General features: G+C 31.2%; 7 protein-coding genes, 1 long non-coding RNA gene and 1 other non-coding gene across 17 annotated transcripts in view; 5 read left to right on the forward strand and 4 right to left on the reverse strand.

Annotated features, from left to right (window-relative positions):
* LOC100791639 (ribonucleoside-diphosphate reductase large subunit) overlaps positions 1 to 773 on the forward strand; it is a 5,423-nt gene extending 4,650 nt beyond the window's left edge. Inside the window, exons 17-18 of one of the 2 annotated variants that reach the window (XM_014774888.3) lie at positions 1 to 84; positions 591 to 773. The exon at positions 1 to 84 is cut by the window's left edge and continues 24 nt beyond it. In XM_014774888.3, coding sequence (XP_014630374.1) covers positions 1 to 72 — 72 coding nt within the window. In that variant the 3' untranslated portion in view covers positions 73 to 84; positions 591 to 773. Of the gene's footprint in view, positions 211 to 590 lie in introns of those variants that run through there. The other variant, XM_003523198.5, reaches the window with a different exon arrangement.
* Positions 774 to 9,815: 9,042 nt separating this feature from the next.
* On the forward strand, positions 9,816 to 11,321 carry LOC100793215 (ethylene-responsive transcription factor ABR1). The gene is made up of 2 exons (XM_003523201.5): positions 9,816 to 10,430; positions 10,738 to 11,321. The coding sequence occupies exons 1-2, from the start codon at positions 10,121 to 10,123 to the stop codon at positions 11,271 to 11,273; spliced, it is 846 nt and encodes a 281-aa protein (XP_003523249.1). The 5' UTR covers positions 9,816 to 10,120; the 3' UTR covers positions 11,274 to 11,321.
* Positions 11,322 to 13,666: 2,345 nt separating this feature from the next.
* On the reverse strand, positions 13,667 to 19,447 carry LOC100793755 (26S proteasome non-ATPase regulatory subunit 12 homolog A). Of its 4 annotated transcripts, none has more exons than XM_003523202.4 (12): positions 19,320 to 19,447; positions 18,886 to 19,080; positions 18,107 to 18,214; positions 17,908 to 18,012; positions 17,737 to 17,793; positions 17,431 to 17,627; positions 15,700 to 15,799; positions 15,505 to 15,617; positions 15,259 to 15,409; positions 15,029 to 15,106; positions 14,316 to 14,564; positions 13,667 to 13,958 (listed from the first exon to the last, which is right to left on the reverse strand). In XM_003523202.4, exons 1-11 carry the CDS (start codon positions 19,326 to 19,328, stop codon positions 14,346 to 14,348), a joined length of 1,332 nt encoding a protein of 443 aa, XP_003523250.1. In that variant the 5' UTR covers positions 19,329 to 19,447; the 3' UTR covers positions 13,667 to 13,958; positions 14,316 to 14,345. The 4 variants fall into 4 exon arrangements, with proteins under 4 accessions (XP_003523250.1, XP_006578807.1, XP_040870901.1 ...); XM_006578744.4 differs by lacking the exon at positions 19,320 to 19,447 and adding an exon at positions 19,175 to 19,313; XM_041014967.1 differs by lacking the exon at positions 15,029 to 15,106 and having other exon boundaries at positions 19,320 to 19,381.
* A 4,183-nt stretch (positions 19,448 to 23,630) lies between these two features.
* LOC106798674 (uncharacterized) lies at positions 23,631 to 24,255 on the reverse strand. Its single transcript, XM_014775269.3, has 2 exons — positions 24,098 to 24,255; positions 23,631 to 23,966 (listed from the first exon to the last, which is right to left on the reverse strand). Exons 1-2 carry the CDS (start codon positions 24,171 to 24,173, stop codon positions 23,788 to 23,790), a joined length of 255 nt encoding a protein of 84 aa, XP_014630755.1. The 5' UTR covers positions 24,174 to 24,255; the 3' UTR covers positions 23,631 to 23,787.
* A 5,404-nt stretch (positions 24,256 to 29,659) lies between these two features.
* Positions 29,660 to 30,528, forward strand: LOC121174797 (uncharacterized). Its single transcript, XM_041015005.1, has 2 exons — positions 29,660 to 29,940; positions 30,049 to 30,528. Exons 1-2 carry the CDS (start codon positions 29,699 to 29,701, stop codon positions 30,203 to 30,205), a joined length of 399 nt encoding a protein of 132 aa, XP_040870939.1. The 5' UTR covers positions 29,660 to 29,698; the 3' UTR covers positions 30,206 to 30,528.
* Positions 30,529 to 31,105: 577 nt separating this feature from the next.
* LOC121174800 (uncharacterized) lies at positions 31,106 to 34,023 on the reverse strand. The gene is made up of 3 exons (XR_005891202.1): positions 33,136 to 34,023; positions 31,881 to 32,297; positions 31,106 to 31,536 (listed from the first exon to the last, which is right to left on the reverse strand). It is a non-coding gene; the product is annotated as an uncharacterized lncRNA (long non-coding RNA).
* Positions 34,024 to 43,080: 9,057 nt separating this feature from the next.
* On the reverse strand, positions 43,081 to 49,772 carry LOC100782603 (probable serine/threonine-protein kinase At1g54610). Its single transcript, XM_006579263.3, has 7 exons — positions 49,344 to 49,772; positions 48,727 to 49,011; positions 47,684 to 47,995; positions 45,258 to 45,479; positions 44,582 to 44,676; positions 44,219 to 44,333; positions 43,081 to 43,437 (listed from the first exon to the last, which is right to left on the reverse strand). The coding sequence occupies exons 1-7, from the start codon at positions 49,722 to 49,724 to the stop codon at positions 43,081 to 43,083; spliced, it is 1,767 nt and encodes a 588-aa protein (XP_006579326.3). The 5' UTR covers positions 49,725 to 49,772.
* Positions 49,773 to 62,514: 12,742 nt separating this feature from the next.
* LOC102670238 (uncharacterized) lies at positions 62,515 to 66,207 on the forward strand (the record flags this gene model as incomplete). Its single annotated transcript, XR_005891021.1, has 5 exons — positions 62,515 to 62,694; positions 63,676 to 63,877; positions 64,308 to 64,890; positions 65,071 to 65,440; positions 65,462 to 66,207. It is a non-coding gene; the product is annotated as an uncharacterized protein (transcript).
* Positions 66,208 to 70,030: 3,823 nt separating this feature from the next.
* Positions 70,031 to 72,089, forward strand: part of LOC100794276 (UDP-rhamnose/UDP-galactose transporter 6) — a 14,401-nt gene continuing 12,342 nt past the window's right edge. Inside the window, exons 1-2 of one of the 5 annotated variants that reach the window (XM_003523203.5) lie at positions 70,031 to 70,240; positions 71,160 to 71,337. In XM_003523203.5, coding sequence (XP_003523251.1) covers positions 71,208 to 71,337 — 130 coding nt within the window. In that variant the 5' untranslated portion in view covers positions 70,031 to 70,240; positions 71,160 to 71,207. Of the gene's footprint in view, positions 70,396 to 71,111; positions 71,338 to 72,089 lie in introns of all 5 variants that reach the window. The other 4 variants (XM_026128289.2, XM_006578753.4, XM_006578752.4 and 1 more) reach the window with 4 other exon arrangements.

Genomic DNA, 72,089 nt, shown 5'->3' on the forward strand with positions numbered 1-72,089 from the left:
GATAATACAAAAATGGCACAGATGGTGTGCTCTTTAACAAACCGTGAAGAGTGCTTAGCTTGTGGGAGTTGAAATGTTTCAAAAGTAATGCTTCTTTAGAGATGGCAAAGATAAATGTTTCAAGATAAATCACGTGTTAATCTATAACTTTCTGAACGATTTCAAAGCTTTGTACATATTTGTCATTAATATCATTTGTATCTTTGCTTATCCTTGTATCAGTTTTATTTACTCACTAATATGTTTTTTATTGTCGATTTTTTTTTAGTGTTTTTTACATTACCATATTTTACATGGTGATATTTTGTTAAATATTTTTATTTGTCAAAATTGCCTTCAAAATTATTGATTGTTTTTACAAATTAACACAATATTTTTTTAACTATTTTTACTCATGTTTTTTGAGAACTTTCTGAAAAAGTTATTCGTTCCATAATCAATCTTGGGATAAATAATATCAATTAATTTTTTAAAATCATTTTAAATTTTATAGTTTTATATTTATATATTTTTTAGATTCCTCTCATTTGATGATTAAATTAACTTTAATCCAAACATGTATTCATATTTAAAGTGTATACAAAATACAGGTATTGGGTTGTGTAGGGCTGTGCAGATTTATTTGAACTGACCTGTAATTGAAGAGGCGGACGGTCAAAGATGGTCAAAGATAACAGCACCGTTGGTTTGGCTTAATGGAAGGGTTTGTAACCCGTAGCCGAGTAATGTGTAACCCCAACAAATATGGAGAAAAAAAATGTCAAATTTGTTAATATTTTGAGAATATGAAAATAATGTTTTAAAAAATTCAATAATTTGCATTTATATTAATTGTATTTAAAAAATCATTCAAAAAACTCATTAAAATTTTTATCTTCATGTAAGTTGATAAAATATGAATAGAATTCTTTAAAAAAAAAAAGCAAAATATGAATATGAAAACAAATACTATAATATTCTACAAATGTCCAAATTGCCATAGAAGGCAAAAGTCGTCCTACATACCAACCAAATAGCTGCAATCGACAAACTCTTCACTTGTAGCCACACCAGACCACCACTTGCTCCTTTCAATCTTTTGACTTTTTATATCAAAACTCAAAATTGTTTTATTCGAATCTTAAGTCAAATTGATTTGGGACGCAAAATCATAGAATGATGTGAGCGTCCAAGAAAATTTATTGGTTAATTAAAAAGAGAAATCTTCATATTTATCTATCTACCAAATTCAAAATTAAAACATTACTTAAAAGAATTTTTTTTAATTGAATTCAATATCATTTAGAATTAAGACATTGTCTTATTGCACATCATATATCATATTTTAACTTAAATATTAAAAAAAACCATGATAAGAGATATTGATTTTAATTTATTTATAAAATAATATAAGACTCCTTTTGCCGTAGGCCGTTGTTCCCTATGGCATAGGCTCAAGAATCAAGATTAGTCTTATTTACATTTTAGGGAACAACTATACTATTGCTCCCTACCTAGGCTTGAATTGACCATTCTTCCCCCTAATTCAAAAGTCCACACCCCTCCCCCATTCTTCCTCTCACGTTCTCCTCCTCCCCAACCCAATCCTTCCCTTCCCTTCTTTGCAAACCCAACCCTTCCCTTTTCCACTTCTTTCCTTCCGTTCTATTCTTATGTAACAAAATCATTATTCTTATGATAAAGGGGGCAAAATCTGGTGCACTACAATCATAATTTCATGGAAACGATATTTTTCGAAGAAAAAAGTTCCAACTCTTTGATAAGGGTCAAGTACAATTTTAATGTGATGAATAGTAACTCCCTACATTTTAAGGTGCATTTTTTTAAGTGTTAAATATTATTTTGTATAATAACTTTAAAAAAAAGGCGGTTAAGAAGTGGTCACAAAATGTCTTTTTTTGGTTGAAATTCACATTCTTATATAGCGCTCGTCAGCGAATTGGTCACCCAAATGGCATTGCTTTTCTCAAATTTTTCGAAGGCACGGTGCGGTCTACTTGAGTTACTGCACCCGAGGCATAGAAAAAATTAAAAACAAAAACTTAGGTTGACGTATATTGAATTAAATGATTTGCAGTCGCATATTTTTTCAGATCTGCTGGAGCAATCGAAGGCCATAATTGGTTGTCAAATTCATAATAAAGTATAATTGTATAAATCAATTTGCAAACTTTCCTTTGCACTTGTGCATTGACCTTGAATCGTGCTTATTTATTTATTTGAGTTATTTCAAACAAGCCAAAAACCACGTGCAAGTTGAGCGAAAAGGTGTTCGGCTGTCCAAATTTCAACCACATTTTGTTGTTTTGAGAAAACGCTATATCTTGGTTTGGTAGCATCATACCTGCATTTGATGGACTCGAATGTAGAAACTACACAACTTGCGGGGGCTCTTCCATGGTTAAAAAGTAACGAGACTGATTTTTATTTTTTTTATAATGTACAGTGATGTAATTTAATCTGTATATGAGATGTATGTTATAAGAATGTTTCTTTAAGTGAGAATGAAAATATTTAATTATAAATGAGTGATTAAGATTTTTTTTTCTTTTTAATTTTGACCATTCATAATTGAAAAGTGATAACTTAGGGTGAAGAGCGATCACATATTTAAATATGTCCACCAACATTTTTAACAAAACTTGACATTTGTGATGTTTTTAGGTCATTGGCTCAATTCTTGGGTGTACCATTTTTTTTGTATTTTCATTAAATTTTATATATATTTTTATAAAAATTAATATTGATTCAATCAAGGCATTCACTAATTCAATCGGATCTAATCAATGATTTAATCTAAAACCAATCATGTTGATTTGGGTTAAACTGGATTAATTACACAATCAATCTAATATAAGAGACTCGGATTGATTAGACCACCAATTCTCAATTCAATCAATTAAATCACGATCAGTCAATTAAAACAATACATAAAATTTTTAAGTATTTTTTTTGTCTTTTTCTCAAACTACACCTTCTCTCTCCTATCTTTTCTCAACCTATGTTTTTTTGTAAAATTTTTCAATATACATCATTTTCATGCTCCATTAGAAGGTCGGGTTTGGTCACCCTTACTTCCACATGGGCTTTTTTTAAAAATTAATTTGTATGTTTAAATTTTTATTTTTATTTAAATTATTAAAATAATACAAATATTATATTATATAAATATATTTTTAATTGATTTTAAAAATACTTTTTTAATAAAATAATTTTTTAATAAGAAAATAATATTATTAAATATAATTACTTGTCTTGAATTATTTAATTTATATAAGACATTTTGTAGGTGAACATTTTTTTTTTCAATCTGAATTTTGTCTAATAATACATTTGCTTTAGTAAAAAAATTAAAAATTTTAATATTATTATGTTACTAAATATAATTTATTTTTTTATGTAATTAGATTTTTTTAAAAATCATAATACTTTTTGTTTAACAATTTACTTATAGAAAAAAATTATAGTACATTATAAATAAAATACATAAATAATTACATTTGGGTAAGGATAAACTTAAGGCATGTTGGGACAATTATTTTTGTTATGATCATGTGTACGGGCAAATTTCATTTTTTTTTATTTTCCCATTAATTTTCAATAACAAATATTATTTTAATAATATTAAAATTTTAAATTTTAATAGAAAAATATTATTTTAATAATATTAAAAGTTTTAAAATTTTTACTAAAGTAAATATATTATTAGAAAAAATTCAAATTAAAAAAATATTCACCTATAAAATGTCTTATATAAATTAAATAATATAAGATAAGTAATTATATTTAATAATATTATTTTCTTATTAAAAAAATATTTTAATAAAAAATTATTTTTAAAATTAATTAGAAATATATTTATATAATATAATATTTGCATTATTTTAATAATTTAAATTAAAATACAAATTTAAATATACAAATTAATTAAAAAAAGTCCCTGGTCGAGGTTTCTAATGTAGCATGGAAATGGTGTATATTGAGAAATTTTCAAAAAATATGTGTTGAGAAAAAAATAGGAGAGAAAATGTGTAATTTGAAGAAAAAACCTTTTTTTTTTTTGCTAGAGTATTAATTTATTATGTTACTTTCTATTAAAACAACATACGGTTCTTCTGTTAAAACAATTTTACTCTTTTGAGGACTTGGTTTGTTATACCTCTATCATCTTTATTTATATTTAAATATTACATTATCGTGTTTGATTATAATATATAAGTTAAAATATATATTTTATATAAATATGATTTCACTTTGTTTTACTCCTTTAATTTATTTTTCTAGTTTTGATTTTGATAAATTTTTAAAAAAACTCTCCAAATCTCCATCACCCATTTAGGAATGATATAGCAGCTTAATCCATAATGGATTAGTATGTTGAGTGTTGATTTATTTAATTTAATTTAAGATTTAATTATTCATTTTATTTCTATAGTTATAAAAAATTTATTTTTTAATTTTTATACTTAAAAATATTTCATTTAAATTTCTATACATATTATTTTTAATTTCTTTTACTTCTTGCTGCATAGATATTTTTTTAAGGATAACCGCAGAGGCTAAAAGGATATCTATAGGAATTAAAAGATATTAAAAATAATACGCGTACAGATTAAAATAGACTAAAAATGATATGTGTAGGCATTAAAATTGATTGTTATAAGTATAAAAACTATAAGGTAAACATTTTACATCTTTTTTGGTTAATAAAGATTTTATTATTCTAGATATTAAACGAGTAAATAAACATAATTTTAAACTACGGATAAAATAACACAGTTTAAAAGTTTTAAAATATTTAAATAAAGGTTCCTTTAACATTTTAAAATACTATTACATTTTTGTAATTCAATCGAATGATGAAAAAAAAATGACGGGAAGAGATCGATATATCAATTTAGGGGTGGATCTAAAAAATAAAATTAATGAGTTTAATTATATAAATATAAATAAAATGAAATATAAAAATATAATATTTTATTTATAAATTTAATAAATTTTAAAAAATAAGACGATATAAGGACATATTTTTACAGCCATGTAGGTCCGTCATTGTAATAATCAACCTATGAACAGTGCTAGAGGTACTTCAGCTGTGTGATAACTGATACTTTGATTTGATTTGAACACAGTAAAGTGACGTACTTTTCACTATCATTGCATGTATCGTTTTTGAGTGGAACGTGACTTTCCTTCCTTCCGTTGTCGAGTGAAACATGATTTATTTTGGGTACAAAAGTAGAACGTGGTTGAAGTCAACAATCCTTTCCTTGACTTTTTACAACCTGCTATTATAAAAAAGACTAAATTTCATTAAATTTCTTTCCATATATACCCCTCGTGAAATGTATTCCCTTAAGTTATTCTCATAAGATGTATCCTCAACCATGATATATCATGAGATGTATTACCATCAGTTATTTTCATACATTTATGCTGTTGTACTGGCAGTTGCCCATGATTTAGCTGAATAAAATCATCCAATATATTCCTAAAAAAGAAGAGGAAAAGAAGTTGATTTTTAAAGATTATCAATTTTCTGTAATAGAAGTTATTAGCAAGATTAAGTTTTTTATGTATAGACAAGTGTACCTGTTACATTTGTTTTAACATCTTGATATAGGTCTTCTTGTATTAGGGGAACTTTTGATTTTCTCTAACTACGGGATATGTCCCGTTTATTATTGTTGTATCATTTTGGGTTTAATATAATTTACATTTTTCCCCAAAAAAAAAAGAGTGAATAGGCAATTTAGTCCCTTAGATTATATCCATTTTGCATATTAGTCCCTAACTTAATATTAAATTCACAATAGTCTTTATCTTTGCATAAGTATTGCAAAATAGTCTTTCCGTTAAATTTTAAAGTAACGTCGTTAGTGAGGTCAATTTTAGTGTCACGTGGACTATCCAATGTGACATTAAAGGATGACGTGGCATGACACGTGGACGTGTTTCTTAAAAGATGTCACGTCATTTGATGATAACAAAACGAGTAAATAGGCAATTTAGTCCCTGACTTTGTACCCTTGTTGCATATTAGTCCTTAACTTAATGAAAAATTCAAAATAGTCCCTATCTTTTGCATAAGTATTGCAAAATAGTCCTTCCGTTAAATTTTAAAGTAACGTTGTTAGTGAGATCAATTTTAGTGCCACGTCATTTGATGATGATAGAATGAGTGACTTCTTCAAATTTGATGGTTTTGAACCAATTGTGGCATATATACGAAAAAGAACCCACACACACTTGCACAAATAAAAAGAACCAAAAATTCACAACAACAACCTTATCTTTGTAGCCGTCAACACCAATGGGCGAGGTCTGCATAACCATTCTCTTTTCCTCTTTTTTTTCTTCAATTACCATCAATGTATCATTCTGGGTTTTAATTTTTTTGTGTGTGTGTTTTGAATAGGAAGAGAAAAAACCAGAGGAAAACAAAGTGGAGGAGAAAAAAGCAAATGAAAAAGAAAAGAAAAAACCAGAGGAATCAAAAGATGGTAAGGAATCCAAGGAGGAATCTGTGCCGCCAGAAATCATACAAGGCACAACCTTTGCAATGCATGGACACTTTAAGCATGATTTCTGACATCTTTTAAGTTAGGGACTATTTTGCAACACTTATGCAAAAGATAGGGACTATTTTGAATTTTTCATTAAGTTAGGGACTAATATGCAACAGGGGTACAAAGTCAAGGACTAAATTATCTATTTACTCGTTTTGTTATCATCAAATGACGTGACATCTTTTAAAAGGCACGTCCACGTATCATGCCACGTTGGATAGTTCACGTGGCACTAAAATTGACCTCACTAACGGTGTTACTTTAAAATTTAACGGAAGAACTATTTTGCAACACTTATACAAAAATAGAGACTATTTTAAATTTAATATTAAGTTAAAAACTAATATGTAAAATGGATACAATCTCAGGGACTAAATTATCTATTCACTAAAAAAAAATCATTATGAAAGTTACGTGAATTATTGAAAAAAAAAGAAAAAAATTTCAGTATAGCATGTACATATGTACTCATTGTACAATTAAGATAGTTAACATCCCTTTAAAGTGACTTTCACGTTTTATGTTTTTTCAGGTGAATATGTTAAATAAAATACGATAAATTAAAAAAAGATGCTAGGATTCTACGTTAATTATCTAAATATTATTGAATAATTTTTATAAGAAAAAACCAAGAAACGGTAAATTTTCCATGGTTAAAACTTAAAAAAGAGAGAAGTACTTCTCAAATTATATTGACTTCTCAACTGCTTGAATTCAAATGTACCTATTATTCAGCATAAAAAGAAAATGTCATAGATTGTCATATAAGATGAAAACTGTAAACACCAGGATCTTCTTCATTAGAAGACAAGGCAAAACCGAAATCGTTCAACTTTTTTTTTCTTCCCTTTTTGGAAAGCATTGTTTTATTGTTTCTAGAAACAGAACTGAATCCGTCAAGGGCGTTTAGGCTGGCAGAGGGCAAACGCAGTTTTACTTATCCATCACCATTTTAACGTTTAACGGCGTGCGGCAGTATCGTTTGACTGGATGAACCGTTGACTATATGTTCCTAAAAAGCTATCCAAACGTTACAAGTATTAGCAAATATTAATTATTAGTTTTATTAATCTTTTTAGTAAAAAAATTGAATTCGTGTTCGTGGATTTTTATTTATTTATTATTTTTTTAAATCATCTAAACAACTTTATTAGTCCCCTTATTAACAAATGACACATTTTTATGGACATTTCAAACATTTATATAATTCATCTAATTTTTTTAATTTATAACAATAAAAATAGAATTATCATAATGATTAAATTAACATGAAACGTTTTTATTTTATTTAAATGATTAATGCTCTTGTTTGATTTAAGAATTATGTTTTATGTTAATTTATATTTAATGTTGTTGTTTTATTTAAAAACAAATTATCATATTTCTTCACTTTGTTATATTATATTTGTATCTTTCTTTAGTGTTGTATCTTTATTTTATAGTGCATCAGTAATAATGTTTATAGTTAAATATTTGTTCGAGCCATATATAAGATCATTACGGTTACAACAAAATTCTTTTTTTTTTTTTCCTTTGAAAATTTAACAGTTACATATATACCTAAAACTCAATCTGATTAATATTATGAATTAAGTTATAGAATAACCCTATGTTTGATTTTGTTCTAAAAAAATGTATTTTTTATTTATAGAAATATATTATATAGATTGATATTTATCTATAAAAAAATATGTTTGAGCATTTTTTATAAAAGAATACACAGCTTAGTTGTGAGTTTAGTTAAACGACAAAGAAATCAAGTCGCTCACCTTGCTAGAACATCTAAATTTTAAAGGAGAAATCCAAGAAAGTTATTCTATACTTGTGCATTGTCCCAAACAGGTACACATAACTCTCAATTTTTTCAATGGGTTGAAGAAAAAAATTAAGTTTCTAATCCTTCTTCTGTCACAAGAGAATCAATAATAGTGACTGATTTGAACCTACAAATTGAAGCATTGTAGAAGAAAATGAGAGATTTAACAACCAACGACAAACGTTAGTTACTGGCGGAGGGAGGGGTTGATGATGAGACCGACGGAGACCATGAATGAAAAATGAAGGGAATACAAAGAGATGTTCTTGAACCACAGTAAAAAAACCCAATGCAATAGCAGTCTAAGGCAATAAAACCATTTTGGAAAAAATGAGTTTACTTAATTTTTAATGGTTTTTATCCTAACTTATCATAATTTTTCAATTCAGTCCAAAGACTTGTCACATGAGTTTGCTTACATGGATAAAGACTTGTCACATAGATATATGACTAACGACGTTACTTTCAAATTTAATGGCAAGAACTATTTTACAAAACGTATGTAAAGATAGAGACTATTTTTTACATTTTAAAAAGATAGAGATTAATTTATAAAATGAATAAAAAATTAGGGACCAAAATGTCTATTTATTTACTTTTTGTGTGTTTAATAAGAATATTAAGATTCGAATCTAGAATTTTATGGAAATTATCTAAAACATTATACAAGATTTTATTTGATAAAATATAATATTAAAAATATTAAATAATACGTCATAAACTTTCTTCTTTGACAAGATATTCTTAACTAAAAGTCTTAAATAAATATATGTACCAAAAACAACATTAGTGATGCAAGATCATACATTATTTGTATCTTTGACCAGTAATTACATAGACTGATGAATAATAAAAAAAAATATTTACCTATCAATTGAATAAAAACATGTCACACAATTATTGGTTGAAATTATAAATGAAATGATGATCTAAAACTCAACCAATAATTTTTCCAAAAACAAAAAACACTTCATGTCTATATAAAATTTCTCTTACTTTTATTCTATCGATGTCATGTCGGCTCTTACATGTATCTCCTTTTTTTCTGCCCTTTTGCCGACAAGCACGAAAGAGTTGCCAAACCGCCACAATGGAGGTTCTCTCCACACACACACACACGACACTTGCGCCGGCAAGTTTATGCATTCACATCTACATTCCTTACACCGTAGTACTTCTTAAAATAAAATATAGTAAAATCTTATTTTTGCTTCCCTAACTTATTGCCACATTACATCATTTAATTAATTTATCCACCATTAATTATGTTACACATAAAAGTCAGGGAAATTAATGATCAAGTTTAGAGAAAAATCAAAAAAGAAAATTTCAAACAGCTTATATATTAATAGTAGTACTATTAAATTAATTACATTTTGTCTGATTATTTCAGTGACTTAGTAAATAAGGAGAGGTTCTAGTTCTACAGCTGCGAGAGCTGTTCAAATAAATCACCACCGACTGACTCGATCTTACTATATGGCGGCGCCTGCAAACATTTTGAACCTTTCCATTTCCATCGTTCCTTATATATATGAAACAACTCACATATGGGGTTGTTTAGATTGAAGGGGTAGTATTTTTGCTTTTGCATGCATCAATCAGAAACGAGGGATTCGATCTAGTAGCTAACTAAAACAAGCTTTTTGATTGCGTTTACACGTGTTTGTTAAAGGTGGCAAATCCTAAAGAGAAGAAGGGAAACGAGGTTGACAATATATTATTCCATGAAGGGATGATGAACAACCCTGCATTATTGTCAAGGCTGTTTCCGGGTATCAATAGGGAGAGGGAGATGTCTGCCATGGTCTCAGCTTTGACCCACGTTGTCTCCGGAGAGGTTCCAACCGGTGATTCTTCTTCAGTTCTTCATCATCAACCTCATGATGATGATGCTGTTACTGTTAAACCAAACATGCCTTCTACAACACCCTTTTCATCTACTTATGTTGTTGCCACCTCTTCTCTCAAGAGAAGTAGACAACATGATACATATACACCATCCTTCTCACATCCACCTTCATCATTCCCTGCTATGCCAACAAGTAAGCACCATATTCAATTCTTTACAATCATACAGTATTTTTCTTTCGTTTTCTCCCATGATTATTAAGCAGTCCATGTTTGAAACATATTAGGAATTAGTAAATACTAATAAATAAATGTTTTCTTTAATTATATATTGTAATATAGAATAGAAAAGTTGAACCTTCAAGATTGCAGTCTAATACCTTGGATTATATTATATATTATATATATACTAATAAAAAATGCTTTCTTTAATTGTATATTGATAAATAGAATAAGAAAACAAGATATACCTATGGGATTTAATTGAATGTATAAACACAGGTGCAGAATGTTCAAAGAGTGGAATGGGAAATGCTGTGTACGAATACAGAACAAGAGGAACAGAGAATGTAAAGAAGGAGGAGGGAAGGAGAAAATATAGAGGGGTGAGGCAGAGGCCGTGGGGAAAATGGGCAGCGGAGATAAGAGACCCATTCAAAGCAGCAAGAGTATGGTTAGGAACATTTGAGACGGCAGAGGCAGCAGCTAGAGCCTACGATGAAGCTGCCCTTCGTTTTAGGGGCAGCAAGGCCAAACTCAACTTCCCCGAGAATGTCACTCTCCGACAACCTCAATTCACTGTTTCCACATCAACAGACCCATTTCAACTCTCGGGTACCAACCTTTATGATCATAGGATGTTTCTGACTTCTAATACCATGGCTTCTCATCATCTTCAATCTTCTTTGCCGCTGCCACCAGCAACCTCCTCTTCTCTAACTTCTCCTCCTCAGAACATCACTTCACTTTCTTCCTTGTATTCTGCCCAGTTGCCCCCATGGTCGGCCTCTGGTCATAGCTCTTCTTCCTCCCCATGATCCTTTTTTGTTTCTTTGTTTTTATTGAGTCTATATTTTCCCGTCTTTTATCGTATCTCTCCATTTTTTTCAAACACTAATTAATAATAATAATAATAATTATTCCTCTGTTATTGGTAATTGCATGACGAGAATGCCAATCCATTTGTGAATTGCAATTCATCATAAAAATCTTTATTTCTTAAAAAGAATTATAAAATTTACTCGATATATAGTTAAACAGAAGTCCAACTTCACTAACAAAATTCTAAAATGATGTTTATGATTTAAAACCTTCATAATCCAAAATCTATTTAGTATTTACCCTGGCACTAGAAAAGAAAATAAATTCAATTTATTTACCTTAACTTCAAAACCTAAATAAGGAAGTTCTCAAACCTTCTTTGATTCATTTTATTTCGTCCTTATCATATATGCTTCTTGAAAAAAATTTGTTTAACCAAGACTTAAAGTAAAGTTGAACCAATTCATAATGATAGATTTTTTTCTCTCCACTGGATTATAAGAAAAGTTTACTTTATTTTACCACTAGGAATAATATGCATTAACGAATCCCTACGCTAAATTTGAAATTATAAATTAATTCTTAATTATATCAATTTTTTTATTTTAATTTGTGATTTTGCAAATCGTCATTTATTTAAGTTCTTTTTCAATTTTTCCACTAAAACTAAAGATTATAGTGAATGATGTCTTTCTTAAAAAGGAATTAAGCAAATGACGTTTTAAATATGCCAAATACAAGGTGAAGTTTTTATGAGGTTAAGAACTAAAACACACTTGGAATCTTACTAAAATCAAGTAAATTATAATTTACAATCATAACCAATGGCCAAGTCCACGTTCGTTCTATAGCTCTTGTAATTTTAACACTCTTTTCTGACATTGCATGTTAGTAACGTGGCCAGAGAAAAATGCCTTTGACAATTTGTTCCACCGAACGGTTTAATGTTTTGTTTTGAATTTCTTACTAGGAAGGTAAACATCTTCCTCTCACAAATTCTTTTCTTCCTTTTTATTATCCAAAAAAGTCCTTATCACAACTTGAAATTCAAACATTCATTCGGCGCATTATTATTATATTGAATTGCATCTTGTTGAACTTCTAGTCTTCATTCAAACCTCCAGGTGAAGTCCAAATGCCTCCTTTAAACACTCATTTAAGTTAAGGTAAACAAGGTACCATAAACTAAAATTTAAAGGAGCAACCCAAGAATTTGACTGCAACGAACCTAAAATTGACTACCATGCGGATATATTCAATGTTGCTCGACTACGTAAGCAACAATTCGTTCGCAAAAGATTCACAAAGAGAATACTAACATATGTACACACACGAGAGGATCATTATAAAACATAAGAAAACAAATGAAGTGTGGACTAAGGTTCGCAGAGCCTTACATTATAATTCTTCCTTGCGTCTGAGCAACGAAATGCGAAAAAAAAAACATTTTAAAGCGCTTTCTTTTGATCTTCACACGTAAGATCTCAGTGGCGTGTAAAAACCCGAAAACAATGTTAATGTTGTGCAAGTAACACAGTCGTTCAAGCAATAATAACTTTTATACAAGACCATTGACTCAATCGTTTATTAAGAAGTTTAAATATTATTTGAAAAAATGGCACTTGCGTTTATGAAGAGTAATTGCGTAGTCATATTTTGACCTTTTTAAGTTATTTTCCATAATGACATTTGATTTGCTTTTAAGATAAAATTTCATTATAATCTTGTACTCCAGCAGTACTCGTCGCACGAATCACCCCATTCCCATTAGTCCAAAGCCGGGAGCCAAGTCCCAATCAGAGTAAAGAAAAAGCTCATGCTCCTCCATATGTTTAGTTTAGTGATAGAAAACAGAATGAAATGAATCAAAATAAATGAAATTGGATAGATTAGAATGGAATGAATAAATATGACAATCCGTTGTTTAAATATTTTTATAATGGAACATCATTCCATAGTTCAGAAAAATGATGGAACAAATGTGTGATAACTTTTTAATTCCTTTATCATCCTTATTTTAAATTTAAATATATTATACTTAAAAAGCTGATAATTAGGTTAAATTTGCAAGGATAAAATTGTCATTTTATAATATAATAACTTTATTCCATCAAATGCACCCTAAAATAGATCGTATTCATCCTTTTCCATTATGTTTCATTCCTATGTTTTAGGAACCAAATAATAGAACAACTTCCCCACTTTCACTTATCTCTCTCTGCTCCATCCTTTACCACCACCAATCCAAACATAGTCCAAAGAAACTCCGAATTTTTGTAATCAAAAGCAGAAAATGCAGCTTGCAAAACGTAATGGGGGAGAATGAAAAGACACCCGCATCCGAAATGCACAAGACACTGGAATAATGAGCCCAATAAATACGGAAAAATTAATCAGACAAAGAATATCAGAGCACTCGATTTCTTCCCACTGAGCTACAAACAAGACCGTTTAGGATCCTGTCATAAGTCGGTGGTAACAGGTAAGGTATTCACCATTAGTATACAACGCTAAAAAGCATATACCATCTCTACCCTAATTGCATCATTGACAGTATCTAAAATGGAAAAAGAAAGCATCGTCTTTTAATCCAATACCTCACCAATCTAATCAGCAATAATTCAAATTAACATCCTTTTACGGCACCTTCAGTCCAAAATCACATCTATATTGGGGTTCACCTGCAGTTACCAGATAGAAGCATTAAGATCGGGCATAAAGGAAAAGTTCAGAAATGAACCATTATCATCATCATGATACTTCCACATATTACAAAATTTACTTCTCGTCGGCGATTCCCTCTTCAAAAATAAAAAAAAACTTCGTACCCCATTGCCCAGAGGCTCTTCGCTATGCAAAGGTATGGGGGAGGGATATTGTACGCAGTCTTACCCTTACATATGCAAAGAGGCTGTTTCCGGATTCGAACCCATGACCAACAAGTCACCAAGGCACAACTTTACCGCTGCACCAGGGCTCGCCCTCCCTCTTCAAAAATAATTCATAAGAAAATTTAAGATGAAAAGGACAAGCTGTACCTGTAACTTTTAACAGTGATATGGAGCTTCTTAAACCTTCAAGGCAGCTTTATGCACCATGGTTTCCTTGTGTATTTGATGGCAGCTCTTCTCCACAAGATCAAGCAGCCTCTCCAAGTTTGCTGCCCATGAGTTAAGAACGTCATTGCTATCCTTAGCTCTTTGGAAACAAACTATTCCCATGGGTCTATCAATCTTCGCCACCAATGCCTTAGACACAACCATATCTGAAAGATGCTTCTCAGCTTTCTGAAATTTTACAAGGAGAATTAGTTAGGATCTTCAAATTAAAAGACAAACATTTGAACACTTTGCAACATCTATTTTCATATGCAGCTCATTAAGAACCAGCAAAATAACCAGTTTGAGATGGCAAATGAACTAAAACCACCAAAGATCGAGAAATTTTAAGCTGTGGGGCAAAACATAAATGAAATCTGCGCAGACAACATACGGGGATTTATAAAAAATATTAAGGGAAAAAAAAACTTTGTTGAGGCAGTTGCCCTGAAAAGCTTATATGTAGGTTCATTCCTGAATAAAGCAGATATAACACGGAACTATCAAACCAGGCACTCTTCTTTCCCACTGGTTATTGTGAGAGAACCAGGCTATTTATCTGAAACACTAGAGGCTTGCCAAAACACATTAAAAACAATTACTATTTACTACAGAAAAACTTTCAACACATACTCATAACTAGCATTACAAACCTGAACACTGAGACACAAAAGCTCCGCAAGTCTCTTCAAAGTAATCTTTCCATAGTATTTTGATATAACAATAATATTCTGATAAGGTAACAAGAATACACCACATTAATGCTCACATCCTAAATCAAGAATTGTGAAAACTGAAAAATAAGTCATATCCACAAAATACCTCCCAAGCAAATTGGAGGGAGGAAGGGGGCAAAAGAAATATAACAATGTAAGGGAATTACATGTTCAATTACTCTTTCCCTCAGATCTTCAGCTGCTTTTTCACCCAAATTCTTTCCTAAGTTACTCTCATTCTCAAATTCATCCTTGTATGAATCCCAAAGAGTTGTCCACTGGATAACCTCCATAGTGACCAACTGTTTCAACAGTAACCTATGGCATGATAAATAACAGGGGCATCAAATGAGAAGGAAAGCATAACTAAAACATCTAACAAGACACGCAACTTCAAGATTAGGAAGACGTACTTAAAGTTTGGAATCTCAGACAGATTCTTATCCTCCAAGGTAGAATTGAGAAGGCTTGACTGCATTGGATCATGCGGTGATAGAACCAAATACCAACATATTTTCCTCAGGATCTACATGAAAAGAAAATATTCAGAGAAAAAAGAAACACAATCTGACAACAGATAAACAAAATAAAGAGTGGGGAAAGCCTACTGGAATCCACTCGGCAGGATTTTCTTTGACAGATGGAATCTCATATATTGCCTTGTAGCATCGGCAAATTTCAAGATAATCATTTTTATGGGAATAATACCTTCAAGGATAAAGAGAAACCATCATAAGACAACAAAAAATTAGGATCAGCACACAAACATCATCAGGAAGTAGGCATCAAAAGAATGCAGCACCAAGGCAAATCAAACAACATTCATAAATAGCAGGTTACTGAAATTGATTTTGAAGAATAGCACCAAATTCAAAAAGCTGTGGCCTGTGGGTACTGGGTATCTTGTTTACAAGAATTGAACAGAGTATCAATTTGGATAATGACACAAAATAAAAGTCATTTGATGACACTCACTAAATGAAAATTTGATAATGGAGTTTTGAAAAAGGATCTCAACTTCAGAGATCACAGCATAACATATTTATAGAGTGATAGTCATTCTCAAAACAAAAATCAAGAGTAAAAAAGGCATCTTTACGTTTGTAAGGTAAGGAGAAGTATAACCAGCATGTCTGTTGACTTCAAAAATCATTCCTAATATTTCTAAGGTCAATTAATTCATGACATTTTGATCATCTTTCATACAATTCCAAGTGAAAGACACAGTTTACATCATAACAGGACTGTTAGGACTGACAGTTAACATGACAAACACTATGGTTGCTAAGTTGGTTTAAAGATGGTCAAAAGTGGGATATGCTTTTGATAAGAACACTACCACTATACCCCATAAAAAAATGCAAATTGATTGGTTAAAAAGAAACACAACAACAACAACAAAGCCTTATCCCACTCGGTTAGTTAGACTTTTATGGCTCGTTCAGCGTTGTTAAATAGTGGCCATGGCGCCACCATGGCATGGCATGGCGTTTTTCTTGTCAACCACCATAGGCAATTTGTGAAGGGAGGCCTGCCATGGAAGCGCCATAAGTTGCAATGGCACATTTATATGGCAGAATTTCGGCCTTCCGCCATCCACCATTGATAACATTGCTCATTTGATGGGAGATGATTTTATACGTGGGAGCCACAAAAAATTCCTTCTTTTTTTATTTCTGCTCTCAAACAAATTGTGGAAATTTGGTATTTCCATTCTATCTTCCTCTTCATTTCCTTCCTCTCTGTTTACACTCAAACAAACATAATGTCAAGGAAAAGAGAAGCCTCAAAACTGGTCCAAACATTTAGTGTCCCACAGAAAGTGAAGAGCTTTAAATATATTCTGTACCCTCCACAGTTGTATATCTAGAAAGAGGCACTCTTCAATGCTTCAGCAAATTCCTTTCATTTCTAGACCATCAAACCAAGTACAACAAAGAAATAAACACTTTGGCAAAAGCAATGAAAGCCGGAGATTCCAATTCGTTTTTTTTTATCTATAATAGAGTATCCAGATCCCCATTCCCCAGATCAACCAATGAATTAAGTTCCCTAGATCTAGTTAAAAAGATTGATAAAGAAAGATCAAAACCACTTATTCCAAATATTATGTGGAAGCAAAACTGAAAAAATGAGCAAGCAAGATGGAAAAGTTCTTCTAAAGTAAGTTGGTCTTTAAAGTGCACAAACTAGTGGGTTTATTGGGTTTCAATTGCAGCAGTGGGGCTATTCACTTCTACGGATAACTGTTTGTAACAGAACAACATCCACATTTTAACACCCCTGCCAGGAAGCAGATTGAACAAGCAAAACAAGATAACAAGTAGGGAATTGGTTACCGAATCATTAGTTCATAGTAGATTCGCTTCAACTCCGGTAGAGATGGTATATCAACAGGAGCTTCTTCAACAACATTATCACCTTCTTTAGGCTTTTTCTTTTCCTTTGAAACATCAGCATCAAACACTCTCGTACTAATCTTTCTTGAGAGTATTTGTGCACGAACATAATCCTGGCGGTCTAGACACAAACGAACCTGCACAATTAAATGAAAGAGATTTTCAAATCAGCAACTAAATTGTAACATGAAATTAGTGGCCAATAATTAATGTCATAACTTAAGGAAAAAGTAGAATGCCTAGTACTTGTTCAAGAATGAATGCGATTTTCTCAGTTTTAGCCATGGCACCAAAAGTTTCCACCTGTTAAGGAAATCAATCATGTAAGTCAACAAACAGCTAATTTCACTAACTAGTGACATACAAAAACCAAAGGTGCATAATAAAATCCATCACACGTTTAAAATTCACACTGACCGCAATTTCTTGCATCAAATCAGCAGCTTCAGCTATAAGTCCTTGTTCTTCCTTGATTTTTGCAAGTTTCTTGATCAACCGAGCTCTCTCAATCTCAACGTATATCTAGCAAATGATACAACATATATTAAACATGCATCGATAGACTACATTGGAGGATAATAAAAAGGAATGAAGAGTGAAAACATCATATGCTCACCTTTCCTGCAGATACACTGTTCAAGATTTTGATGAGTTCTATACGAGTTTCAAGATCTGGTGTCTCATCAATATATTGCATAGCCTGCTGGACCATTGCTGTCACAGCCTGTGTACAAAGAATAGGCTTATGATGAAGGATCATATCATGTTTCTTGTACCAATTGCAAGACAAATAGATAAAATCTTAACTCTAAGCAGTTAGATTTTAACCTGTCAAATGCAAAGGTGAAAAATTCTTGCATCAGTTTATAGCTAATAGGGGTAAAAGTAAAACAGTGTGCATAGAACAAGTACCAGATCAATTTTATTAGCAACACTGCATTGCAAACTGAACCAAACTTCTTTTAACCTACCGAACCAACCTCTAAAGGTAAGGGAACTAATACTCTTGTGTTCCAGCATGCCAGTCAAGCATTCATTTTCCAAACAAACCATATGAAATGAAATTATAAGTGGTGAAAGACACATGTTCTAGAGAATGTCTACTGTAACTTTCTAATATGAATCTACAAGGCATATTGATATTTGGAACAAAATTTCCATAGACATTGGTCAACACTCAAGACCCAATACATAGCGAGTAACAAAACACTATAGATTCTGAAGTAGACTAGACGATAACCAATTTTAAAGCAAAAAATAAAAAATAAAAAATCATGGCAACAGCTACTAAAGCCCTAACTAACCTAACACAAAATACACCCACACATTTTATCAAAATAAGATAAGCAAAACTAGATAGGTCATTGTTCCGCATTAAAAACAAAGAGCCATTACCTGCTTAAGCTGGCCACGGCGTTTGGACAAGAGAACAATCTGGTCATTGAGGGTTTTCCAGGCACGCGCTTCGAAGCACATCCGTAAAATTTCAGTGACGGCGTTTCTGGTGGCGGCGACGTCGCCGGCGAGCCTCGCTTGCTTCTCCGCATTCAGCAATTGTTCTATGGCCGCTTCTAAATTCCCGGCGTTCTCCTGAAAATCCAGAAGAATCGTCAACTCCGTCCATCACTCAAAATCCAAATTCAATCATTCTATTTTTCCTTCAATTTTTATTTTTTAAACCTACGCCGAGCTGCTTCATTGGCAGGTACAAATAAAAGTAGAAACACAAAATCACATTCAGTAGTAACAGTGGAAGCATATAAAGAAGTGTTGCGATCTGGAGTGTGAGTAACATTTGGGAAATTCTGTACAGAAAAGCGGGGGCGTACCATAGCCATAACCAGGGAAGTTTGCTACTTTGCGTGCAGGAGGGGAGAAGAGAGGAACTTCTGTAGTACTCTATTGGAAAGAAACCATATAGCAATGAAATATTTTCATGGGCCTAACTATTTCACACCCTGCTAGGCCTGTTCTTGTCATTGGGGTTTTTGGCCCAATTCCTATCTATAGTATGACAAATATACCACCAAATTTATTAAGTGTACCTCCCTTTTTATTTTTTTCTCCCAAAAATATCATTTGGCAACCAAACCCATCACCAGCAACATTGACCATCCTTGTGCACTGGAGGCATGTGCCATGAATATGAGTCACGAAACAACACCCAAAACCAATAGAATACAATTACATATTTGCTGTCAGATTCATCTGGATTTCTCGCAAGTCACTGCCAGGTGAAGAGGGTTTGAGACTAATTTGTCTGCACAAGCACTTGCCTCACGGTAAATGTGAACCCAGGAATTACATTAGTTTGGAATACTACAAGTTCTTGATGATTTGCTTAGATTTTAATTAAAGATAAAATTGGGTTCTTGTCCCTCATTTGTTCAAATGCATCTTAATTGAATGAACAAAGGACATTGCACATTGCTTTGAGGCGTTTTTCCTTTCAAATGGGAATTTGGGTGAACTGTGAGTTCCAGGTTTCAGCATTTCTCATTTTTTCTCAAGAATACTGAAATGTTTGATGATTATTTGCTTGCAAATTTTGTGAATTCAGTTGAAAAGAGTCCATATGAACGACTTAGGAGAAATATTCCAATCTTTGACTGATTAAATTTTCATTTCTCAATACCTTAATGCCTCAATTTTCTGTTAGCACCTTGTCCCTCCCCCTTTGAGGAATCCCTATGACCTAAATGGGTTGGAAATGTACTTGACTAGTATTTGAAGTCTGCAGAACTTCTCGAAGAGAACATTAGTAATGATAGAATAGCATACAAATATGCTTTTTAATTTCATATACCAATTTTTTGTCATGATGATGGTGCTATAGGGACATTTACCATTGATTTTGGATATCATACCATTCATAATAACTAGGGTGGGAGAGGACAAAACCGGACATTAAAGCAACAATGGGACAGAAGAAGTTCTCTGCCAAACCATCATAATCTATTAATCTATAATAGAGAGAGGAATATTGAAATTGAGTGACATTTATGGAACAGCAGAACAGGTGCATTCAGATGATGATGGATTTCATTTCTCTACTGAAATGCAGACAGATGACATTGTGGTTCCTTGTTTCATAAAGCATTCAGTCAAACACACATACAATGCAATTCATTCACAAGGTTGGCATTATTTTCTTGGGATACATTGATGCATGCGCTATGGTTCAATGCATCCTTTGACTTTTATGTTTCAGATTTTAGTGCATCCTGTTACAGAGGAAGATGTTTTGTGCAGAGGCAAAGTTGCTTTTCTATGAGATAAAAAGAAAAAGAAAACTAAAAACCAGATCAGTGTTGTTTTGGGGAAGTTTACCTTTATGGGTTCAGGAAGTTCAGGGCATTATCTGATCTGAGTCACTAGCTCAGAAAGACAGTTCGATGATCCAACGAATTTGTCGTATGGCATTCAACCACCTGCAAATAATGATACCAGGACACAGGAATGTTGTTCCAAAACGCTAGCTAGTCAATAACAATACCTTAAAAAAATTGGACATCTAAACTGCAGTAGTTGCAGCAGAAAGCATCAAAATTTTGTGTTGCAAATTGAATATGAAATTTACATTAGCAAAAGGATATATGGTTTTCGGTATTGGAGTTATATTGCTAGCGATGCTTCTTTATACGTAGAATTGTTCTCACAATGCATTAGATAAGAAATACGATCTTATTTCTATGGGTATATTAATATCTCTTTTAATCCATTATTTTTAACATTTTTTATTTAATTAAAATTCATTGAAAATTATGAAATTATACGAGACTCTTAAATAAGAAATAAGATCTTATCATATGGTGAGTTTCAATTAATTTTAACTAATAAAAAATATATTCAGAAAGAGTAGTATTACATAGCATATTGTTACCATGTAAATACTATGCATGCCTTAGTGTTACATCTACCACTTTCTTTGTTCAGGTTGTATGGATTCCAGACTCAACTATAAGGTGCTTAAACACACAGTAGTGGACGAGTGCTTGTATTGTATAGCTAACATGCCCCGGAATCTGTCACATACTATGACATATGCTGACCCTTAAAAGTCCAACATGAAACTTACAGAATTAAAAAAAAATGTCCCGTTGATTTTTCTTAAACGAATTTACATAATTAATTTTCTAAAAAATATTATGATTTTATGCTTTGCTCAATTATCCGTATAGTTTTAACAATTATCATTGTTTTTATTTTATAACTTATTTTCTCACTATATTACTACTTTGAGATAGATATAGGCTTTATTCACAGGGATGTGACCAAGTTCAGCAAATTGAGTACTTATATAAATGGAATTTGAATGTTGAACTCTTTTAACTTATTGATTTTTTTTTCCTTTACCAAATTTTCCTATTCAATAGTTTTTTTAAAATTCTTTTTTGATAATTTTATATTTGACAAATATCTTTATTAGTAAAAAAAATAAAGTATATGATTTTCTATTAATAAAGATGACATAAGGGTAAAGGATACAATTTTGATGACCGAGATAAAGAAATTTTATTTAAGAAGGATAATCCATAATTAATTTAAAATTTGAACTCTTAAAATTAGAAATAGGTAAGTGATAAATATAAAATAACAAAAAGCAAAGTTACAGCTCACCAATTAAATATATAAATAACTCTTTACATGACACGGGTATACCAGTAATGAATTATGAATTTCAAGCCAACAAAGTATGGATTTTACTTATTTACATGATTGAGTCCAATTTCAACCTCGATAATTTGATAGTTAAATTAAAAAGTTTGATCAAATATTTAATAAACTAAATTCAAATAATTCATGAATAACTCAGATGATTTATACTTGGATATGTTAATCTGAATTTTTTTTAATATTATGCGGCAGGGATCTCAACTTCCACAATTAAATTCCATGCTTATACACACTAATTTCTAAGAGATTTCAAAATTAGTGTTAATATACTATTCATGAGAAACTTTTATCGAATAGTATATTAACATGAAGGGGCCTAATTTGGTGTAGTGGAAAACATGAAGGCATGGTCTAAGGGGAAAAAAAGAGGAAAGATCGAGGAAGAAAAACCAATACACATGCAGACATGAACCTATTGCTAAGCAACAACATATAGGACTCAATAAATAATTAATACAGTATAAAGCGCATGGCGAACAGGATTGCTAAGTTGAAACAAACTTCCAGCTTATATATTAAAATATATAATTGAATCTAGAAAGGACATCAAAACAATATACAAAGATGATTTAACTGTTCCAGTCAAAAAAGATGAATTAATTGTTGCTTATACATTAGTCATGTATGTGCCAAGATATACTTATACAATAAAAGAATGATTTTTAGCACCCTTTATAACATTTAACATTTAATTAAAAATTTAAACTTGTGAATGCATTTGTTATTGCTGTAATCAATGGAAGATTAATAGAGCATGTGGATTTGGAAGATTAAACTTTTGAATGCCTTCGAGGAAACCACCTATATATATATATATATATATATATATATATATATATATATATATATATATATATATATAGTTTCAAACATTACATCTATATTTCATTTTCTTTTCCTGATATCAAGTCTTCATGTTGTTGAAAGTTGAATTAGGCCAAAAACCCAAATTAAGATATGTTTAAGCAGAATTTTATATTCTTGTATCCATATAAACTTCTTGTCTTCTTCAGGGATACGTTTTAGTTTATTCATATTCAAAACTAGCTATCTAAGTTTATCATGGTTAAAAATCTTAGTCGGGTATATATGAAGGTTATTGATATATCACGAAGGGATTTTGTTTTTCATAATTGATATGTAACAATTGTTCCCGGCCAGCAAAGAAAGATGACATATGGACAAAAGATAAAATTAATAAAGTTGCAATTACTATCTTATGCAGTACACTGTACACATGCAATGTCTGTAGACGAGTTAATGATTATTTAGTTTTCATGAGGGTTTGGTCATTGGTGTTTTCATGGACAAAAATTTAGCAATAAATATTCTATGTAGTTAATTCTTCATAAACATTACCTTTATTTTTTTGTTGTTTTAACTTTTTAGTGATCTTTAACATAAAGAAATATAGAACAAACTGAAGATCTTTCAATCACGTAGTTGAGACTTGAGACCGAGAGTTTCATTGCAGCCAAAAGAACTGATATACTTTATTACCTTAATTTATGTTCTAGATCTAGGAACCTTTGTACAAAAAAAGCACAAATTATTAATTCTTGAATATTAGTACAATTTTTCTAAACTATCTACTTTCTTTTACCAAAAATTGCGAACTATTTAATTGTGAATCGGTGGTTTCCTCGAAGCTGGAGTGTAATCCATGGAAAACACATCACCACCAACGTTAACATCCTCATCTTTGGGCTTAAATACCTTAGCAATCGCTTCCTTATTATGTTGAACTGTGTTGACATCCCCGCTAGTTAGGTTACTTTTTTCTTTCAATGTTCGTGCAGCTGCATATATATACAAAAATTGCAAAAAGAACATATTAATAAAACTTTGCGAGAAACGGGGTATTAAAACATAGGAATATTTAATTTTGAACCCAATGTTCTGATCTATTTGAGCAATAATTAAGAAGTACCTATAGTTGGGGAGGAGAAGAGGCAGAGGATGACGAAAGCCACAAATAGAATGCGCTTGTTTTGTGAAGAAGCCATCTTAGAAAGAAAAAAAAAAAACAATTAGACTTGTGTTGTTTTGTGCTCTATAATTTCTTAATTCGCTCTTTAGCTGAATATTGCATAAGCTATGCTATTTCACTCCTATATATAGACGCAGGACATGCTAGTTAACTGTCACATGCCACTAAGATTATTAATTAGGTACCAATACAAAGACAACAGTGGTAATTACTAATTTGTACATGAGTGATGAGCGAGCCTAGCTAATGGTCTACGAGGGTGTCACATCAGTGTCTGGCTTGAAATAGATGGCTATGGGTGCTTTGGGGGAAAAAGATTTAAACGAGAAAAACAGAAATCTATCATTTCCATATGAAACTCAAACTACACTGTATACGTGTATTTTGGGCCGTCTTGGTTTTCTTTTCATGGCCATCTGATTCCTATACATCTATATATTAATATTGTTCCCCAACTGTTCCATGCATATTCGTTAGTGATAGCTTCTGTCCCTATATCTAGAACAAAAGCTAAGGGTTTTATCTTTTCAACCCGTGTTCTGTCACATGCCAGAAACTCCCATATAGGACTCTTGTCTCTGTCTCGGATTCAATTAAAAGTATAAACAAACTAAACCAAAACATTAGTTTCAGCTTTTAAGGTAAAAAAAAGTATAAAAGTGATGATAGAGTTAAATAAATCTCATATCACACGTTAATTTTTAAGATTTAATTTTATGAATTTTATCTTTACGATGTTTAATATTTTTTTTTTACTTAATGTAGGACTTCGCTCTTAATATAAGATTTCATCTCATTTATCCTATAACATTTTGAAAATACAAATTGCGACTTATAATCTATGCATGGATGATGTGTGAAAGGAATAAATCATAGCTGCATATATTTTGATTTTGCTGCATATATAATAGTATTATTCTGGAACAATAATAGATGATCAAACCCTAGATGCTGGTCTTTGATTTCTCTAACTTGTATGTGAACTAGTTCTTGGAATTTTGAAGTTACGCTCAATAACTAATCTATAGTTTAAACGATCACATACCTCTAGGCCACTAGAAAATGACATTCATGATTCATGCCGATGGCTTGCTACAGTTTAGGAGAAACTACATGAAAATTTGAGTTGGGCCATTGGATCTGTGTGCCAGAATATGCAGACAAGATAACACATTCAAGCCTACAACATTGATGCGGGGCCATAATTGTCAAGCCTGCAACCTCTTTACCCTGCCACTCTCAAGCATCGTACCTCATCACCTTGTCAATCGCTTAATTTACAATGTGAAAAGATTTTAGTTTAGTGAAACAATTTCTTAGAGTTATGCTTCCACCTGCCAACATTGTGGCCTTCTTAATCAACAATTTCCCCCTCTTTTATTGATTAATAATTGAATGATTTACATTTATATATTTGTCGTGTGTCAATCAGTCTCTATGGCAAGGGCCCTTGTGGAAATTATAATTAATTAATTAATTCTAAGTATCATTCAAATGATTAATATCACACATATTTAGAACTGGGGTATGTATTTTCATGCTAATAATTCTAGCCCTTGATAAAGTCACGAGAACTAAAAAGCATTAAATATGCAATTTTGTTTCCCTGTACGTAGAAGAAGTTAATTAACAAATAAAGTATTCAAGTTCATGCATTATTTGGGGAGCTAGTAGCAATCATTCAAATTAATTTCTTGGGTGATGCCAAGGTTGATTTACTTTAACGTACTGCTATTGCTTAGTCATTAGTCACAGATAATGGTGGTTTTGTTTGTTGTGTGTGTTTTCTTCCCCTCGAGTTAGATTGCGTGAACAGGAGATTTGATTAATTAATCATGGAAAATGCAAAGCATTAATGAATGGAGGGAAAAAACGCGACATTGGTGAGACTAAGATCACTTTCAGATAAGACATTGGACAATGTTTTTCTTCTTTGGAAGAGTAAGACAATAGACAGTGTTCGTATACATCACATGGGACGAGTCCAGCGATTATCTACTTGGTAGGCCTGGCTTGTCGCTTGCAAATTGCGCATGGACCAAACATGATTTTGAGGCCTAATAAAAGCTATGTAATGATCCAAACAATGGAGCAGAATAAGCCACCAAGTAGCTAGCCACGACGCTATGGCCATGTACAAGTTTCACCATACAGTTAGTTCATTCGGCCTAACTTATTACGGAATAAAACAAAAGCCAGAACTTGACCTTTGGTGAATAATTTCGTTCTTCAATTTCAAATTAATGCGATTTGGTGGCGTGGAAGTCCACAACATTTATACAAACTCAATGTGATATAGGGGGTTTAATTTCTCCAGTGATATCAATTTTGAGATGATACATCTTGATCGAGTTAGCTGCATTAATTTATTGGCATCTTTGTCACCTCATTTTTTTTTTATAATTATATGAAAATTTTATTATTTAAACATGCAAATGCTTTAGGTAAATAGGATACTAATACTAATGCTAATACTAAAAATTCACTTATTAATCCCTGATGAACACCCTAATTCAATGTTCTCAAATTTCATCGTGAATTCCAAATCAAATGGGTGCATATTGCATAGCATGGCAAATTCTCTTTTGATGCCTTTTAGTCACAAAGTGTTTATACACATTTTTTATAACATTTTATTACAATTTTCTTTTATTTTTTTTCATTTCATATCTTTTTTTTTTAATAAGAATCGATAACAGTATCATTAAAGAATTTATAATAATTTACACATTGTTGAGCAAGTTAAATCTCCTTACCTTTCTATTTCATAATGTTTATCTTTATGTTTCTTTGTCTTCTTTTTCTTATCTTTCTCTTAATTATATAAATAATTATTTAAAAACAGTTATATAAATAAACATTCTATTCTTTGTCGTAGATTTATTGGCCATGCATAAAGCTGAGATTGAAAGCTGTCTTCAGTGGTTAATTTATACTCTTTTCATAGCATGCTTGAGTATGCGTTTTGATTGGACATAATGTGAATTTTCCAAAGCAAAAATATTAGTTTCTCCGTCAACAGGAGGTTTTGAACCGAAAAGAAAGAATGCATTTGTTGCAAACGCTTTTCCAAACACGCGGTTAATTAATTTGGAAGTACCTAGGCTTAATGTTTTTTCGCTATCGATTTTTCTGTTATTCTGGCTTACTTTTTGCTTTTTGTTACGTAGGTTATTGTAATCTATGTTTATATATAGTTAAGAGAATTTTGCTATTTTTATCTATATAAAAAAGAAGAAGAGATTTTACTGCTTTTTTTATATAATAAGTAGTCTTATATTTTATACTATGAAAACCCTTTCGTCTTCCTTTAATTTGTAATAATCTCATATAATTGGCAATAATTATAAGGCAATATTTTCTTTCTAAATTCAAGCTCCAAAATGTTGACTTGAGTTGGCCCATTAAAAATAAATTCAAAACATTTTAACAATTCTCCACCTTGACTTGAATTTACCAAAAATCAAGAATAATCTCCTACGTGCCAACTCACCCCAAAGCGTGTTAAACTATGCAAACATTCACCAAGTCCAAGTGATGCTTGAATTTCTCATAGACAAAAGGCCTAGCCAACTATTAGCTGGATTGTGTGTTGTGGTTATCTTCTTTGTGAAGAACAATTTATCTTCAATCATAACTTAAATGAAATTCAACTTGAAGTCAATGTGTTTTGATCTTTCATGATAGATTGGAGTCTTGGTCAAACTTAAGATACTTTAACTATCAAAATAAAGTATAGATATATCTTGCAATTACATTACCCTCTTTATCTCTTTCTATTAATTTTTTTTATCTACAAATATTAGTTTTGTTAGTAGAGTGAATTAAAGCTATAACTTTTTTTCTTTTTTCTTCTTCCTTAATCATCCAACTCACCTTATATCTTTATTTGCTTATATTTATGACACATACTTTGCTTCTATGGTAGACAAAATAATTATAGGCTAAAGTGTTGCTTACCAACGAATAGCACATCCATAAAGAGTAAAGATATAACAAGTCAATGATCTTCTCATTACAAGATTTCCACCACAGTCAGAATCTTCTAACTTATGGAAAATCAACAAAGCTTACGCAAAATAATCCAGCATTAAATTAAGGTTAACTTTATCAAATTCAATTTTACCCAACTTTAAAATAAATAGACATGTAATCTGGCCATCAGTTGAGTTTAATTATGTGAGTTAATTTGAACAATTATAATTTATCAAATTTCGGGCTTTAAGGCTAATTAATAAGATTATTCATCATAAAGTCGTAAACTCATAGTTTTTACGAGTTAAGGGAGCATGAGAATGGCTGCAATACTTTAAAGAAGATTATGACAGATAATATGTTTTGTGATGGCCAATAGGATTTGATTAGTTAACATGCATTATCCATTCACTCTATTATTTGCGCATTGTAATTTTTTTATTGTTTATATATATAGATAGACCTACGTTTACTTTATCTTAATTGAATCAAAGGGAATTTAGTATTATATATTTGATTCTTATAGTTGTTCTTTTTTCCTTCTTATCAACACACATCAAAGAACAGTTGGCTGGGAATGATTCAATAATATAAGATGTGAAATAATGAAATAAACTGATATGTTTGGAATCTTTGGCATGCTCCATAATTTTGTTTCTCCGTTCTCACCAATGCACCAATCTTTTTTACCGCTATGTTTTTTCCCCTCAATTCATATATTCTCTAATTACTATTTCCTTAACAATATTGAATTATGGGCTTATAGTAATTCTTCGTCGATTACCTGTTAGCTAATCAGTATATATTCATGAATTCATCTTGCTATAAATCGTCAATTTTCATCCATATATATTAATTTTTATTCTTACCAATAATTAAGCATACAAATTAAAAAGTTTGGCTGGAGGTGGTTTCTTGTGAGTGATTACTGTTTATACTTCTCCCTTCTTTGACTCCTGTTTAACATCTATCACTGAGCGTTGTTCTACGAGTGTGTATGATTAGGTAAATGATTGATATAGCTTCAAAATGTACTTTCTAGGGTGTAGTAGCATGAAATCATGGGAACCTAATTAAAACTTCAAATGTAAATGCCATATACACGGAGTATAAAATTATTCTTCAAATATATCATTAAAATATTTTTTTTTATAAATATCAAAATATTTGAAATTTATTCCTATAAAAAAAAATTATATATTTTTTTATTAATATAAAATAAAGATTTCAATGATGTTCGATTATATTTAAACCTATGCAACTAATAATTATGTAAATAAATTATCCATTAGTGAATATACCAATAGAAAAATTATTTGTATTTTTAAAAAAAAATTCTTCTCTTTCTTTTCTAAGTTTTCTTCCTAAGGATAATATTTATGTTAATTCATTTTTCTTTTTATAGGAATAGAAAAAATTCATTTTTCTTCCTAAAAAAAAACTATTTAAAAAAATTTCCTTAAAATTATTTTTCTTTTTGCTTATATTATATTGTTAATTCATGTTTTCTTATACTCTAGAGTTACTTTATTATTATTAATTTGTTATTTAGTCGGAGGTGGCGACATGGAGAATCTCCGTCAAGTTGTGGATGCCGGAGAAGTCAAGCGGCTCAGCAACGAGTCTGGCGGCGGAGGTCTGGTCGTGGAGCCTCTGGCTGTCGTGGTGGATGCGACCGGCGGGCAAGCGGGCGTTGAGGACGTGGAGAATCTCCTCACCATCTTGTCTCTGCGCCGCTGCCACCACACCTTTGGCAGTGCCAATAGATTTTCTCTCTCCCAAATTCTAAAACCCATTAATTCCTTATTGTATATAAATAATTAAATATCTATCATTTTAATTGCTAAACTCTGCTGTGATAAAATTTCTCTTCTTATTTTCTTTTTCGATGACATTGAAAAATCTTGATTTTGCAGATTGATGGAAGAAAAAGGGAACTTAACTCATTACAAAATTAGGTCTTTGCCAACTCTATTTTATGTTCCTGACTTCATCACAAACAGTGACCAAATCCTTCTTCTCAAGAACGTAGTACTCACCCTCATTCTGCTTCCCTTTGTTCGTCGGAATTAGTAAGTTGTTACTGTGTTGTTCGCCGGAATCGCGAAGCCATCGAAACCGGTGGTGGAGGCGCGTGCCGGCGGAGGTGGAGACATCGTCATCGAAAGAGGAAAAAGCTTGTTGTTGTTGTTGTTCAAATCCCCAATTATTCGTTTTCTATTTGATAAATTTCCTTGTTGCTTAACTTCTTCTCCCTCTCAATCGTGTTTATAGTTAATTACTGAATTCATGCAATTTGATTGTTCTATTGTAGTAACACAATTTTTGAATTTCGAATACCGTGATTAGCGTTTATGTGGGTGGAGAAGAGTGGTTAAACTGATAGAAAAAGGAGTAGAGAGAACATCTGCGGATTTTTGAAATTTTTTATATCGGTTGATATGAACAAAAAAAGTATGTAGACAATAATAATTTTGATTTTACAAGAAAAAAAACAGAGAATTTTTTTTTACAGAATTTTAAATATTTTGATATTTATAAGAATAAAAAATATATTTTAACTAATATACCGTTACATTTGTAGACATTGCTAATTGTCTTCATGTGTATTACTATCGTGCATAATTTAAATATAATGGCTGTGACGACTGGTCCACTCATTTGTGTATGTATATATATAACTATTTCATTTACCTTCATGCATTTCTACAGCTTCGAAGCATTCCAAGATGTTAATTAGAACTACAAAAAAACTTATATTGATTAAAGCTTCAAGTTGATTAATTCTCCACCGTGGCTACTAGCTAGTCTTTCAAAAATGTTTATAGCAACTGATCATATATCTTCTTTAATTACATATGCTTCAAGAATATTAACTCCAGTTACTTGAGATGTACTCCATATAGCTAGGTAAATATAATGAGATTCTGGGGAAGAAATAGATGTGAGAAAGGATATATATGATAGGGATAAATATATATTATTCATCTGTTTCTTTGTGACTGGCACATATATATGTCTACAAATTCTATAAACTCTTCTCAGTAATAATATGCCCCCTAACATTCGCTTAGCTCAAAAACTATTTACATATAAGTTCTAACTAAATTTCTAAATTTATATATGATTATGCGCGCTGCAGCTAGCACGTGTGGAACTTCCTAGTTTCGAAGTCCAGAATTCCAGAAAAAGCACCATCCAGTGCTTTTTCTAACAAAAATGAAAATAAAAAAAAGCTAAGAATTAATTATGAATTGGAGGATTCTTTTTTGCAGGAGTGTAGTCCATTGTAGCCAAGTCACCAATATCTTGTTCCCCTCCTTGGTTTGGCATAAATTGATTTTCATGGCTCTTCTCGGTCGAAACTGGAGCTAATTCACCCTTAGTCTCTCTTAAAATTCTGGCTGTAAGAAACACCACAGAACACATAAATTATAAACTAATTATAATTTGAAGAGTAAAATATGTTTTTACTCTTATGATTTAATTAGTGTAGTTTTAATTTTCTCCTTTTTTTAAAAAATTTTGGTATTCATAAATTTCAATTTTTTAAAAATAATTGTTGTTACCCGTTAATGATAACGGGATATGTTATGTTACCACTAAATCGGACAAAAAAAATTCAAAACTTTTATAAGGATTAAAATTAACAAAAATATTTTAAAAAAATCTAACCTCAATAAAGTTAAATTTATAAGCACAAAATAATACTTTTAAGCCTAATTTGGCAAGACACAAGCAAGCTCACCTGTAGCATTAATAGAAAGGAAGCAAAGCAAGAGAAAAGCAACCAGAAGGAAGCGTTTGCTTGGTGACACAGCCATCTTACTTGAATTTATGGTATTACTGAGAAACCTTGATCTTGCTTCAAAATCTTCTAGTTACCCTCTTTTTATAGGCAGAAAGAGAACTAGCTAGTTGCCAATAGGATATGAGGACATGTGGTGCAATGCACTCACTCTTCAAGGACAAGAAAAACAATGGCTACAATTGTGGTTCAAATCAATGTCTCCTGCTCTGTCCTGCCTGAAAATGACACCCTTTTGCTTGGAAAAGAGGATCAAAGCTAAGAACAGGAGTGGCTTCATTCCCTTCATGTAACCAAACACTTTCGCATTCTGTCATTCGTGAATCAGCAAAATCTGCAACCAAAAATATATGGTGCCTAAATAAAAGAAATAAAATAATTTAGAGTTGCGGACTAAAATAATAAACAAAAGAAATATATTATAATCTAGAATTAATTTAGGACTAAAAGAAGAGGCAGACTCCAATTCCTCTTTTCTAGAATACCCTCCGTACGTACAAGTACAAGGGACTTGTGAGTTGTAAGGCTGTATTTACAATAGTGAAAAGAGAATCATCTGGGTGATTGGGTTTTTAGTCCCCAGTGACGAATTAAAGGTTTGAATTCTTAGTATGTTTGGGAATCAATTAGGAATTTCGTTTTGGACTTTCCAAAGCAATTATTCACTTTTTCATTCATTAAATGTGACTAAAAAATTGTTATTTCTCCATTGGCCAGGATGCATCGTTTATATAAACATAACCTTAGTGAAAGCAGTGTTTTCATGTGACAGCGGCAGACTATATCTTAAACAAAATTACTTGTAAAGAAAGATACCGTTAGGAAAAAAATGAAAAGAAAATTGAAGCTATCACTTGTTTACTTTCCTAATATCTTTCAAGAATACAATGTGGTGAATTTCAATTTTCCCTACATATGTATACCGTCAGCCTGACGCAACTTATGAAACTTCTCTTTCTTTCATTTGATGTATATATAAAGACACATTATATATAAAGAAACTTTATATATATCTCCATCATATTTTAGTACTTGCTACTATGTAAAATTAGCTGTTGGAAGTATCTCAAGAAACATTTAATTTATTGAACCAAGCATTAACCATTCATCTACATTTGAGTTCTAAAATAAATCTTAAATGATGTGGAGGAAGGGAAATTGTTAATTATTTCCCTCTTCTCCTACATGGATATACCTGAAACATGCAATGGATGGATTAGATTTTAACATTTGCAGCCTGAGAAGTTCACTGACTTTCCTCCAGCTATTTTATGTGTGCCCGCCACCATTTATAGCTCATGATTGTAGCTGAACTGCAAAAACTGCATCGATTGCAAACTGAAATTGAGAATCTCTTTTCAACTTTATATGCTGATTGATGCATGCTGAGCATGCTATACTAGTACTCGAAGTTCCTATATGTAGACTTTGTTACTGCCTAATATACTTTGTGTTTGTTCTCAAGTTCTTATTTTATTTCATATTTTTTCCTATAAAAGGTTAATGGCTCTATAAAGGTTGAGTGACATATATATACTATAAAGGTTCTTCCTCTCTCTCCGGTTTGTGTGTGAGTGAAAATTTCTCTTCTCCATTTATTCACTTCACAGTATAATCTTGCACCTTTTCAAAATTAGAAATTGTGAAAATTAAATTTCACACAAATATGTATACATGCACAATATGGAGATGATACAGACACAAAGTGCCTATGCACATATAGCTAATTTACATTTAATTTGGAGATGTTAGTGTGATCCCCATCACTATGTAATTGACCATATAAAAGTGAGTTTCTCACTCAGCACAAAACCTGATATTGGGCATTTCACCCAGACTTGGCAGCCAGAACAACACTTTCTTCCAAGCACACGGCACTTTCCCTACCACATGCATAGAAATTGGATAGGAAATTAGGAAGAGCTGCATCCTGCTGTGTAGGCACCCTCTTAATTATCTAATTGATTATGTCCTTTTACAATATCATTTCCATTAATCATGCGCAGTTCTTGACTAAACAAGAGAGGAAACCACATAACGAACCACAATAGATAACCGACATTAATTGATGGTTCGTTCATTTTCAAATAAGGCGACCAACAATGCTATGTCTAGAAAAAAATCACGTGGGAAGGAGTGCTGATATATCCAATTGTGGGGCTGCATTGTCCCTTAATTTCCTATAAGTTGAACATCAACTTATATTAATGACAAGTATTAAAGACAAATATTGATGGAAAAGAATGATTAGGAATAAATAAATTAATAAAGAAAGAGATATACCCTTTACCTAAGCAATCACCAAGAAACTAAATAATACGGTAGTTTTGGACTAGAGCATCTCAAAGTACTCTTACAAAACAAAAATACTTCCATATCTATCCTCTAAAATAACTAGAAAAGAGAACAGTACATTGACAAACAATCACATTATTTTTTTTATATCAGAAAATTAAGACAAAATATATTAATTAGAGGTACAAAACCCAAACTCATACAAATGCATATTTCTTATATAGCTTTTAAATAGTATATTAGATTCATTGACCATTTATAATATGAAAATGAAAATCCCTCCACCAACCATGATAAGATCTAAATTTTATTAAAGTCAACCAGTTCTCAGCATCTGCTGACTCGTTTAGGCGGCTAGTTAGCTATTTAGTACCTAACCCAATTAATATTGTTTTACAAAAAAAAAAAACAGTAGTTTATGTATATCACCCTAGAGGATTATGATTGTTAATGCTTTCCCATGTAGCATCACTTGTGGTAGGAATTCTCGCATTGGATATTAATTAATTATATTGATATATATGCCCCATTGATCAGTCTAAATATTTAATACTATTTGCCAAAATTTTAACAGCAAATGACCATACATGGCACCTAATTCTCTTTAATTCAACAAAAAAAAATTATATTCCAACTATATTTTGTTGGAATTTTTTATTTAAATAATTAATGTGGACTAATATTATAAGATAATTATATTAGTTATTTATCATTAGTGGATTTTATTTTATGTGATCAAATTAAGTAAACATAGGTTAGTGCTGGTCCATCAGGGGATAATGAAAATTCTATTAGGTTAATACGCTATAAGAAGGCTATGGTCTCAATACACCGAGTCGTCACACATAGTTTCTCTTCTTTTCACCTGAAGAGTTAGCTACGAAAGTCCTATTAAGGATAAAGAAGCTCCGACTGAGGAAGAAACATGAAGTCACGATTACCTACGGATTCAGATTTTACTGCGTTTGTTTGATCAATCATTATCGATTCAGGTATTCGTAAAACTCTTCTTAATAATCTAATATTATGTTCATAATGATTATATTGGTATTTTATAAGGATCCTCTAAAAATTTTAACATATTTTTCTATGTTTTTCTGAGTTGATGTGAGTATTCTAGAAGGAGCTGATTTTTCAGAATAAGGTCAACCAATGTTTAAATTCTTGCTGAAAGAAGTACCTAAATTTATTACTTAACAATAACTTGCATAATTGCTTTTGAAGGAGCATTGCCAAAAAACAATCCATTCGTCTGAAAAGTTGAGACCTAAAATATTCAAGGTAAAAAAGCTCTATGACAAGTAACAATTAAAAACTCAGTACCTGCAATCCTTTAGTTCAACAACATATCTCCTTGATTAGATATACTGAAATTGATACTTCAAAACATGTGGAAAGATCAGGTTAGTGATCCAAATAAGATCAATATAGTAATTAATTCAATGTTTAAAATATTTTAATTTAAACACTCAAAGGTGAACAAATTGGTGCTCAAAATTTTAGGAAAACAATAATATCCTACGTATTTCAAAAATGTATTTGAATAATATTTATTATGACTTATGAGACATTTGTAATGTTATATATTTTATGATATCTTCTTATTAGTCTTCTTCATACCTATAATTAAAGGAAATATAAAATAAAAAGCAATAAATATATTTAATATGTTTGAAATATATAAAAAAATATTTAACACTTGGTTATCTATTTAATAAGTGGATTTGAAAGAAAATATTATGCTAGAATTTAGAATTATTCATTTATTATTTGTCAATTTAGTGCTCAATGACATACAAAGTTATAACTAATTAATATTGCATAAAATAGTGACAACCTACCAAGTGACATAAAGTACATGCTTTGAACTTTGAAGAAAATCCAATTAAAAGAAATTGAACATATTAATTATTATTACTGTATTTCCTTTAATTAATTGCTTCAAAGATAAGAACTGAATGTACGTTAAAGTCAACTTCTCCTTTTCGCCTATACCCCTATCAAGAAGATTTCCTCATCATTTAATTTACAATTCGGGATTATTAATTACCATGCCTTTAGAAGAATTTTCTTTTGTTTAGTTATTTGTGCTGTTAATGATGTTTAATAAACTAGAGAGGACACCACCCAAACGGTTGTACAATTCAACTTGTACATTTCCAATCGGAATGGTTGTCATGTTAGGCACAAATAACAATCCAAGGAAGGTGTTGTGATTAGGAAGAAAACCCAAGAAAGGGAAAGGGGTAACTTAATTAATTGAGGAACGACTTGTTGGACTAGAGTGTGACCATGTCTCAAACCATTGTGCATTAAGATTTAGGGGATGGGGGCAGTGGGGTCACATCCTTTGGTCCAATCGAAATGCGTCGACTCGAGCCACGTCGTGACCGTGGTCACATGCATACAAAAGGTCATGCATGGTTTAATTTGTTTGAAAAAAAAGTGGTCCCAACTCTTATTTTGGACCTATGACCCCGCATGAGGCTCACTTTTGGTCCATCACGTGATGGCATGCGATATTAATAAAATGCAACTTTGCATATATTGCATGTTAGCATGTGGCTTAGAGAATTAGGAGAATTATAATTCAAGCTTTGGTTTCGGATTTTGCTTGAGTCATGAATGGTGAATGAGACTAATTGCTTTAACTTGTCTTTGCGTAGTTGGACAAAGGAGTAGGGATCGAGGGCACAAACTCACGTGCTTTTGTTGCTCCTCTACGCTAGCTAGCTTAACAGTGTCCCTTCGCATATATAACTCACAAGTATTAGCCTCGTCCTTTCCCTCCCTTCTACTTTCTACCATGCATGCTTCCTTTCATTAACATATTATACAAGTGAAGGATGCACAATATCTTAAAATATCCAATTTGATTCAATTTTAAGTCATTTAAACTTCTTTCAATTGTAGCTTGCCAAAAAAATAAAAAAATAATTCCTTTAATTATTAGTTTACCGACAGAACTACGTAGGAGAAAGGCTGATTATACAGATTATTTTTTTTGGATGACAGGCTGTTTATACAGAGATACATCACTGATGGTCATCAAATAATCGGTTAGATAATATATATGTTATGACATCCTTCAATTATTAGTTTACGAACAGAACTACTATTAATTAAGAACCCTGTTTTAAATGGGGTCTTGGTGTGGGTTGATATTGTAACAAAACTTTGTACTAGCTATACTTCAGTACATCTTTTGCAGGGTTTGGCTATCAATTAATGATATTTTTTGCTTATACGTACAACAAAATATATGGAGGAAAAGGTTCAAATAACACGAGGGGTCAATTTTTTATTTTATTTTTTTGAGAAAAAGGCTTCAATTTTGTTACTGACACCAAATCTTGTCAATTAATTTTATTTCAATCCAAAGATCAAGATTGATTGATTGATTAAATCACATTAATTACTTAATAATTATTTTCTTCTTCCAACTTGTGCGTAACTGCGTACAACCACAACACCCCGAATGTCGCTATGCTGCATATATATATTGTCGTGAAATGCAAGCTTGCTAAGAAATTAATTTCTGCCATCACGAGAATAGCAACTGGGAAAAATGCATTCAGGACAATTACCTAAGATTGTATTTCTACTTTCTTGATAGTGCAACACTGACTGGGACTTTCTAGATGCTAAGCGAGAGTTGGAAGAAGAAAATAATTTATAGGTCATGTGATTGAGTTGATAAACTATATAATCTTAACTTTCGAATCAAAATAAAATTTAGGAATAGGATCTGATGTCAATATATAAAGAGAAAATCAAGTTTATTATTTTGTAATTCTGGTTTGGAATCGGCACTTCTTGTGCTCTCTATCTACACAATTGTTCAATGAATTTTTTGCCTTTAAAAAAATGAAAGACTTTGATTAGATAAGATTGGATAAAAGGGGTGGATAAGAGTAAAGGATACGAGTATGACAAATTTTATACTATGCTTAATGCTTTTGGTAGAATTAATTCTCTCCAATTTCTCAATGACTCTTTTGGTATTATTCAATAATGCTTAATGATGTAATTGTTGAAATAAAAGATTTTATTAAGTAGATCATGTTTACAATTTTTTATAAAATTTTAAAACTATTAAATCATTCATTAAATAAAATCAATTTAATGTATAGTTATATTTTAAAATATTTTAAGACTATTAAATCATTCATTTAATATGTTTATATACTTTGAATTCAAACTCAAAATTACATCATAACTATATGTTGATTATAAGATTATCAAACTCTACAAACATTTGATTATCAAAAAGTTAGGTGTGAACACGATCATTAGGATAATATCAAAATAGCCAATAGTTGAATTATAGAAATTTAATGTATACAAGAATTATTGAGTGAAGTAACTCTATTGAGACTTATCCTTAAACTTAATCTCCCCCTCTTCCCCCACAGGAAAAAATCTCCATCGTGCAATTCATATAAATGAGAGGTAAAAAATGATTTGACAGAGAGAGACATTCACAAAATCAAAAAATGTTGTACAAACTATAGTATAAGTTGTTTTATAAATAGCAAGTCTCTTTGGTTATTATGAGAAATGAGAATTATACATAAAATCATTAAATTATATTTAAATGATCAAAACGAAAAAAAAATTACACATTACTTTTGTAAGTGGTTAATGTCACCACCAACTAATTAACTTATAATATTAATATTGATCATTTATATATAATGGTATGATGCAAATTTATTTACTGTTTTCTGCTCTCAGAATAATCAAGTGTTATCACAAGTTTCTATCACATCAGTTATTATTTTTTTTCTTAGTTGCAAGATTTGTTATATGAATAACACTTCTCAAATATTATTGAAATATTTGGTATAATTGACCATTTATCTAATTATTCGTGAAATTCTGTTCTGAATCCGCACGATAATACTGGATGGGCATTGCTTGTAGGGGCTTCAAGGTCAGCATTCCTAAAATTTTGAACTTTTTTGTTTTTTTCATATTTAATGACTCTAATCAATGTTTAGCCGTTAGCATGATGGATTTTTTTTTTTTATTTTAGGAGTAGAGAAAAAATCCATTTTGGGCTTACTTTTAGTCCTTAATAGACTTCTTCTTATGAGAATTCACAAAAAAACATTCAACGAGACTACAACAAATACTAGGTTTTATATAGGTTTTATTTTGGGCTTACAAGTGGGGGATGACTATATTGCTTCTGTAAGAGGCACTTGGCATTTCCACCGGCGTTTGTAGACCCTCACCAGTCACCACCAACTTTGTTTGCCTCTGTCGTGCATCATGACTGGCCCCTCACTCATTGTCAATTTTATATATACCTCTCTCTCTTCTATCTTTTTTTTTTTTATGAAAATAAATTAACGATAGTTTTTTTTACAGTAAAAATTAACAATAGTTAGACCCTTATTATTATTATTATTATTAGCTTCTATTTTAATTGATATTGTCTTCGCCATCTAGTCACCATTATCACCTTAAACCACCACCACTATTATTTCTATCATATAATGTTACTATCATCCCACCAATATTTCCTATTTAATCGTTGTCAGTACTGCTATAATGCACTTATCACCATTTTTTTCACAACTATCAATATCAGTATATCACCATTGTGTTGCATTCACAACCAACATTATAGAGACAACTATGGATACAAAGACTATATATATTGGCACTTTTTATTTGTCTATTTATACCTATCATTAATCATTTATAATTTTAATTTTTAAATTATTTAAATAGCATCATACAATTTAGTTTTAATTAATTATATTATTATTTGATTTACACACTTTATTTTTAATTTTAATTACCGTTACATTCTATTATAACCCAAAGCTCTCAATTTGTATATGAAAAAAAAATACAAAGTTATCAAATACTAAAGTTAAAGAACGGTTGAACTTCGTCTTTTTTATTCAAAACTGGAGAGGGATTTCTCTTTCTCTCTTCTTTTCTTTAAATGTATATTTTACGTACCATTTGCTTAACTAGCCAAAAGCTTTCTCTACCAACCATATTAAAGTACTCTTATTTTATTTTTCTCTTTTATATCTTTATCTCTATACTAAATTGCAATATTTTTATAAAAATTTTAACAATTAAAAATAAATTTATATCATAATTTAAATTATTAATATGATTCATAATAAATTTTAATTATAATACAATTTATATATTTAAATATTTATTCTGTTATAAATTTTAATAATGTAAAAAACAAACATTTATCCCCTAGAATGGCTGGATAAGCAACCTTTTAGTATCTACATTTTCATGCAGATACTAACAGGATTTGTGTGCATTAACATATAATGTCACAACTCACTCATTTCAATCTTGGAAAAGCTTGCTCACTCGTGCCCCCATACTCCACTATATCATATTGGGCAAGAATGGTGATAATTCAAATACATACAGACCGCACTGTTTTTATTTTTTTTTTTGCTGGGTACCGCACTAATTAAGTAACCATCAAAGAAATATATACCCCAACCCCTCAAAATAACAATAATAATTAAAAAAATCAGAGGGCAAATCCAATTAATTAAATCGTTGCCCATTTAAATTGGAAATCATTTTTCTATATGTGCAATGTCTTAATTGTCTCATTTTTTGTGCATGAACATGGAGAAAAGCGAATCCTTCTCTTCCTATTGTTCCAGTTCCTATCACGACTTCAGGGCTGGGTTGGAGGATCAATTCACATCTTACAGCTTCAACAGTGGTCCAAGAAGCAGCAAGAGAGATGTTCTGGCCCCTAATGGTAACCCAGAGCTCAAAAGGAGGAAAAGGGTAGCATCCTATAACATGTACACCATGGAAGCTAAGCTCAAATCCTCCTTTCGCAGCTTTAAATGGATCAAAAACAAGCTTTGTAGACGACTAATACCACTGTGAGTGAAGTACTAAACCATACTTTGCTTCAATTTAATTTCTTATGTTTGATGATTTGTCGTTTGGAATACTTGTTAGATTGTGCGTAGAAGAAGCATGCGATAATAAAAGAATTGTTGTTTTACCGAAAAACAATTGCGCGTAAGACAATACGAAGTTCATTCTAACAAGTGAAAGGTTTGAGTACATGGCTGACCTAAGGTCTAATGATATATAAAACAATTAAAACTTCAATTTTAAATCCCATTGATAAAAAACTTTTTCTTATTAGTTTTTTAAAACAAAAAACCAACATATATTAGTAAACAAACACAGCATATAGTTCTCTTATTTAAAATAAAATAAAATCTCTTACATTTTACTTTAAATTTCATTTATTTTCATATTTGCTTTGTTTGACTACTCGGATCTCTTGATCAATAATTATTCAAGATTTAAATTGTGACTCATGTATAAAGAAAATCTAATTGGAAGGAAATGTATCTACTTGTGAATGCAAACAAATCCCCAAAGATTAAAAATTTCAATTCCTTTGCAATTACATATAAAAAAGACTTAATTATTATTTTGGTATTTTAATTTGATAAAATTGTATTTTTGGTCCCTCAGTTTATCTCTAATTTTAGATTTGGTCCCCCGATAATTTAATTCACGAATTTGGTCCTCCTAATTTGTAAAATCGTGCAATGTTGGTCCCCTAGACCACAATTGGACGTTGACCGTTAACAAGTGATGTTGACTGTCACGTGTCACATTCTTATTGGATGATGACTGTCACGTGTCATGTTCTGATTGGGCAATGAGAACAACAATGCATTTCATTTTTCATGGAGTTGACATCCAATCAGAACATGACACTTGACAATCATCATCCAATAAGAACGTGACACGTGACAGTCAACATCACTTGTTAACGGTCAACGACTAATTGTGATCTAAGAGACCAACATTACACGATTTTACAAAATAAGAGAACCAAATTCGTGAATTAAATTACTGGGGAACCAAATCTAAAATTGGACATAAATTAGGGGACTAAATTTGCAATTTTTCCTTTTAATTTATTTTTTAATTTAATTTGATCCTCTTATGTTTTTAAAATATCAATTAAGTTTCTTAATTTATTTATTAGGTTAAATTTTATCCTTTATTTTTAAAGTTTTAATTAAGCCTTTTATATTTTAGAATGAAATCAATTTGGTTCCATTTAAAACCAAAATTGATTCTATTTTTTGAAAATGCTAGGAACTCATGGAACAAAAATGAGATTGAATCCATTATAAAACTAGCCAGACAACTTTAAAAATAATAGCCATCTCAAAATCAATATCGTTCTGTAAATATACTTTATCTTCTAAAATAACTCCCATTATTTTAAAGAAATCAAATCCTTGCCTTTAAAATTGTTTTGTTTTTAATTCCTAAAATCTTCAAATCCCACTTGAAATATTTTCCTTGATTATATAGTAGATGCCGTGCCACAGCTTCAATCATAAAAAGCAAAGAATTCACGATAAAGAAAAGATTTCCATACATTGGATGCAAACGAAAATACAATCACAGTATCTTTTAATTTTAGCATGTCTCAGAACGGATATCCTATACTATTTATTTCACTCTAGAAAATTATTTCTGTAGAACTGCTAAGTCGCAACGTGTCCAGAATAGGGACTCGTTTATTTACCACAACTTTAGACAAGAAAGTGCAACTCAAATAAATATAAACGCTAGAAGCACTCAAATCACCCTAAGCAGATAATCAAGTTCCACGGCCCAGCTTATTATTTAGAGTTTAATTTTGATCCAAATTCTAATGTTTTTTACATTAACATTTAATCATCTCACATCACATTAATTAAAAGATTTCGACTAGTCAAACTCTTTTAATGATGTGAGGATCATAATTAAAGGATAATGGAAAAAAAGTCATGTTTAAAATTGATCAAAATTAAATATGTTTATTATGTAAGGCATAGAGATTTGATAATAGCTTGTCAGAATCAAGTCGAAAATCCAACGCGGAGAAGGATTTACGAAGCTGAGGGAATTCTTTGCCTTCATTGCGGTTGATCATATCAATTATAGAGGCCTGTTGTAAGAGAGCACTATAGTTCATTATGTTCTTAAGAGCATTAGGGTGGCCCTCAGTTTTGGGGGATTTTCTGACACTACCACTAGAGAGAAAAACTGGGGACATAGATGCATTCATGCTCCCTTCGGTCATCATGAAGAGTCTTGAACCGGATGATGTGCTGCTGGCACTATGCCCCGTTTCTTGACCCTGCTTGTGTTGTTCCATATTATTCTGCCAAAGCCAAAAATGTACATAATTTATTATCTTTATTGTCACTTAACGCCTTATGGTAAGTATTAAGACTTTTATCACCATTGAACAGTACAAGTTTGGCATGGTCTACTTGACAATCGAAAACTAAAAATCATTATAATAAAATATATTTTTCATCCATAATAAATATTCAAAACTTGTGTTTGATCTCTTATAGAATTTTTTTTTACATTAAGTTTCTAATAAAATAAAAAAATTGTTTTTGGTTCTTGTTACTTTTTTTAATACCTAATAAATTAATAAATTTTTATTTTTTCTTTAATAAAAAAATATTTATTATTAGTCTTTTTCAAAGAATTAATAACAAATGAAAATTAATTATCAAGAAATAAATATAAAATTTATTAATTTATCATATATTAAAAAAGTGTCAACAACCACAAATAAAATTTTTGTTTTATCAGAAAACAAAAATAAAAAAAATAATAGATATAGAACAAACATAAAATTTAAATATTTATTAAGGAATACAAATATATTTTAGCCAATGCATTATCATTGAATGTTAATGAGATATTCTTTTAGACACATTTTTTATTATTGATGAGAATTTATTAAAAATTACAAAATTTCTGTATATCTTATTTCTTGATTAATTTCAATAAATTTTAAATAATAATAGAGGATTTGCTACAATAAATATATTAGAAATATGTTACCTACCCTCCTCTTAAAATCACATAATGCATATAGCACAAGGTTGTTTTAACTTTTAAAGGATTTTAGTAAGTGTGATCACCTCTTTTGACGATTCTGTGTCTTCACGGGGTTGTTCAGCAATTTGGTTCTTTTCTGACTGACTAGCATCACTTCTACTTGTTTGAGATGATTGCTCTCTTTTAGAAACCCTTTGCCTACATGATGAAAAGCAACAAACACTTCAATATTTGAAAGGCAATTCTTCATTCAGTTGCTACCCAAAACACGAATGATTTAGTCCATATGGCGTTCAATGGCTCATAATGTAGAAATATCACATTTAGAAATCCCCTTGTACTGAATTTTGTCCTCTACTTTCAACTCTTCACAAGTAGTCCAAATGTCCAATTAATGAAAGAAAAAAAAAAACTTATTTCCAGTCTTGAGGTAATTAATAGCATACCTTTTGCCTCTCTTAGTTTGTAAGCGTTCATCCTCGTCTTTGGGGATTACTGGCAAAGCTGAAGGGTCACATGCTAATGGACTACATTTGAAGAACTGGAAGCAGTAATTAAAAAGTTAAGATATTGCAATTTGAGAGCAATATACATTGTTAGTGCACATAATATTTCATACAATTTGTTGGGAAATTATGAGTTCCAAGATCAGCAATATTCTGTTTGCTGGATTAAAATTAACCTTCAAAAACACCTTTGCAAGATTCATTTTTAGTATTCAATTGCTTGCTGTCCATGGTCACACAAGGTACTTTAATGGTACAAAACGGTGATCAATCTTGCTCGATGTTGTTTCTGCTCCTCCATTCCAAGCTTCATTATTACAAGAAACTTGATTTCTTGTTTATTGAAATGTTCAATTTAGTTTTCTAATTGGCAAAATATATACAATGTGGTCTTTTTTGGGTCAATTTACTACTGCCACATAGACCTGGGTTAACTCGCCAGTGAAAAAATAAATAAAAAGGGTGATGCATATATTTTAGCTACTAGAAAGATGACATTGAATATTTTATTAACCTATTAATTAAGGCACAGTAAAAGAAAGAAAGATCATCAATCAAAATAAAATGAAGTTAACAAAAAAGCAAGATGCATAATTAGCAAAAAAAAAAAACTCACATCACTTTGGAGAGCAGAGGCAGCATTACCACGATGGGCAGGGTTGAGATCAAGAAATGTAGCCAAGAGACCCAGGGAAGAGGAAGGAAACTTCTGGAAGTTTTCATGGAAACTAGGTTTGTAATGTTGTGTAGGCCGGTAGCTTGTTGTTAGCTTCAGTTTTTTAAAATAATCCGGTGAAGGAGAACCACACAGTTTGAATATCATGTGAATCTGTTCAACCTATACACATCAAATGCTTAGTAGAATCAGCATTTCAAAGCTACTATTAGCTGCAAACAAGATATAAGTTTTTCCCTACGGCGATGAAAAAAATAAGGTGGATAAGTTTTCAATATAATTTTACTAATAAAATTAAAACCTATCTGTGAAATTTTCACTTCCATTTTTTCTCCTATATGTAACGATGGCAATGAGAGTGTTTGTAAGGTACATAATTTAGTTTTACCTCATTTAACTAATTCAAATATTTGTTTGAGTAAAATAAAACTATTTGATAAAATAACTTATTTCACTCTTTTAGTCATTTTTTAAAAATGTATTTAGTGAAACAAGCCATTAAATTAGTCAAATAATGATGATGAAAAAGTATTTGGTTGGATTTTTGAAAATATATTCTGTGAAAATGAAAATAGAAAACAACTCAAAAATGAAAATAATAAAATTTCGTTTTCAATGTTTTTAGTTAAAAACAAGAACCTCATTTTGGGTAAAATGAAAATGCGAATCTAACAATACAAAAAAGATAAAAAAGTCAATATATCATAATCTTCAGTATTTTTATTTTTTAAACAACAGAAAACAAAAATTCAAATCAAACATATGTAATTACCAAATTTTAAATTATGGTCAACAGGTCAAATAATTGAGTAGGGTATATCTACTCTGAGTAGGGTATATCTACTCTGAGTAGGGTATATCTACTCATAGGGATATTTTCATGAAAATGAAATAAATAAATTTAGGTATCTAATTATACATAAATAGTTAAAATTTAATATCATTTAAAAGTTAATATAACTTTTTAAAAAACACTCCTTGTTTTAATCTTCACTATTCATGATTTTTTATATATATATACAATAACATGACAATAATGAGGGTCAAATTTAAGTTTTTGGTTATCTATCGTGGTGGAATCCCAACCATTATGCCTTAGTGGATTGAAATATATTAGTTAAATATCATTATTTTTTGAGCACACTAACTTACTTTTTATTTTTTTGAGTCACATAATATGCATAAAACTAAAATCCAAGATCATTAATTAAATTAAAATAATTATATATCAATTACTCTATATGTTTAATAACTTACATTCATTTTTATTAGGGGTCAGCATATATTCTTCTCACTCGCGTAAAAAAAAAAAGTCTTCATATACTCTCTCATTAAAATGTCCTATTATATCATTTTACACTTAACTTATCAATTAGTTTAGTAGTTAATTTTAATAAATACTATTACTTCAATTAGTTAATTTATTTGCTTTCAGCTAATTTATCTTCCAATTTTACTGAAAACACCACAAAAAAATAGATTCAAAGATGACACAAACAACAACTTGGATCCTCTTGCAACAAAATTTCTCGATCTACAGCCACATTCCTGCAAAATCTAGATCATTGATTGGAGTATAATAGTAATTAATAAAGAGAGAATGTGACCAATGACTAAAATTTCTGCTGCAACAGAGGACCTGCATTGCATAAACAATCATGTAAAAGTCCATCAAGAATAAAAAGAGAGAAGGAATAGAATTAAATAAAGACAAGAAAAGAAAACCAAGAATTCCTCTAACATGCATGAGACATGAGCAGACATGAAAACTGTAACCTTCTCTCTCGGAGTCGTACGTAAAAGTAAAGCATCTTCAGCCACAAAAATAGAAAAATAGAACCCAATTTCCTAATTTAAAAATTGGACGGCAAGGTATTTAATTATTTCCTTAAATTATGATGTCCTCTGTAGTTCCTTGTTATTTCCTTTTTGTTTCCACTAACTTTTTCGGCCTTCATCAAATTCTAACAAAAGATCCTTGCAAAATGAAATCAAACACAAGAGGACAATTGATATTTCCGTACAGTATAGAGATTCCAAACATAAGAGAGTTGGACTTTGCAAAATACTATAAAGAGATCTCCGAAATAAATCTTATTTTTCTCAACAAAGTTGTTTTATTACGAAAGTGACCTTTTGCCGGATTTTGTTGGTAAAGACGACAATATCCGCCCGTATGATCGATACGTACAATATATATATATATGCATGGAGTAATATAGTTTAATTTAGTAGACAAGTCACAAGGTTAGATACATAGGACTGGATTCATTTATTTGTCGTATTTTCTTAAAATCAAATTATAGTAAACATCTTTACATTCATGAAATCTTTCATTCAATTCATATGCTCAAACTAACTGTTACCTCTGTCCTGCCAGGCATAATTGGTCTTCCAACAAACATCTCAGCCAACAAGCACCCTGCACTCCAGAGATCAATGCTATATCCATAATCGGTTGAACCCAAAAGAAGTTCTGGTGCCCTATACCAAAGTGTCACCACTCTATTTGTTAGAGGCCCTTCAGCTTCAATGGAAGTTGCAAGCCCAAAATCTGCAATTTTCAGCACCCCATTTCTGTCTATTAACAAGTTAGAAGCCTTAATATCTCGGTGCATTATTCCCTTCTCATGACAGTGCTGCAGGCCAGAAAGTAGCTGCTGCATATAGCACTTGATCTTGTACAAAATAAAAATAATTAAAAAAACTGCATTATATCACCAAAGACAGCAAATCCATAACTTGACATTACAAACTCTTAGAATTTGAGTCCTAAAATTAACTCAATCCATGAGAATTTTCCCTCATTTATATTCACTACTTTAGTTATATTATTTGTTTATGTGGGATCTTTAATATATTCTTTTACATTGACTATCAGATATTTTAAGAGTAAAATTTGTAAGATTGGATAATAAATGATTCGATAAGGATATGATAACTAGTGATTCAATAGGTCCACCAACAATTATCACTAGAATAATATGTTCTAATATTATCTTAAAATTTAAATTTTACACATAATTTAGCTAACTCCAAAAGTTAGTTCATAAATTAATCATATTACCTTCTACTTATATAAACTATTTTAAACATATTACTTCTAACACAAACATCTCAACTTCTAATCTTCTAACTGTGAAAACAAATCAAGTAGAAAGACCCAATTACAAATGATCCAGTAAGCCCAACAACAATCATCATTAACATATTAAAGTTTTAATATTATCATAAATTTGTGCTTGTAAACCTAATTCAACTCCAAAACTTAGCTTATAGATTCACATTTGACAGTTGTTGAACTCAAAAACTATTTGCTTGATCATATCAGTGTTGAGGCGAGATCTCCAATACAAACATCTCAAATTCTAAGGTAATAACTGTTAAGAAAATCAGATAGAAACCCAACCTGTGCTTCGGTGAGTTTCTCCCCGGGTCGCGAGATAATGCGGGTGAGATCAGACTGCATGAAGTCAAAAACTAGATAAAGACTGTATTGCATCCTTGATGTTGCTAGTCCTTTAAGTTTGATCACATTGGGATGATCCAGCATCTGCAGCATCATGATCTCTCTTGCCATAAACTTGATGCTTTCAGAATCCGACGTGTCAAACCTTACCTTCTTCAAAGCAACAATCTTTCTTGTGCCCTTTTCTCTAGCTTTGTACACGTTGCTATATGTTCCACGTCCTATCTGCAACCCAAAATAGAAATCCAATTCGTTTCACGCCAGTGATTAATATAGTCGTTCTCAATGCATGCTACCCAATTACACAAATTCTTCATTATGCAATACAAGTAAGTTAAATAAACCAAATTAAGATAAGCAAAATGAGTAAATCTCAACCAATCACACATATTATAATATATGATCTAGCTATATGATAAGTTTATTGATACCTTAAAACTCAGTTACCGCTACTATAATCTCTGATGGATTGAAATTTGAAAGTATAAAACATTTTTAACTAATAATATATAGAAATTAAATTCAAAATGTGACTAGCTCGGGATGATATTACGTACCTTGGCAAGTTTTTCATAGGAATCAGCACTCTTGGGAACAATATTAGCCAAAACATTTGCAGGGATATTATCGAGCAACCACTTTGGCCACCCTTCCACGAATTCATATCTGGCCATCTTCTCCTCCCTAGCATCCCGATCTTTATAACTCTTATTTTCTTTAGCAATTGGTTTTGCCTTTTCTCCTTCTGCAACACCACCATCATTAACATTCACACTCACTCTCTGTCTCTGAGTCTTCTCCTTCTTCGAATTCACCCCCTCTCCCACATGCTTAGAGGAACGTGTAGTCCTCGAACTTTTGTTGCTCGCAACTCTCTTCACTTGCGGTCTTGGCCTCTCTTCTCGAGGGGGAGAAAACGTGCCACAAACGCAACCCATTGCAACTAGGAATAATAATAGCAGATATTTCTGTTTCGGTAGCAATCAGGTGATGATGTCATACTGTGTTAATGATGGGTGAAAACTAGTATAAACAGAGAGGGGGGGTTGTGATTTGATTTAATTCATCACTGGCAAAAGCATGCATTAAGAAGAAGCTAAATGGAAGCGTCCCTCTAAGCTGTGCTGGCATGACCAAGAATACTGGAAGGATGGTGAGTAGACCAATGCGTTCTGCATCAACGTTGATTGAGCGTGACACTTGAAGTTTAATGATTGGATTATTCATGAGACCAACATGTAACAACTATGGTTGGTACTAACGAACCGGCAGCATGTATGGAAATTGTTTCGCCACAAGCAGGCGTTACATTACACAAAAATTAATTAAGGTTGCTTTATGTAGAGCCCAATAAAATAGAAGGAAAGTAAATTGAGATGATATTTTTGAAATTAAATAGGATGTAAAAATGTGAATTTTATCTTCTTTTTTTTAATGTTCATTTCACTCCTCTTTAATTCTTTTTCATGCAAATTGATCGTCAAAGAAATTTCTTTCGGTTTCATATGTGAGAAAAAAGAAACTGATTCAGGCTGACTCATAAAAGTTGATTAAACATACATAATTATATCAATCTCAATTAAAAAAAGTAATTTTTTTAACTTATCCTTTTATTGGAACTTGTTAACAAGAATAAAAATAAGTCATTGAAACTAATAACTCAATAAAATGAAGGTATTTTAGATATAATAGCATTAAATAAAATAAAATTAATTAAAAAATTATATTTGAGATAAAGAAAAAAAATGTTTTTTTTATTATATGAGACAGACAGATGTTTAATGGTGTTGGGCATTATTGACTTAGAAAGAAAGAGGAAAAATATTTTATTGGGATGCACATAAATATATTTCTCTATGATTTTTAATAAAATAATTTTTCTTTTAATTGTGTAATCAATGCGCTCAGACTAATAAGAACACCGGTTAAAAATACCCTAAAAATAAGTATAATTATCCTTTAATTATAAATTATTATATGATAAACTTATTAATTTTTTTAATAATTACTTAATAAAGTTAAATATGATTACTGTCGTTAACAATATAATTTTTTTTATAATATTTCTTATTAAATTACATTTTTTTATTCACATATTACAAGCTAAAACTTGCAGAAATATTACTAACACATTTTTAAAATATATTTTATATCATTAATCAAAATTTATAAAATTATGTAGGTCTTAATCTTTATTTAATAAATTTTAAATTATGATTTATATTTATTAAAAAAACTAATCAATAATAAATAACCGATGAGGTGTCATAAATGTTAATAGAAGTATATCATTCCTTTACTAAAAGCATGTTTGGAAAATCGGTGAAAGCCCTTCAAACATAATTGTATCTAAAAGTACCAAAGGGATTTTTTGTTTTTCAAATTTAGGTTTGGAGTCTTCAAATGGAGACTCAAACAGGCACTAACGTGATCATACATAATCTTGTTCGTTAACTATATGATTAATATGTAATTCTCAAATATGTGTATATTGAAAAATATTTGTTAAGGAAATAGTAATTTATTTTCAGCCTAAAAATATCATGATTTTACCTCACTAATATTCTTCTAAAACGGATAATTACCATTGATCTCATATTAAGTTGATGAATTTAAGGTGAAGTGAATAATTATACTTTTGAAGAGCAATCATTTTCTTCCCGTCACAACCTTCAATTTCGTATGCATAAAATTTTTTGGGGACGTTAGACATGAGATGAACTTCAATAGTGTACTCCTTAATAAGGAATGTTGATGACAAGTACAAAAGCAAAAACAGGGCAAAATGCCTAAAGAGTAGAGTTAGGAGTCCTCGCTCTAAATTTTACACATGATATCTGGCAGTTACTACTGTTAATTATTTTGTTTGCACTCTGCTGCCATTTCTTTGAATGGAACATTTGTGTTTTGGAGGCCGGTGTCCTTCTGTTTTCCATTTTTCTGTTGTCTTTTTCACTATATGTTTCTGTTTATTAATTTGTACAATCTCCACTTCTCCACCTTTTCTAAGTAAGCAACAATCTTCAAAACTCCTCCAATGTATCCATCTGAGCTGCCATCAATTCATCAAACAAATCCAACGATGCTAATAATGTCTTTGCCAATTCAATTCTTAGCTGGCGTGTCAAGATAAAAAAACAATAATTATTTATTTAGATAGCTGGTATACATTCAAAACAGTAATAGGAAAATAAAACACAATGATCATAGGAACAATTTAATTAAAAAAAAGTGTCCATTTAATTCCTCTTAAGCCCGAAACCTTTTTTATCATAACAATTATGTCGTAGACAAAAATAAGATTAAACAAAAAGAGAATATACACAAGGAATTTACATGGTTGATCACAAGTGCAGTGTGATCGATCTACATTTATGGACAGTCAAAAGATATTAGTATTATTTTTTATGTTAGGATATGAGATGTAGTTATGCCTTTTTTCTATGAAAGGATATGGTAGAAATGTATGATAGAAATGATGAGAGTAGGAAGATGATGAGTTTTCAAAAAATTGACACCTTAACTTGAATTGTACTTATTAGCTTCTTTTCTTATATTACATGGTTTGCTACAATTTATGCCTTTATATAGGTTATATAGGTGATTTCTACACACTTCTATACTACTTAGTCCTAGAGTCTTCTAGACTCATCTATCATCTACCATCCATCTCTATAATGTTCTAGGTGTTTCTATAAGATATTTTTCTACATCCATCAAGAAGTTTCTACACACTACAACATCTCCATAGGTGTAGCTCTCTAGATAATGGACCACCAATTATACATCTACACTTTTCTAGATTAATCTTCAACACTCCCCCTTAATCTAGAAAAGTCTTGAACTGCAAGCATGTCTCTGAATTTGATGAACTTCTTTGTTGCAATTGGCTTGGTGAAGATGTCTGCTAATTGTTCTTCAGTCTTGCAGAACTCCATTTTGATTTCTTGTGAGTATGAAGACGTCTCTGACTTTGTATCCTTGTGGTTGCTCCACGTAGACTTCTTCTTCAATCTCTCCATTCAAGAAAAATGATTATACATCTAGTTGGTAGACTTGTAGCTTCAACTGTGCAGCTAAGGCTAGTACAGTTCTGATTGTTTCCATGCGCACAACGGGAGCAAATGTCTCATTGAAATCAACTCGTGGCAGTTATGAATAGCCTTTAGCAACAAGTCGTGCTTTGTGTTTCTTGATTGTTCCATCCTCATTATATTTAATTTTGTAAACCAGGCCAATGATCTCCTTGTCTTTTGGTTTTTGCATGAGCTCCCATGTATGATTTTTCTTTATCATTTTGATTTCCTCGTCCATGGCTTTTCTCCAAACTTCTTCTTTCGATGCTTCCTCAAACTTTTGAGGTTCACAGGCAAAAAATCCAACATTTGTGTACTTTGGATTTGGTTTGTGTGGCCTTCATGATCTTCGAAGTTGTTGTTATGGGACTTCTTCTACTTCTTCTTGCTAGTGTTGTTGGTCATGTTGTGTTGGTGATGGTGGCAGTGTGCACGGGCTTGGATTGGTTACTTCTTGCATCTCATTGACTTTAGTACTCCATTGCCAGCTTGCTCCTTCGTCAAAGATGACATCTCTTGAAATGATCAGCTGCTTTGAATCTGGTTTGAATAATCGGTAACCTTTAGATTGGTCACTATAGCCGACAAAGATGCACTTTTTTCCTTTTTCATCGAGCTTTTCTCGGTTCTCCTTTGGAATGTGCGAATAAGCAACACATCCAAAAACTTTAAAATGATCAACTGTTGGTTTTCTGTTGAACCATGCTTCATATGGCATCATATTTAAGGCTGCTTTAGTTGGAGAACGGTTGAGGATGTATACTGTTGTGCTAACAGCTTCCGCCCATAGATTCTTTGGCAGGTTCTTGTGTTGTAGCATCGATCGAGCCATTTCCACAATGGTTCTATTTTTCCTTTAAGCGGCACCATTCTTTTGTGGAGTGTGACGAACAGTCAGCTCCTTCTTGATGCCATGATCATTGCAAAAATTGATGAATATGTGCCCATTGAATTCTCCCTCGCGATCTGTTCTCAAGATTTTGAGGGAATGCCCACTTTGCTTTTCCAATAGGGCCTTGAACTCCTTGAAGCAAGAGAATGCATCGGATTTTTGTTGGATGAAGTATACCCACATCATTCGAGTGTAGTCATCAATGAAGAGGAGAAAATATCTTCTTCCACCAAAGCTGGGGGTACTTGATGGTCCCCAGATATCAGCATGCACCAATTGAAGTGGAGCTTTAGCTCTCCAAGATACTTTTGGAAATGGTAACCTATGCATCTTGCCATAAATGCAACATTCACAAACTTTAAGGTTAGATGAAATAAAAGAAAGCCCAGGCACCATATTTTTTTGTTTTAATAATTTGAGGCCATTAAAGTTTAGATGACCATACCTCAAGTGCCACAATATGGACTCATCCATATTCTCACATTTCAATGCATTGTTTTGTCCAAATGGCATAAATAGAGGAAATACTTTATTAGGAGCCATTTTGATAAAAATAATTTGGCCCTTTCTTTTATCAATGATATTACATTTATCATCATCAAAGATGACTTTATAATTTTTATGAATAAGTTGACCAACACTTAGAAGATTTTGAGTAAGACCTGACACATAAAAAACATCATGGATATATTTTTGGCTACCATTTTGAGTTTTAACAGCAATGGTGTCTTTTCCTTCAATTGTTTGAACATTTCCATCACCAAGTGTAACTTTGGATTTTATTGTCTCATCTAGTTGCACAAAGCAACTTTTATTTTTTGTCATGTGGTTTGAACAATCACTATCAACATACCATACATCCCTTGATTCTTGAGAAGATAAAGGGAGTACAAAGTATGATCAAGGGAATCTTTATTTTCTAGAAAATTTACTTCTTCTTTTTGTCGGTAAAAACAATCTTTTTCATAGTGTAGGTGCCTTTTGTACTTTTTGCATTTATACCGACAATCATTTGTATCATGATTATTTTTCTTGCATAATTTGCAATAGGAGCTTGAAGCATTATTACTCCATTGCTTTCCGCTCCTTTTACCACGATTAGTAAATGCTCCTCCTGTTTTTTGAGGAAATTTACCGTGGTTATTTTTCTTATCTCCATCATTTTTAGAAATATTAATTTTAGATTGGAATGCTTGCTCTAGTGGCTGCTCAAATCTTTTCATTCTAGCTTCATGAGCTTCTAAAGAGCCCATTAATTCTACTAGAGTGAGTTTAGATAAATCTTTTGATTCTTCTAAGGCAGTCACAATATGATCATATTTTACGGGAAGACTTCTTAATATTTAGAGTATTATTTTCTTGTCTTCAATCGTGTCCCCGTAACTTATAATTTGATTGAAGATATTAGAGACACGAGAGAAGAAAGATTGTATAGATTCATCTTCCCGCATTATTAATGTATCAAAATCCTTCCACAAAAATTGAAGTTTAATAGAAATTACTTTGTCTGTGCCTTTAAATTCATTTTCCAGAGCCTTCCACGCCTCCTTTGCATTTTTTGCTTGCATGATTCTTGGAAAGATCTCTCTACTAACTCCTTGTTGGATGAATAGCATAGCCTTAGCATCATGTTGCTTGTTTTGCTTGTACTCCTTTTGCTTTGATGTTGTCCACATAGCCAATTCTTCTTGGTTTTCTGGGACTAGATAGCCATTCTCTATAACATCCCACAAGTCTTGTGAGATAAATAGATTTTTCATTTGGATGCTCCAATAATCATATGCTTCCCCATTAAATATGGGAACTAAGGTTTGGTTATAGTTGAGGGTTGGTGGGCTAGGTGATGTAGCAAAGGCCATAGGATCAACACGACTCTGATGCCACTGTTAGGATATGGGACGTGGTTATGCCTTTTTTCTATGGAAGGATATGGTAGAAATGTATGATAGAAATGGTAGGAGTAGGAAGAGGATGAGTTTTCAAAAAATTGACACCTTAACTTGAATTGTGCTTATTAGCTTATTTTCTTACATTACATGGCTTGCTACAACTTATGTTTTTATATAGGTTACATAGGTGATTTCTATACACTTCTATACTATTTAGTCCTAGAGTCTTCTAGACTCATCTATCATCTACCATCCATCTCTATAATGTTATAGGTGCTTCTATAAAATATTTTTCTACATCCATCAAGAAGTTTCTACACACTACAACATCTCTATATGTGTAGAACTCTCTAGATAATGGACCACCAATTATACATTTACACTTTTCTAGATTAATCTTCAACATTTTATACAAAAGATAAATATGAAGTCTTAAGTTTTATATAATTAACCCTACAAATCATAACCTCTCCAACAACCACAGCTCGCATGATTAGAAAAGGAATTAATAATTCAATTTGATAATCCCCACAAATCATAACCTGATTCTTTAACATAAAGTCAGCATTTTTCCACCTATCATGTTTTGCAATAGGAGTAGAGGACTAATTAACTCGTCAAAAATTGTGCGCGTAAAGGCTTTAGGACGTTAGTTTCATCTCTATTGTTTCCTCCTCTTTTTCTTTTTAATAACAAAAGAGAGACACGAAATTGACATTGGATATCTCTCAAACTAAACTCGTTCCTAATAAATTCTTCTCAATTAAGGACAAAGCAAGACAAAGTAAACGGTTGTTGTTGCAATTGATTATTCGCACATGTACCAAAACAAAATTGGGATTTTTTATCCACCTACATATTCTCTCTCTTAGATATTTCCAAAATATACCTATTTCTATTTTACTATCCAAAGTAGATTAATTTTCAGGTACTTTGAAAAGTCTGGACTGATCACCCGACTTTTGGAAGTTGGCGCCTTCTTTATTTATAAATTTTTTATTTTATTTTTAAATTTATGTTTTAATTTAAATAATTAAAATAATAAAATATTATATTATATAAAAATATTTTTAATTGATTTTAAAAATATTTTTTTATCAAAATAATTTTATTTTTTTAAGAAAATAATGTTAATAAGTATAATTATTTTCCTTATACTATTTAATTTATACAAGGCTTTTTTTAAGTTAACATTTTAATTTTTAAAAAAATCTAAATAGGTTTTTTGTTTAACAATTTATTTATATAAAAAAAATATTACATTATATTATAAATAAAATACTTAAACAATGACATTTGTTAAGGAAGAACGAAAGATAAAAATATGTTGAGACAATTGTTTCTATTATGACCTTATTGTCGGCACTTCCACATTTTTTTTCTACTTGCCGTTCATTTTCTTCTTGGTTCATCTAAGTAGGAATGTGAGTTGAGTTCGGACGACCCTTTGCAGTCCTCCTTCTCCTTGGATCAGGACCCACTAATCTCCTTCATATTCTCGCCACATTAATTCGTGTGGCATTAGAGTTGTAGTAGACATGCAAAAAGGTGAATATCAATGACACATAGTTCATGGGATCAACATTGATAGATTTATAGACAGACATGACTTGAGAACACAAGTGTTTAACGTGATATTCACCACAATCATAATTTTGAGATTGTGGCATGACCCTAAACCTTCCAGGTGGTGGTCTGTGTGTTTGAAATGAAGATTGAGTCTCTATTACAATAAATTTGTGGTTGTATCTGTCGAATTGTTAATTCATTAACCATGTGTGTATTTGATTCTTGTTAATCGTTATTCATTGACTCGGAGACGACTTTGGAATACGACGAATCGAAGTGGATCATTGTCTGAGTTTGTCGACCTCTAATAACAAAGAGTTTTACGATCTTGAAATACGTTTATTCAACCAACTATGGCATCAACAAATGTTTGTATTTTTTAACAACATGTAATGAAGTGTATTTTGGGAATATTGAGGAGAGAGTGTGTAAGTGAGTAAAAAATCCACAAAATTGTGCGTCAACTCTTCTTATAGTGGAGTTACAATTCTATTCATTCACACACTTCAATGTGATTGATCAATTAATGACAAAATTATCGATTAAAATTAATGAACATTAACCTTTGTTCTTGAATTGATCAATGTTATTAGAGATTTGTCAAATGATCATTCTTTTTGTCCCAAAATAAATGCTATAATAGGTTGTTTTACATACATCAAGGAGAACTTATAAATGAATGATTTTTTTTTACAAAATTAACTTTATTAAATAAATGAAAGAAAGTAATATTAATATTAGATTGAAAACTAAATGATATTTATTAAGGATATCGATGAAAAAAATTCATGATTATTATATTAAAAAGTTAAATACAAAACTTATTTTAAAATGAAAGAAATAATATAAATAAATCAATTTTCACTCTGTTGTATGGACCAATCATAACAAATTAACCAATTAATAGAAATAGTTTCATGTAATGCATGCCCGGCCTAATTAATGGGAAAAAATAGGAATAGAATTACTAAAATTAAAGCTTTAAGTCCATTATAAAAAATATTTTTATAAAGCAAAAACATCACAAATGTTAGCAAAAAAAAAAAAGTCTAACGTATTACTCTTTTGTTTAAAATTAAAGAATTTTTCTCAAGCTTTAAACCTCACTTAACATTGAACGGATCCTAAAATAAATAATTAACTGTTTACCACCATGGATGTTTATAAACACTTGACGGCAATATTACAAAAGCATGCAGACAGCTGAGATTTTATCATTATCTTCGGATGTCTTCTTTTCCCCTGTTTGGTTAAAGCATGAAGGTCATTAACATTCTTAAGCGACGTCTTTTCCCCAATTTAGGATTAAGAAAAGTTCCATGTGCATAATCAAAGACATTTTTGTTTCCAATTTCTTGTATAGTGTTAAAAGTCAGTACTGAAAAAAACAAAAACAGAAAGCTGTGAAGAAAATGAAAAATTATTTGGCTTCAGTTTTCACCTCTGCACATTCTTTGAATTCTGATAAGTCATTGTTTCTTTGCCTTTTGCCCACAAAACACTGTAGAGACTCAAAACCAGTAGAATCCCTCTCAGAACTCTGAATTGAAAAGCAGAACGTCCAAAATTCAGAGGATTATGGCAACGGAGTATAAAAATAGTTTACATGTCATTTTTTTCTTTTTCTTTTTCTGACTTTGGATCACCATGCATGTACGCATTCTTTTTGTTGATTAAATAAGTGATGATTTGCATGAACTCTTTTAATTAGGACGAATGTGAGTTGTGTTACATTTTCATATAAAATTATACTGATATTTAAGGACTTAATACGACAAAAAAAAGAAACCTAAAAATCCATCAAACTGGTTAAACTTTGTCTTTATCACTTATGTCGAGCAAACATTTTTCACTTTCTAATGCAAAAAAGCAAAAGCAAGAGTAGCATTTCCTAAACCAACAAAAGTAAAACCAAGAGTAGTAGTAGACTGGCAGTTTGTCCAACATAAATGAAATAAAAACTCACCTAAGTTATAAGGATACTTGATGATTGAAGAGAAAACGAGATATAAGTGGTGAATTCGAATTTTTCTTATTTACATTCTAATAAAGTTAACAATTCATTTTTGTTGATAAAAAAAATAAACACACAGTGTGCTTGAAAACAAGTTAACAAAAATATTTCCACAAGATTTGTATTCTTTTTTAATGGGCAAAATTTATTAAATAAGATAAAATTAGTTGATATATATATTTGCTTATATTTGAGATAAAACAAATAAGAAATTTTAATTTGTTGTTTATATTTGAGATTTGAAGGAGTTAGTTATATATCAATTCTCATTTAAAAATAACTTTTTCCTAAATTACTCTCAATTGAAACTCGATCTTTGAAATAGAAAAGAGTTATTGAAAATACAACATCAATTAAATAAAAAATATTTAAGAGATAATATTATTAAATAAAGTAAAATTATTTAAAATTTTATTATCTCATATAATTTTTTTGGCTTATATTTAAAATTTGAGGGAGTATATTTTGAAATTAAAATCATTCAATCATATTATTGGAACCACCATTAACCATTAATAATTGGATTCTGGAGAGTCTAGAGACTATGTTAATGAAAATTCTCATCAATGGCCGTTAGCTATTGGCTTGGGTACTGGTGTTTAACTTGGATAACAATAAAAATAAAATGCATTAGTAATTATAAATAAGGATATAACTGAAAAAATTATAAATTTAATATTGAATTTGTAAAACATTAATATTTTTAAAACAAAATTAAAATGCTAAAACTTATACTCCCTCCATACCTAAATACAAACAAAATTAATTAACTTATACACTAATTACAAAAATTACTTAATATTTAGATGTTTTCCAACTTCTAGATCAGATAAACTTAATCTCACTCGTAATACATAATTGATTAGTTAATCTAATTTAATTTTATTATTTATATTTTTGAGAAATCATTTTTTCGTTAAAGTATCATTTATTGAAACTTTTTCAAGAATAAAAAATTATTAAAAATAAAATCTCAATTAATTGAAGAATATTTTTAAAATAATATAATTAAATAGGCCGAGAGAGTATAGGATCGAGGCAGTACTAGATTATGATAAACTCAGTTAAACCTATCCCAAGCATGATTGTTTCATTGCAACTCGCCTTCCCAAGCGTAGTGGCTCGCCCAAGAATAATATCGAACCTGTCGTAGCAAGTATAAAACTCAGTGGGTTCCACAATACTTGGAAAAATGGTCCTCTCTTTTCGATCACCCAAGCTTGTGTTAGATGCAGGTATATTCTCATAGTAATATTAGACACCATGATCATAGTTTATTTATTTAATGATGGAAGAGAAACAGTAGAGAAAAAGCATACATATAATCATGCATGTCATAAAATAAGTTGCAAAAAAGCTTTTCTAAAAGCACCCTCAATATTTAATTGCACTACAGCCATCACTGTGAAACAATACTCCCGTGATTGTTAAAGTATATATTATACTGCTAAGTGACAATTGAATTGGACATTCAGTTAGCTGCACGAACAGCCAGTAGTACTCCATTTTTTTTCCCATTTCAAAATTCTTTTAGAGATTGGGGAGATTCAAGTTAAACTCGAAACATCTTTTATGGTGTACTAGAATAAAAAGGATCTTGGTGATAAATCAAAATCTATGGCTTTTATAGCATTAATAAACCATTTTTTTTGCAAGATGACAGGGTTTAAAGCAAGAACGAAGATAATGAATAAAATAAGTTGCAAGGTCATTTTTCTTGTGTGAATTTGTGACAAGGCCACATCATTATGACAAAACTTTCCCCACAGTTTAAATTGGAAAAATATAAGGCACTACAATAATAACATTCTTTCCAGCATCAGTGCATCATAGAAAAGAAGTTACACGAATAGACTGCATTAATTTGTTAATTACACAGTAAACAGCTGCAAGCAGTCTCATGTCCCAACCCGACTTCCACCGCTGAATATCTCTTTCAAAAGCTATACCAATACCAAATGACTGAATTGAACTTGGCAAGCACTGAAGGCTCGAGAACTTCAGTTTTGCAGGGTAGCTTAATTTCAAGAATTTGAGCCTGTCCTTTTTTGGATCAGTGTGAGTACAGTCATAAATTCATCACCTGAGCCATAATTAACCAGAATTGTATGTGTATACCATGTAAACACAAAAAGATAATTACCAAAAAGTAGAGGATTCATAGACTAGCTAACACCTAACTCCATCATTCTAGACCCTATGTAGCATAGGTTGGAATACATAGCACAAATTCGCAACATAAGTGGCTAACTGAATTGTAAGCCAAAAACTCCACATAATGATGCGTAAGAACAAGAGTAAAGAATCCAATTTTGCCAGATAAAAAATGGTCTTCATGGTGTAAACGGTAGTGATTGTGGTATCTGGATAAAATGTGATGTTGTGTCCGTGTATCTTCTTATCTTTGTAATTCCAGATTTTATCCTTATATCTACCTTCTCCATTCTACAATCTAAACAAGCAGCTGATAATTATATTTGCCCGTCACTCTAATTAGTTAACCACTGAACCAACGTAATTTATTAGGATGGAATGGAAGGTGAACTCAATTGGAATAATAATGATGATACTATGATATTAAAGAATTCTACCACACAAAGAAAATGTTATTATGTTGATATATTACAAAAATGAAAGGTGAAAAACAAAGTTTCAACAATAATGAAAGTGAATAAATTATATATATTTTTATATAAAGAGATATTTTTGATAATAAAAAATATATAAGAAAGAGAAAAAGAAGTGGCCTTAGTAAACCAGGAGATGCAACAAGAGTGTTAAAGATATACATTTATAACGGTGTAATATTTTATTTTTTAGTATTTAAGATAAAATTTAGTAAACAAGTTGATTTTTTATATTTTAAGAGTATTTAGGAGTAAGTCAGTTTTAATGAATTAATCTAGTCAATAAATTATTTCTATTTCTAAAAAATAAGTTAGTTTTAATATTTTGTTTTATTGATATTTTGTTATCTGATTAGTTTATTTTTTACTATTAAATATTGTTAGCTGAGAATAATCTTACTCAAGAATAGAATAATTCTAATTTGCTTTGCATACCTATGTCTCTCTTCTCCCCTCTATTTTTCATAATTTTTTTCCGCCACAAAACATCAAAGAGCCAAAATGGAAGGGTTTTAGTTTGAGCAACTTTCTTCTCCTGCGGAATCTTAAAACCCGTCGATGTTGGCACAAACACACCCATAGAGTAACCGCAACTTCAGCACTTTCATTTCTCATTCGATGAGGGCCCTTCTCCCGAATCACCTCTTGCATTTGTCACTAACTATCATCATCTTCTTCTTCTCCTCATAACTCCCGAGACGTGAGGGTTTTGGTGTGGTGGGATTTCAAGAGCTTCGCGGTGCCTGATGACGTGGACACTTTGAAGGTTGCGCCGGCAATCGCCCAGGCCGTGAGGGCCAACGGGATCAAAGGTCCAATTCACATCACCGCTTTTGGGAATGTTAGCTCCCTCTCCATTCACCCACTTTCCTCATGTTTCTTTTCTTCCCTTTCATCTTTTTTTCACCGTCCCATTTTAAAGCTTTTGACCGTTTCGTTATTCTAATTGCTAGCTTCTCACACTTTTTTTTTCCTTCTGTTGGCTAACTAAGATTTGTTGGAGTCGAAGCTTAGACAATAGACTGAGTAAAGTGTGATTTATTTTCTTCTTTTTGAATGTGAAATAATTTTTTTATTTTTTGTACGAATAATCAGAGGAAGCATATCAGTGAGGTACTTATGTGTGTTTGGTTTCTATTTTTTAAATCTGGTTTTAGTTTTTAAAATGTAACTACTCAAAGTTGTTCAGACAGCTGGTTGAGGGCGTATAAGGCACATAATAGAGTGTGAAATTCAAGGAGAGGTTGAAGAAAACAAAAAAAGAAGATGAGAAAACATCTCCCGGTTACTTCTCACTTTATAGTATTTGTTTTGGAAACAATTTTCAAAACCTGATAGATTCTGGATGAGGAATTGATTGTTGAGTAATGCGGAATTGTTTTAGAAATAAGTTTTTAATATGAAAAAAGACAAGGGAATTATCAAGCAGACCCTTATTTATTCGTTTTAGGGTTTAGTTCACATCAAAGATTAAGGATAAGTTTTGATTTAAAAGGTAACGAATAAAAGTAATTTTCTAAATTTGTTTGACTAGGAGTAAGACCAAATGTCTTCTGTTGAGTGTCTGTTACATGGCTTGATTCTTATTAGTCTAGTAAAAATTCATTAATTCATAATCTTGAAATGGATGTGCAGCCAGCTAGTAAATCATTGTAAATGTTTGACAGTTTCATGAACTAGTGTTTATGCTCCATATAGCTTTACGGCTTTCTTATGGTTCATTCATCTACTTTTATAGGTCGAAAGAATTGTGATTCTAGGTGATATCATGTTTTGGGCATCCCAAAATCCTCCACCTGCACAATGAATAATGATAATATCTTGCTTGCTGGCTCGACGAAACTAATGCTCCTCGTGTTCTACTCCACTGCAGAATTATAATGTGGCAATGGTATAAATTGCTTAAGGGAGAAAATCTTATTGGAAAACATTTCAACCACATCCTCCTAATGGTTCATATGGTTCTTGGTATGGAAACTTTAGGGTGCCACCTGAAAACCCATTCCTGCCAAGCACTAGAAAATGTGGAGATCTATGAACCTTCCTTAGACTTAAAGTTGGGTGAAGGTAGGACAGAAAGTTAAGCAACTTTAGGGTGCCACTCGACAACCCATCCCTGCCCAGCACTAGAAAATGTGGAGATCTATGAACCTTCCTTGATATCATGGATTGGGCATTCAACAATCCTCCACCTCTTATATCTAATGATATGGCTTATTACACCAGTTAAGCTTGAATAACTACAATATTTTGCTTGCTGGCTCAAGGAATGTTCCTGTTCTCTCCTCGGCGGCAAACGTGGCAATGGTATAAATTGCTTAAGGGAGAAAATCTTATTGGAAAACATTTCAACCATCCTCCGGATGGTCCATATGGTTCTTGGTATGGAAACTTTAGGGTGCCACTTGAAAACTCATTCCCAGCCAAAACTAAACCAGATTCCTTAAAAATGAGTTCCAAAGGCTCATCTGATGATGACATTGTTGGGTCTGAGGATGCGAGTGGTAAAAGTCAGGAAAGATACACAACTTCGCTCTTCTGGAAATGATCAGATAGCAGTGGATGACATTGGTACTGCAAACTATGAATCTGGAAATTTTAGAGCAACGGACAAATGTGTGAATCCAACTAGAAAGGAGGTTGATGATGTTTGTCACAGCCCATATGCTTTTCAAGTTGATGACTCTCTGGTTGATAAAAAAACTGGTGGAAGTGATGAAACATATAGGAAAGGTCCAACATTCTTTGGCTGGATCAGAAGCCGGTGGCAATTTTGGAAAGGCAATGCAAAATCTGGTGATTCAACTGCTCATCAGAACAAGGTGGTTAATCGTTTTGAGGATTCCAACTCATCTGAACTAGTAGACCAGACAGTCCAGACTGTTAGTGATTTTGAAGATAAGTCATCAGAACTGGACCAGAATGCTATTTGTTCTGGAAAGCCTGAGTTGTTTTCTAGCAGTTCCTTTTGGAATGACATGGAATCTTTTATTTTCACCCTCAGAGGATCACTTATTGTTTCCCAGTCAAAAAACAGGTTAGTGTGCATCCTAGTTTCATTCTAATCTGAGCCTCAACTACAAAAGGAAGGAAAACAATGCAACAAATTAATAATATCACAAATTAATCTGACCATTTTGATATTTTTATTATGATCATTATGTAGCTACTTGTTTAAAGAGTTACTTAATAACATGCTACATTTTGTTGGTTTCAGGGAGGATATGGCACATAAATTACAGAAGGATGGGGCCCCAGTTTTTAGATCTCTGCCTGAAAAAGATATCCTTCAATTGTTGGAGTTATTAATATCAGAGAAAAAGTGGTTGGAGGAAAGCCCCACCCAAACATTTCCTTTTCAGCTAACTCAACCAGTTCACAAGAACTCATTGATGGGCCAATCTCATGGTGCAAATGGCTTGAGATCTCTCTTTCTGAGCAGAGAATCACAGTCCTCAACGCAAAAATCATCTGAACATAATGTGGAGAAACACAATCAAAGTATTCCTTGTACTAGAGTTTCTGCGACCACTACTGAGACGAAATATACAGAGAGGTCTAGAAATGATATATTAGAAGATTGTCAGAAACTTGTGAGATATTGAGGGAATACCCAGACGGTTTTAGAATCAGTTCTTTTCCAAGTTTTTTTTGTTGATAGGTATGGCTATCATCTTGATTTACAGAAGCTTGGTTACCAAAAGTTGGCAACCTTACTACAGATAATGCCGGAAGTTAAAGTAGAGTCCAATTATATTTATGCTTCTGATTATGATCCTATAGTCTCAGGCAATTCTCTGGTTGATATTTTTAATTCATCCACTGAGTCAACCCAGGGTACCGTTTCCAAAGAGAAGCCGAGATTTCAAAAGAACTATTCATTTGCTGCTGAACCAGTCTTTCCAAGCTAGGACAAGCTGATAGATGGGATAGTAGATAGCTTCAAAAAAGCTGATGAGTCAAAGACGGAACACTGAGGAGTTCCTGGTCTTAGAATTCCATAATATTTGTGATTCTCATCTCAACATTATAGACAGAATGAGATAGCGGGACGATTCTCTGTATCAAGGAATTGCAGTTTTAACTGGCCATGGTTCTTTATATCAACGAGATGGTCAGAATTACTATTATATTTTGGTTTAGTTATTATTTGCAACTATTGTTAAGTCTTTTAGTTGTAATGATATTTCTAGTTTCTCTTTTATATTTTGACATATTCTTTTTTTTTCTTTCCAGAAGGGCACATTGACTGCATTATCTAAAACAACAAGGTGGTGTTTTGATTTTCTCACTGTGTTGGCTTTTCTTTTTGTTAAAAGGAGAAATTGTTATTCATTATCCACCAAACAATATACAAAACAAAATTGTGTTATAATTTATGTTTGTCTTGAGTTGTTTTCCTTATGTGATATCTTAGCAAATATAATAAATTGGTACTTCCAATGGATGAAAGTGAAGTTTCTAAATCTGTGTTTTGGAACCCCTCTAGAATAGGATCCCTCTTATGAAAGTAATCTACTCCTATTCCACACTGCATGATAGGCTTCACCATCTGAGCTTAAAAACCACAATCAATCAAGCTAGACTTATAAAGTCCAATCTACATTGTCATAGGCTTTCCCATAACTTAAAAGCAACAACTCCATGCTTTCTTTAAGAACAATGGCATTGGCATTACTAGATGTTCCTCTTCCAAGAACTACTTATGAGAAGTGTTAGGAACACATTTTCTTTAATTAGTTAAAATTTATTAAAATTTTTAAGAAAAAAATCATTAAATATGATTCAGATTCATAAAATTTTATCATTTTGAATCAATTTTAATCGGTAGAGAATATATTTAAAAAAATGTGTTGTTAAGATTTTGCTAAAAGAAGACTTTTGTTTCCTCTGCCAACCACATTAGTTTCTAAAGTGCATCTGTCCAATTTTGAGAAAAATTCTCACCTTTTTTATTACCACGTCCAAGAATCTATTTAAAGTCACTAATAAGAGTCCAAGGATGAATAATTGAGATCCAAGATCAATCAAGTAACTCTAGAATTGATCTCGTAAAGAAGTAGTAGGACTAACATTGAGGCAATTACAAGTGCACATCCTCCACCCACCAAGAGGTTTAGCTCGAGCATTATTTGATCCTCTAATATTCCAAGAGGAGAAAAACATTGTTGAAAACATTCATGAGAAAATCATAACAAAAAAATGATCCATCACAATATTCTTTCACAACATTCTTTTACGAGGATCCTTCCATAATAATCCCAATCATCGTAAATGTTTTCATTACCATCTATCGAGTTATATTTAGGCTTAATTACATATTTTACCATCCAACTATCACTATTTCATAAATTTTAAAATCCAAGTCTTCAACATTTACACGCTTCATAAAAAACTTGAATTGTAAGATTAGCAAAAATGACAAAAGTTTGGTGGTAAAATGGATAATTAATTTTGTAGAAGGCTAAAAAATATTTTCTTCTAATCTTGTGGAAAACAGTCTGTTAAAAACAGTCAAATAGACCTATATCGAGTCATATTAAGTCTGTTACTAGCATCTGTTAAAAAAAGTCTGCTACCAGCAACATTGAACGGGAGAGATAGGGACCAGTTATTTATTGGTCTCTCATTGGGCTCATCTTATTAGCAAGCACAATTGCTTCCTGCACCTTTTTATTTTGCTTTCTCCACTCCCTTATATTTTGGAAAGTCCCATCTAAAATGTAAAATAAGAATGTAATGGAGTCTATGAAGTAAAACATGTAGTGCAGGAAGTTTTATTGAGTGTTCTATAGAATGAAGAAAGTAAATTGATATAAAAAATTTAAGTTAAAGTATAAAAACATGAATGCCATCTTATTTTACGGTTCATTTTACTTTTTTTCAGCTCTCTTTGACTGCAAGCAAACAGGGACTTAATCATTTCCTAGCTCTCATTTTTTACTTCCTGCACCTCATTGGAAATTTTAAAGAACATGAATCGACAATATGTCCTTCACTGTCTATTATTTGGCCCACATTGAAGAAGCATGAGAGAGGGAGAGAGAATTGACTCACAGTTAATACTTGATGTAGAATCATAAAAGCTTTCCGTAATTTCTTCGTCTTACTGTGAGGTATAGCAGTAGGCTGGTGGCGGTAAATATTTGCTTGTTGGTTTTTTTTTTAGGAAAATTGCTTGTTAAGTTAGAACTCATATACGTGAATTTTTTAAAAAGGTGACTTATGTTAAATTTATTTAATCAATTATAAAATAATTTTAAATATATATATATATATATATATATATATATATATATATATATATATATATATATATATATATATATATATATATATCAACTTCATCGACTTAATAAAATAGTTTAATTCAATATTAATAATTTTATACACAAAAATTAAAAAAAGAAGTAATTTTATCAAGAGAAACTTATTCCTCTTTTATATTTATAATCAACAAATAGTTATCTATTAGTAGCGTAAAGAAATTTTATATTTTTATTAAATTGACATGTATTCTAAATTTATTTACCTTAATGATAAAATTTTAAAAAACATATCTAGTACAATTTTTCTATCGAATAATTATGTAAAACGTTTTACATCAATCAACCGTATATAAAAATCAACCTCTTTGTCTCTCCACAGATGGGAAATTTTCGAGAACTAAAGAGGAGAGGGAGAGAGAGAAATTGTCGTCCTCTTATATCTCTGTTCGTTAAAAAATTCCTCTGGGATTTTATGTTTCCTAGAGAATCTGATTACAAATAGAAAATACACTTTTCTAGGACAAATTAGGAATTGTTGTAAAAAAAAGACAAGATAGGAATTTGACGAAAAGTGTGCTAATAGATCTAGAAGGTGATTTAAAGTTATTAAAAAATAGATATTGAATTGAAGCAGTTCAAAACTAAGCATCCGTGAAAAGGAGATATTTGTGCCATTAGATCCTTCAATCAAGGTACATGAGAAAAAAATGAGTCCTTTGGAATAATTTTTTATACGATGGTTATTTTCTATTTTTTGTTTAGACAAAAATTAAATTTTATTTTTAAAATATTTTTCTTACTTTTAAATCAAAATTAAAATTTCATATCAAAATTACCTATGCTAATTTTTAATGCAAATCTTTATTATATCAAAATTCATTTTGGATTAGAATATAATATTAAAAAGACCTTAAAAACTATATATAAATCTGATGGGATAACATCAAAGATTTATCCTATCGTGTTGACCTTCGGGATCGGAGATAATCAAAACATTTATATTCCATAGTCAAAGATAAAATTCTTGGATTTACGAACAACTAGCATTTGTCAAGGATGTTTTTATTAATCAAGAACAAAAATTGAGGACTTGAAGATAATCAAATTGCTTGTAGGACCCAGTAACACCTTACGAGAAATCAAAGTCTTTGAGTTTTATATCCAAATAATAATCGTCTTACATAAAAACAAAAAAAATAAAAAATAAATAAAAATTTTATAAAATTAATCTTATATCATTATTTATAAATTTGATTGTTTATCATTAATATTATAAAAGAAAGACACAAGTAAAAAAAATAATAATATTATATAAAAAAATTAAAATAATAATTAATTTAGGATTTTTTTTCCTCTTAATAGTTGTAACGAGAGGATGAAGGTATGAGATACTTGACGCATTAAAATTTAGAAACCAGTATAAGAAAATGTTGACGCTTACATGATCGACACATAGCAACAACGAATTATTTTTCCCGAAAACTTATTACTAACCACAAAATGAACTCTTCACTTAAACATAAGTGGCAGTTTGACTCCCAACAGAAGAGAATAAATTATTGTGGATAATAAACACCAACTAGACAGACAGGGACGACGAAAGTAGTGGGACTGGGAGAATAACCAAAAAATAAGCTTCATGCTAATGCTCACACCAATTGAAAAGACTCGCAAATTTTCACACCAAAAAGAACGATAACAACACTAATAAAGTCATAATTATTAAACCCAACTTAAAGTGGTGGTGGTGGTGTGGAGCAAACCTACATTTACCTTTCTGATGGGCTATCATTTTTGCCCTGACTAAACATAGTACCAAGTAATTAATGACATCATAAATCCCTCTAAATAGTGTTAATTTAATTATGTAAATGCAGTAAAAATGAACAGAAAATGGTAATTTTTGAGAAGGGGGAAGAGAATTGTGTGAAGTGGAGTTGACTAGTAGTATTTATTTGGCGTTGGCGATGACATACCGTTAACTTTGCAGTTGTTGCGACTGACCTTTTCTTCGATACCTGAGTCTGGACGTTACTAAAGCAACCCCAGCCATCCATCCAATTTAAAAAGCCAACACGGAAAGCTCAGAACTACCACATCGTCGCCTTCCTCTAAACGGTGCGTCGTTTAACACCTTCACGTAATTTATCACCATGCTTTTTATTTCTGTCGTTCTGTTCAGATTCCTGTGTTTTGGGGATTCCTGTGGTTTCTTACTCCCGCAGTCTTTAATTATTAGGGATCGTGGATCCGTGCTTGGGATTCCGTTTGAGGTTGATTTTTGCTCCACTTGTTTTCTTCTGCTTTCAGAGTTTTTGCATTTTCGTGATTTTTCTTCACTTTGGAGCTCGAATCTGCTTTGAATTACTGTGTATTGTTGAAACTAGTAATGGATCTTATGAGATTGTGCTGTTCTGGTTTGATTTTTCGCTTGGTATTGGTTTTTATTAGCTGAATCATGTCTTTGAGGATGTAGGATTGTGGTTATAGTTATTCATAACTCACTGTGTAAGTGTGTATTTCGTGAACTTCAATGTTCATGTCGCTGTCCTTGTAACCTTGACTTGTTTCTTTTTATTTTTAGTTCTGTTTTTTGTTTCCTTTTTTTTTTTTTTTGGATGTTTTGACCAATAAAACAAGTGGCTTCTCATAAGAAACTCAGAATCAATTGTTTTTAACTTTGTATTATCTATCTATATCTGTCTCTCTGTGTGTGTGTATAGAAGATCCCTCTGCTGCAGATGTCAACTTTCTGGACGGAGATGTCAATGAAGGGTCGATAAGATTTTTCATATTTCATGTTGTTTTCCTTTGTTTATAAGTCTCCTTGTATATCAGTATTAAGTCCTACTATTTACCCCTCATCCCCTCCAAAGACAAGTCCATTTTTTTGTTTTATTTTCCCCTCTGTGAAATGTGGAGCAGGATGAGAATTTTACTCTATTTATAGTAATATGTGCTTCTTCTGATGATTTGTTTTTCTGTACAGATAAATTTTTGGGATTCTGAAACTAGTGATATGTTTTCTTGCATGAAGGCTGCATAGTGAGGAATTCAGTTTGTGTATTGGAAGCTCTAGTTCAACATGTCTTCTGTAAGTAAGGGTGATAAGAAGGCTTCCATTGATGCAGCATCATGGTTGTTCAATGTGGTCACGTCTGTGGGAATAATTCTTGTCAATAAGGCACTGATGGCTACGTATGGTTTTAGTTTTGGTATGGCCTCATCATGACTTTTCCCATTTCCTCTCTTGAATCTTTGATCTGTCATGCCTATGATTTAAAAGATGTCATGCTTCTTTTCTATGTCTTGTTTGGACTTTGGATAAACTACCAATCTTGTGCATTCCTTTTTGATGTAATACATGTACATGTGTGTTTGTGTCTGTGAAGGAGTAAAGAAGGAGAAAGCTTTTTTTGGTACAATAGACTTGCATGTTTTGAGTGTAATTTCACCTTGATATTATGTGTTAGTGTCATTCAGATTGTACAACTTTAGTCTCTTGGATTAAGTCATTGAAGATGTGGATTGATTGTGCTGACTATAAAAATGACCTAATAATAGACTGGATATATGATGTAGCATGTAAGTCAACTAGAAAAGATCCTATAGGGTGGGCATTTGACCTGGTGGTTGATGAGAAACTATAATATAGAGAGACTTTGAATAGTTTATTCCTGAGTTTAATTTCATTCTCTAAATATAAATGATGCTAATACTTTATGTTGATGTGTTGATTATGTCTGGCTTTTATTGATGGTGTAGTGTATAAAATTTTCCTAGGATTTGAAAGAAGCATCCATATGTCTTGGTGGTAGTTGAATAGGGGACAAATTATCATCATTGATGTTGTAAGATACTATTTTGTTCAGTAAAAGAGTGGTAGAGAGAAAATCTGAGCAAAAGGTATGCATTCAGATGACAAGCTGAGGTCGTACAGTCTGTAAACATTTTCTATCAGTGATGT

Source organism: Glycine max, chromosome 4 (genome assembly GCF_000004515.6).
Source record: "Glycine max cultivar Williams 82 chromosome 4, Glycine_max_v4.0, whole genome shotgun sequence".
Taxonomy (NCBI): Eukaryota; Viridiplantae; Streptophyta; class Magnoliopsida; order Fabales; family Fabaceae; genus Glycine; species Glycine max.

Bases quoted from the DNA above. Each gene is read 5' to 3' on its own strand.
- LOC100793215 (XM_003523201.5), top strand. From the start codon at position 10,121: ATGATGAACAACCCTGCATTATTGTCAAGGCTGTTTCCGGGTATCAAT. The intron at 10,431-10,737 runs GTAAGCACCATA...GTATAAACACAG, and splicing joins ATTCCCTGCTATGCCAACAA to GTGCAGAATGTTCAAAGAGT.
- LOC100793755 (XM_006578744.4), bottom strand. From the start codon at position 19,285: ATGTTACTCACACTCCAGATCGCAACACTTCTTTATATGCTTCCACTG. The intron at 19,081-19,174 runs GTAGGTTTAAAA...CTGGATTTTCAG, and splicing joins TGCCAATGAAGCAGCTCGGC to GAGAACGCCGGGAATTTAGA. The intron at 17,794-17,907 runs GTCAGTGTGAAT...TTTCCTTAACAG, and splicing joins ATTTGATGCAAGAAATTGCG to GTGGAAACTTTTGGTGCCAT.
- LOC106798674 (XM_014775269.3), bottom strand. From the start codon at position 24,173: ATGGCTTCTTCACAAAACAAGCGCATTCTATTTGTGGCTTTCGTCATC. The intron at 23,967-24,097 runs GTACTTCTTAAT...ATATATATGCAG, and splicing joins CTTCTCCTCCCCAACTATAG to CTGCACGAACATTGAAAGAA.
- LOC121174797 (XM_041015005.1), top strand. From the start codon at position 29,699: ATGGAGAATCTCCGTCAAGTTGTGGATGCCGGAGAAGTCAAGCGGCTC. The intron at 29,941-30,048 runs GTATATAAATAA...TTGATTTTGCAG, and splicing joins AAACCCATTAATTCCTTATT to ATTGATGGAAGAAAAAGGGA.
- LOC100782603 (XM_006579263.3), bottom strand. From the start codon at position 49,724: ATGGGTTGCGTTTGTGGCACGTTTTCTCCCCCTCGAGAAGAGAGGCCA. The intron at 44,677-45,257 runs GTGAGTTTTTTT...TACTGCTTCCAG, and splicing joins CCTCTGCTCTCCAAAGTGAT to TTCTTCAAATGTAGTCCATT. The intron at 43,438-44,218 runs GTGATCACACTT...TGGCTTTGGCAG, and splicing joins ACACAGAATCGTCAAAAGAG to AATAATATGGAACAACACAA.